This window comes from Lonchura striata, chromosome 8, assembly GCF_046129695.1.
Source record: "Lonchura striata isolate bLonStr1 chromosome 8, bLonStr1.mat, whole genome shotgun sequence".
NCBI classification, from domain to species: domain Eukaryota; kingdom Metazoa; phylum Chordata; class Aves; order Passeriformes; family Estrildidae; genus Lonchura; species Lonchura striata.
Window position 1 is genome coordinate 31,645,364 of NC_134610.1, and position 60,948 is coordinate 31,706,311.

General features: G+C 38.0%; 1 protein-coding gene across 3 annotated transcripts; it reads left to right on the forward strand.

Moving 5' to 3' along the window:
* Positions 1–1,232: 1,232 nt before the first annotated feature.
* Positions 1,233–60,003, forward strand: TFPI (tissue factor pathway inhibitor). 3 transcript variants are annotated; one of them, XM_021540943.3, is made up of 9 exons: positions 1,233–1,308; positions 35,548–35,667; positions 42,957–43,157; positions 48,374–48,412; positions 51,668–51,844; positions 52,924–53,088; positions 53,553–53,645; positions 59,168–59,350; positions 59,718–60,003. In XM_021540943.3, exons 2-9 carry the CDS (start codon positions 35,553–35,555, stop codon positions 59,828–59,830), a joined length of 1,086 nt encoding a protein of 361 aa, XP_021396618.1. In that variant the 5' UTR covers positions 1,233–1,308; positions 35,548–35,552; the 3' UTR covers positions 59,831–60,003. The 3 variants fall into 3 exon arrangements, with proteins under 3 accessions (XP_021396618.1, XP_077641281.1, XP_077641282.1); XM_077785155.1 differs by lacking the exon at positions 1,233–1,308 and adding an exon at positions 27,011–27,202; XM_077785156.1 differs by lacking the exons at positions 1,233–1,308; positions 35,548–35,667 and adding an exon at positions 27,011–27,202.
* Positions 60,004–60,948: the final 945 nt, after the last annotated feature.

Below are 60,948 nucleotides of genomic sequence, written 5' to 3' on the forward strand. Positions count from 1 at the left end.
AGAGATGTGAAACATCTAGTTCAAGAACTGGATAAAATTAATTCTACTGAATGGTATTTAACTACTTCTGGAATAATCCTCCACCAATCTGCTACTAGTCAGAGCTGACCTGCATCAGAATGTGCTTGAACACTACGAACACCAGGAGCACGTTGTGAAAATTCCACCTACACAGTGGAACCAAACTGACTGCAACTATGAACATCATGAGATGTTATTAAAGCCCGAAGAAATGTACAAAATCCAATCAGCAGAGCACCTGTGCCATTAGCAGCAGTTGTTTATCAGGCTGCAGCCCACTGTGCTAAGTGGCATCACCTGGGCCGTGCTTGCGACGGGCAGTTTGTGCTGTGGCACTGCCAGGGGCACGGGCTGTGCTGACTGGGGTGCCGCTGCCTTGTCAGGTGAGCTAATGATGGCTCAGGCACTCAGCTGACAGCAATAACATCAGAATAAGCCACATCGAGAGCAACTGTAGTCTTTACTCTCTTATTCTGTGTAAAACCTCTTTTCCACGTGTTCCAAAACAGGTTTATGCTGATATTTCAAACCTTGACTTTTTGAAAAGTGGCCCTTGATCCCTTGAGAAAGAAGTCTCTGGCTTTTTTTTTTTCCCTTATTCCGTGTGATTTGAGGGCCATCACACGCTCCCGGCCCGGCAGCGCCGGTGTGTCCGGGGATGGAGATGCAGGCTTATGGAGCTGCTCCCGGCTCCCTCAGCGACGGGATCTGTCCCATCCTGCTTCCCTAAAGCAGGCAGCGCTGGGCCGGCCGGGGCTGGCTCCTGCCCCGGGCTAATTGCGGTCACTAATTGCGGTAATTAATTGCAGGTGAGCTGCGCACGGGGTTTATAAGGCAGGCGGAGCGGGAGCGCTGCCCACAGTCCTACAGCCGGCTCTAGAGAGGGGTTCTGCGGGAGCTGCTGGCTTAACTCCCCGTGAAAAGGTTCGGTTTGTGTTCTTTGAGTGGGTTTGGGTGTTTTGGCGGCTTTTGGGTTTGTTTTGTTTTTTCTTTTTCTTAGTTTAAGTTAAGAACGAGGGTGGCTCGCAGTCCAGCAGTCTCCTTTCCAGGTGAGTGCAGCCCTGTGGGGAGGAGCAGGGCCAAAGGGTGATTCACCACTATTGCAATCAGCTTTTTACTAAGGATGTGGGAAAATTAATTATTTACTCACATGTCTTTATTTGTTTTCTTTGCCCAGTGCTGCTCATTGCTCAACACGTGCTGGTGAAGGAGCTGCTGGAGCAGCCATAGCCAATGGGAAAAGCCCAGGGAAACTTTGGAAATGGGATGTGCTGTGTCCGTTTTCAGGTCAGGTTTGCATGGAAATAAGGCTTTCTGAAAAACTGCAAATATTGTCTGCAACTTGCACTGCCCTTTTTCCACTGTGACAGGCTTTGCTAACTATGTTCAGTGGTTTAGCTGATGAGGGTGGTAACTAATCAAATTCTTGAATAATTTGGAATTGTAGTGTCTGCTGCATCCTGATAGGAGAGAAAGCAGAACTGTGTGTGGCTTAGAGTAAGTTATTAATGAAGTGATTACAGAAACAGCATTTTTGTTCTGCTTTGTACCTCACAAAAGCTATTAGCTTCTCTGAGGCAGGAGGAGGAAAGAGATGTTTTCATTAGTAGCTGCCAGCATCCCAAAGTGCTCCTTGGGTATTGAAAAGTTTCTGCAATTACAATGTATGAATTGCAGCATAGATAAGGGATCGTAGAAGCCACACAAGTTTGCTCTCTGCTTCTCTAGATACCATCACATTGTGTTATGAATAAATCAGGGTAGTAGCATCTGTTTGCCATGTATGTAGACTGCTAAGTAAATGCCTTGAAGGTAAGAAAAAAATGCTTCTCTTTTGAGTGTGAGAATACCTTTTTGTCTAGGTAATGCTATGATAAAAAAAACCCAACAATAAACCACATGAATATTTGAACGGTTTAACAGCTTTAGATAGGCTTTGGGGAGCATTTTTAGTAAATAGAGTAACTTTTGTGTTCATAAACACAGTGCTGCAGCAGTCTGACCTCATCCTGGGTCAATGGGAAATGATAGAATGAATGAAAATTTCGGTTATACCATCAGATGCTATATAAGGGGCAGTTTTATTCTCTACCTAGTCCTGAAAGGCTAGCTGTGAATACTGAGTGTGTTTACAGAACTGTGCATTGCATGCAGTTAATCATTAGAATTGAGCAAATCATTTATTATTTTCCAAGAGTGGAAATAAAACCGTTCATAGAATATTGATGAGACAATGTGTTTGAGGCTCAGGATTTTCTTTCCTGTGCAGTTTCCAAGACAGTCCATGAAAACCCCACTCCCTCCACTCTGGCCTGTGAAAGTCACTGCTGCTTTAACTTGTTCTTTGTGGTTACTGATGATCAAATTATTAGATGATGACAGATTATATTAGAGCTCTCATGAGTTGTGCTGGGCAAAATTGTTCAAGGATAAGTGTTGCATAGTGGTTGCTCTTTTGTCTTTACCTATTTTTCTCCCACTATAAAAATACACACAAATTGATAAACATTGACTTAGTCACTTCTGACCAACCCAGGGGCCTGAGTATGTAGACTGATCCTTTCTTTTGCTCTCCCTTGATAGAATCTTATTCAGTTATGATGCTAGTGCTTTGTAGAATTAGGCACCAGAACTGGCCAGACTGACTAAAATACAGATTTATAGTGTAGAAAGAAAAAAATGTATGGCTTTTTATCTGGCTACATTTTTTGTATTGCTTAGATTTGGCATTTTTTTGACAATAACCTTTCCAAGGCTTTTCAGAGAAAGGGCACATGAGCATTGAGAAGAGTTATTTGTTCACCAACAGTTATATAGTCAAGAAAAATAGGTATGTCACAGTTGGAGAGCAGAATTTTATGTGTATTTTAAGATAATGCCATGATAATTAATATGGCTATTTCAGTTTTGGCCTTTTCTCTACTTCTGTGCTGCCTTGCCATTAAGAGGCAGGATTGTGGCTAGTAAGTTGATTTCAGAAGAGAGCTCAAATTTTAGTGTGAGACTACACATTGGATGGGAGTAAAATCTGTCTGGGTTGTAACTTAATAAATTCCATTTTTAAATTTGGTGAAATTGCTCTGTAGTGAACAGTACCTATTTTGCTCTGTAATGACTTAGTAGAGTAGTTTAAGAGGATTCATTGTCTAGCAGCCTCCCCTAGAAATGTGTCTTGTTTTTCTTGCAGTCAGTTTGGTGTTCCCCTGCCTGAGTAATGAGAGTTCAAATCCCATGCCACGAATAACATTGTGAGGCAGTGTGGACTTGGGAAAAAATGGCACCACACTTATATCTCTTAGTTAATGTGGTCTTTTTTAATAAGTACACAGTGGTTGTGTCATGGCTAGAGAGCTATTTGTACCAGCTGATAGAGATTCCTTGATTGAGCAGCTGGTGTCTATAAACAGCTTGTGTGTAGGTTGGGTAGCAGGAGGAGTAGGACTTGTTTTTATTGCTGATTATAGTCTTGTAGTGACTCTGGAGTGTGGGGGTGTGCAGAAAAGGTAGATGAGAGTTCCATGATATTTCTGAAAGCAATAAGGGAGGAAAAAAAAAACCCTCAAAAACCCCTGGGGTAGTTACTATGCAAGAGGGAACAAGAAGGTGAGAAAGGTGATTTGGCTGGTCATTTTCAGCTGTAATTGTACTTAAAACACAGGTGTTTGTTTTTAAAGGTTTTTATAGTGGCAGATGAGGTCTTGCAATTTTGAGAATTAGGTGTGAGCTAAAGGTAAATGAGGAATTTAGATGTGCTGTGGAAGAAGGAATCTGAGAGTGATGCTGCTGGAGCCTCACTAGTTGATCCTCTCCCTTTTGTCTGAACAAGACTTGATTATTTTTACCGAGATCAGTGAGTTGAGTGAGACAGACAGGTGCAATGTGATTGCTGGGAATTACAGGAAAAAGCAGGGTGTAGGAGGATGTCCACCTTTTGGACACAGGGAGTTTTTAGAATGATAAGCATTTGAGCTGGGAAGTGCAGCAGCAATGCTTGCAGTATTGCAAGTATTTTCTTGCAATAGTCAAAAAAATACATAGTGCATTGTTAGGAGAAGGAAAAGGCAGGTTGCTCCCTGAGGGAAGAGAAACCAGGCAGGCAAGGGAAGTGACAGTCCCACATTCCTGCCACTTGTAAGCAGGTTCAGAGCCCATTGAAAAAGCAAGTCGTCAATGAAATATCCTGTCTGAGCTGTTGGTAGTAAGAATCTCACAAATGAGATCACTATCTTTTGTAACATGAAAACCAGGAGTTTAGATAACTCTTCAACTTCAGTGCTGATGGCTCAAATCTGGTTGCAGTTACTATCTTGTTTCCCTTCAGCTTCTCAGATTAATGGCTACAGATGTGCCAAATGTTTTCTTTTTCCACTCTAAATGTATCTGGAAGTACAAAAGGTAGTCCCCTGTCAGAGACTGTGTACACAGAATGGGACAAATGAGGAGTTTTGACATTTGTTTTTTAGGGTGGACTTGGAATGTAGCTGCCAACTCAGAGTTGGCTTATTGCTAAACTGATAAAACACATTATTGAGCCAGGTTTCCAGCCTGGTGTGGAATGGTTTGGGTTGGAAGAAAAAGATCAGCCAGTGGCCACTCCCCTGCCATGAGGATCTTTTACCCTGTGTGGGTAGGTATGACCACACCACCCACCAGCTCATTGTGATTACTTTATTAAACCTTCAAGTAGAGCAGCCTTGAAATATGCCTGTTGGAAAACGAACCTGTCAAGTTCAGCTGCAATTCTGAGTCAGTAGGGATTAGAATTTTATTTTAATAATTTTGTCTTAGATTTTCTGATTCTAGAGACAATATTGAGCTACAGTCTCAATACAAATGCATCATTGCAAATGCCTGCATTTGGATGTGTTTGTCTGCCTATGGAATGACTGATCTGTGTCATAGCATTCAGTAGCACTATACTTGTAAATTTTGAAGTCCTTTCCACAACAACTTGAGTTAATCTAAGTGTTGCCAAATAATGCTCCTTTATCTAATGACTTGTTCACTTTTGCTTAAATACTCCCTGTGTAATCAAACTACTTAATAGAGATATAATTGTGTATAGTTTTAAGCATTAACCACAATGTCCAATTTATGCTGCCTACCTTTTTCTGGGGGAGATTAAAACTATTTATTCCAAGGAATTCCACTTTTTTGCAGTTTCTTTAAGCAACTTAAATTAGCTTTAGACTCACTTCTATGATTATAGAAGTTTGCCAAAGATCAGAAAATAGATGGTAAACATTGCTTCTCTTGTTTTTCACAAGAATTAATTTTCCCTACTAACACCAATTTGTAATCCATTTTTTCATACTAAAATATGTGACCCAAGTCTAGGAAGACATTAGGAAGCAAAACTGAAGACTAACAATGCCCACTAATTCAAAAAGAGCTCTGAGGAGAGGTGGACAAATATAGGCCAGGGTTTTCCGAAGGAAATAACAGAGTTGTTCATCCTGTGCAGACTTGCAACTTTCTTCAGTGAGATGGCCTAGACAAAATTGATTTTTTTCTTTTATATTTTCATTTTTAAAAGTTAGGCCTGAAGATAACGATAATATCCTTGTATGTCTAGAGCAAGAGTCTGCCTTAGCTGTGAAGCAGCAGAATAGTCTCTGTGGAATTCATATCCTCTCTTCAACTTGCCTGTGTGTGCTGCACTGCTTTACTACATCAGTCATCCTACACTGGGTTAAACTTCCAAATTAGCTGTAATGCCTGGAAGATGATGGGGGAAAAAAAAAAATGGATTGCGTCTTAATCAAAAGAAAATTCTGAGGATGATGTACAGCTTGTGGTGATGTACACCTCTACTTTCTAGGCAAGCTGTTTTTGTTTGTTTTCTGAAAGTAGCTTAAATTGGCAACTAAAGGAATGCAAGAATAAATAAATATCCATTTTCATACTGATTTTAGAATTTTTCCCATTCTTCTAGGAACTTAGTGTTTTGATCTTTTTTTCCCTCTTGTTGAGAAAAAAAATTGAGGGGGTAGACTTAAGGGGTGAGCATAGTTTTCTGTTTTGTGGGTTTTATAATGAACAAAGGAAAAAGTCACTTCTGTGGCTTACAGTTTATGGCGCAAGGTGAAGGAGAGGCAGTTTGGTGTTCTGCATGTTTTGATTTTTTAAAATGCACAGAGATGTATTCAGGGACAAAGTTGTTTCTTAACTTTAATGTTTTATGTCATTCACTTGTTTTAAATAATGTGCATGAGCCTTTGTTTAAAAACTTTAAGCATTTATTTATATGAATTTTTGATGCCACATTTTTCTCTGTGCACTATTTATATTTTTAAATTATAGAAATAATAAATTAATTTTGTTACTGTAACTTTTTTCCTCAATATTCCTCTTTTATAAGTCTGAATATAATTTGGAAATAGTTGAGTTTTAGCATTACAGGAAATGTCCCAAGCTATACTTTTACCATAAACTGTTTGTAATCATTAGCACTTCAGTTTCTCTATAAATAAGCACCAGCATAGAATTATGTATTTTTTGAAACCAGAAAGTATGGTTTCATCTGAGGCTGATTATCATGTTACCACATGTTAATTATGCCTGGCAATTTTTTTTTTATTTTCCATTATATGTTTGTGGAGAAGCCAGTTAGTTCTGCTTCACTTTAGCAAACTGGGCTGATGCCCAGACAACTATTAGTAGCTTCATTGTTATTATTTATACTGAATGGTAAAATTTGTGATTATCAGGGTGAACTGTGCAACTGAAAGGGAAATTCTTGGCCAAACATGTTCATGTTTCTTTTCCTTTCTAGTGTATGCCATGGTCAGGACAGCTATGTTCACAGACCCTGTTGTTTTTATTGGGTATTTCCATCAATTAAAAAAAAATAGCCTCATTTCTTGTAACTACTGTCTTGGCTATAAGGTATCATGATCATGTGAGGGAAATCTGTTAAGTACCTGAGGAAAACACCAATAAAATGCACTCAAATTGTGCTTCAGCTGTGTTTCCCCTAGGGTAAATCTGCACAGCCAGGAGTAAAACCCATTTTAGTGGCTAGCTGTGCTACGGTTACTTTGTGATCATTGCTTTTTAAGGAACAGTTGTATTTCAGCACCACCTATAGGTATTTAAAGGAAATCTATTTAGATCCATGACAGGATTCTCTATTGGGTTCTGCATTAATTGAAAGCGAGGTTGTTTGTGACAATTGCATAGCTGCTCTTAAAAACACTCTTCATCTTTCACCTCGGTTCAAAAAGGTAGTAACATGCTATGTAATATATACATGAAATATGGTATAAAACATTAAATTTGTTTTATTGAAGGAATATATAGTATGAAACTGGGTGATCAGAGAGCATGACAGGCAGCTTCATAAGATGATGCAGTTGTCACAAACAGTGCAAGTTTTGCAGGTTTGGCCTCTTACTGTAACAAAGGAGAAAAAATGAAGGTTTTTAATAATATCAAACTTTCTCTGGATTCACAGGTGGGTTTTCTATACTTCAGGAAGTGTTTTTATTGATTAAAACGACAAGAATCTGATTACACCCTTAAATTTACTCAAATGTAGTTAAGATTTATATGTACCTGGTACATTTTTTGATCCAATGTGTCCTTTCTGTGGAATGATTCATGTTTTTGAACAGGGAAAGAGTGGCAAAACTACTGACCTTTTGAAAGAGGGACGATTTGAGATATTACCTGTGTTCTTAATCAGGTTGTCTGGTTTTTCCAGGCAGAGAAAATATCTCAGAAGTCACAAATGTATGAGATCTCTGAGTGCAAAGTGTCCTGTTATGCCAGTGCCCACTGACTTTAATTTTAATTTTGTGCAGTAACTTAAATTTACCTATAGCTTAAACAAAGAATTTTTGTTAGGTTTTGTGAGGTTTTTTGTGTGGTGGGAGTTTTGCTGAGTGTATTTTATTTTGTTTTTTCTAATTGTAAGCCAGAATGTCTCGGATAAGCCATACAAAATATAATCTTGAATGTGAAGCCTTAAAGTATGTTGCAAGGCCTAAGGTAAAAACTGTTTGACAGGAATAAATATTGTATTGCCCTGGAGGGGAAAATATCTGATTGGAGGGAAAAGTGGCAATGTTTTACACTTTGCTTCAGTGAGTCTTTAGGAATTATGCTGTGGTGCAGTTTTAATATTGCAACAAAAATTCAGTAGCAGAGTATATGGCATGCAGGCTCTCTCTTCAGAGTTGCTGACCCCTGCACTGGATTTACTCAAGAGGCAGGAATGTGTTAAGGGCTCTTCTGGGACTGCCTGGGTTTTCCAGGCTAGGAATACTAGTGGATTTATGTTCATCCAGTAATCATTGCTGCCCTGCCAGAGTTTAAGCACAGCCTAAATATGTGAGAGTTAGAATGGATGGCAAATAGGGCTCAGTAACGCCTCCTGAACAGAATTTGGAAATCCTGTGCTCCAGCCCATTGCTGGCAGTTCCCTGTCTTTCGTTGTTTGGATTTACATGGAGTAAGCTGTGCTAAATGGGGCCAGATGGAAGAAACTGTCAATCCCTTTGTGGACAGGAGGCTGAAAAGGGTAGAGTTTTTCTCATTATTTTGTCAACAGTGTGAGGAAATAAGTGAAGGGCAAGTAGCTCTGCCTAAATGTAGAGTATTTATTGCATGAGCTGTAATTTTCTCTTTTGTTGTACAGAGGTATTGCTTGCTGTGTCTGTACATTTTTCTGCATAACTGGCTAATAACAGTAGCAGGTGCAATTCAGTTTATAGAGTGAGGGCCTGTGCCTTTGGATGTATTGATAATGCAGCAGGGGTGGCCTTTGAGTTTACTTTGGGCTTTCCAGCTTGTATTCCTGAAGGTGAAATGGTTGTTGACCAAATTTTTCTACTGAGCTGCATAATGAATATAGGCTGAACCATTTCCTTGTCCTCCCCAACCTCTTCTGTCAGTTCATTTTTGGTTTGACCACAGAAAAATAATTTAGAAATTTCTTTGTTTTTCTAACCCATTCTGGACAGATGTCAGTAGTAGCACTGGTCACCTTAATATTAAGAAAAACAAGGAAACAAACAAAAACAAAATCCCTGCAAAATTAAACACAGCTCTTAAAACAATGAGCTTCATCAAAGGAAATTAAGCCTTTTATTTTTTTATTTTTGTTTTTTACTGAAAAAGCTAAAGGTGAAATTATGCTCACCTCATGGAAATTACTTTTTACATGGAAAAAGTCACAAGACTGCCAAACTCTGGTAATATATTTCTCTTTTCACCCAGAAAGATCCAGTGCAACAAGCTATGTGATTTAAATGAATAAGGGATTTAAACAAAGACCTCAAGGTAGTAAGTAAGGTAATTCAGGTGGGAGATACACTGTTTATCCTAAAATAACCAGTCAAAAAGCAAGATTTTTGTGTGAGGGTGGATGGAAATAAAAGATGAACAAAAATCTGTGTGATCACAATTGGACAGATATTGTAGGTCATCAGCTAACTCTGTAAGCTGGATATTACCCCATTCAAGAACACTATTCAGCACACAAACAAAAAATCAGCTCTTGTATTACTACTAGATTTTCATTTTGGTCTTTGGTGGTAGGGCAAAATTGGATTTATTGAAATTGAAACTGACTTTATGGGAAAAGCACTGCAAGTTATTGTTTTTCAGCACCAACTATTGCAAAAAGGACTCAATTTTCACAGGGAAATAAGTGCAGCAGACCTCATACTCAGCCTTTCAAGGAAATGAACTATCCTCATAGCCTGCTTTTCATGCAGCACGTTTCTCTATCCAAGATATAAGCAGAAATCCTATCTGGCTTTTATATCAGCAGATATTTATATCTTAATGAAACTTGACAAAGACTACTTGTTTTGCTACTTTTGTGATGTTTATTGGTTTGAAATAATTTGTTTTCCAGTGGAGCAGATTTCAGCATAAAGACAACTGCTTCCCAAATGAAAGGAGCAGTTAAACAGCAGCATTTTTATGTGCCATTTAAACTCTTCAAAACTCTACAGAAAAGCCAGTCTGCAGTGACTTCTTTCTGTGCTGTATAGTTCCAAGTTCAGTAGAAAATTTTCTAGAGTCAGGCCCTTCCTTGATCTGTCTTTTTTTATGGGTGTTAGGGATACCTTTGTTTTAAAAGTCTGACAGACTTTTATAGAAAAGCAGCTTTTCTAGAGTGAAGAGAGAAAATAAGAATGGGCCTGTGTTCTGTGAAGGAACTCCACAAAGAGAGAAGGCTGCAAAGGAATTTAAAGGATAGGAAGGGATATTAGGTATCTTTGCTCTTTCAAGTCTTTAAATCGAAGATTTTGCTTAGCAATAGAGAGTTCTAAGGAGAATCTTTTAATGTGCAGCCTTCAGTGCTCTTCCCATGTCCCACTTGCAGTTGCTTCCTGGGCTTAGGATGTCTTTCCTTCCTTCCAAGCTGCATCTGGAAGGTGAGGCACCAAATGTGTTCCCAGAGAACTGAGCATTTCTGGACCTTCTCATCTCAGGGTTTAGAATTATTACTTTTGTTTTCAAAATTTAATTTTTCCTTTCCGTGCTTAGGTCCTTTTGTAGCATTGCCAAATTATGAGGTGTTTTGATAGAGTAGGATCTTCCTGTTGAATTGTCTGAGAAAAAATAAAGTAGCTCAAATGTTTTTTAAAGAAATAACTTCCCAAGGTTTTTAGTTGAAAATAAAAGCTTCACTTTTTCTCTTGACTTACTCTGTCACTAGAACTTGGAATTTAAGTAAATACTGACACTATCAGCATGGGTTTTATTTTAGTATGAAAATTACATTGCAGACATGCAAACTGAAACTTCAAATGTTAAAACTCTGTAACCAGGAACTTTTCAACTGAACTCTGTAAAATAGTAAAGACAAAAAGTAAACTATCCGAATAGTACGTTGCATCAATGTGAGCTAGAAGATTTTTTTCCAGATTTGACAGGCTTTGCATTTCCTGAAGAACTACCTTTGTTCCAGTTCCAAATATTCCAGGTTAATTTACAGGTGTATTTTTATCTCTAAGGTATAAATTCTGTATTTCCTTAGACTTTTAGAACTTTATTTCTTGTGATTTTGGCAATCTAATGGAAAATTACTGCCTCAACAGTCAGATTTATCATGGTCAAATTCAAAACCCACTCACTCTCCTCAAAAAATTCCAGCTATGGCTGCCCAAGTGTTTTCTTGTCCCATTGGCTTACAGTTGACTTTTGAACTATAGTTCAGCATTATATATTATTATATTATAGATATATATTATTATAGTATAGATATATATTATTATATATTAGAGTTATAAAGTAATACATATTATATATATTATATTACAGTTAAGCACTGTCCTCATCTCTTAGGGAGTGTTGGTGTTACTTGCTGATGAGCTCCAGTCAAATCAGTTGAATGTACTGTATGGTCTGTTCTGAAATTAAATCTATAACAGAGATTGGTGTTCCACTGGCACCAGTTCAAGCATGTGGCATATTTAAGTGTATTATGCATTTTAATAGAAACTGTGGGGAATATTAACTAAACTGACTTTTAAGTTCTCTGTCTCTAATGGTTGCAAAGAAGAGGTCAGAAGCATTTGCTCTTCCTAGTCAAGCACTACAGGCAGTAAAGGGAAATTGTCAGGACTACAGAAGGAATTGTCCCTTTTATGGCAGTGAACAAGACTGGTGCCAGATGATATGCGGAAACATCACTGGCAGAACTCTGTGTTTTGTAGAAAGTGATATTTAGTTATAATATCTGTTCCTGAAGCTTTCTATAACAAAGGTACCATTTGTTTCTGCAGGTATCTTTACAATTGTACAGATAGTTTTCTTGTATTGTGCTTTATATTTGCCTTTGGACAAAAAAATTTTGCTGTAAATATTGCTACACAATCTTTTGCACTGGGAATGGTATCAAAGAGACAATGGAGAAAGGAAGAAATGTAAAAACATGAAAAATCTAAAAGAGGGATTGGCAGCTCTTGCTTGTGGCTTTATTTTTAATAGATGGATACATCTAATCACTCTTTGAGGGTCACTGGAGCTTGTTATATATAATGAAATGCTTAACAATTAAAACATACACAGTTTTAATGTCAGAGAGAAGTAGGTTGGTTTTTGGCCAGCAAAGCTGCTACAACACTGATTAGAGGAGTTGGCTCTCATTAATAGTGACAATCAAAAACCAGAGAGACTTTGCTTCATAAATGTAATGTCTACTGAAGTTTCCAGTATTTTTACTTACATTATGCAAAAAATCCAGAAAGGAACTAAAGAAATTACCTTTTAGTGTGGTTGTATGTTTAGAATGTGGTTCTTGACCACCAACCAGCAATGTGAGCACATTGTTCAAAACATGCTTTGTAAGAAAAGCTGGTTGGAGGAAATGGCCCTGATTTCTGCTCTGTTTCTGGTGTAGAATGTGTGTTTTATAACCTTGGGGAGCTTGTGGAAATGAATAACATACTGGTCCAGTGAAAAAGAGTTTCCTGAAGCTGTGCTGCAGCTCTCCAGAGCTAGATCACTGTGGCCTCCTTCTTCCTTGGCTTGAGAGCTGTGGAGATCAGTGACTTCACTCCTTGGCCATCCAGTGGGTGTTTCTAATCAAGGATGCTGAAGGCAGTGCGAGGGCTTACCCTCTGCACAGCAGCAGAGTTGAGTAGCCTTGCTTTGGGCTTAGGTTCATTTACATCACATTTTGTCTATGAATGAAATTGCTTAATAATTACTTCAATTTGCCTATTTCACACTGTTTGAAAGCCTGTAGTACAATTCTTACTTTCAAGTCCTGTTCATGCACTATAAGTCTGTTCTGTACTTTCACAGCAGCAGATAATGCTTGAAGGGTTAACGTCTTAATTCTTTATTCCCCAGAGGCTATAATTTCTATTTACTCTTACCAGTGATTATTTTCTTATTTTCTCTGATTTATTTTGATTTATAAAACTTTATATTGTATTAATAGATAGGATAACTTGTTATATAGCTTGTTAAATAACTGTATCTTGCAGAAGTTAATTTTAATTAGGCCTTGTATTCAAGAGTCCTAAATTGATACATAGTTGCTAAAAGCCCCTGCACTATCCCTGGAAGCATGGAATGCTTTAAAAGCTCATTTTGAAAATAAGAAATGAAAATGGATTCTAATTAAATGATTCAATTAATTTGTTAATTCTTAAAATAGACTGCTTTAGACCGGGTTGTATTTTTTTTTCAGTTACAGTATTTCTTTTTGCTAAGATTGTCTGCAGAGATGTGTATTTTCTGGAAGTTTACTGTGTGTATAACCTGATTTACCTCCAGATGCAGAACCTTTATGGCTATAACTCAGAAACCCGAACAAATAAACAAAGAAAAAACTACTAAGAAATTACAGTGACTGGGCAGGAAGAGGTTGAGCACTTGGCAAGCAGGAAAACTTATTCCTTGATCTCTGCTTCTTATGTTTCAGTAGTGAGTTGGAAGCAGTATGAATTCAAGCTATCATTGACCTTTTTTTGTAGCAAATAGGTTGAAATCTTAGTTCTTTTTATCCTAAGAAAATAAGTTATGCTATACATATACACAAACATTTTGGGGCATGTTTTCTGCTTTTAATCCAGCAGCTGTGGATGAGCAGAGCACCTCATACAAAATATAAAAGATTCCTTCATTCAGGTATTTATTTCATCCCCTTTAGATCTGAAAATATGGGTAGGAACAGTTAGAAAAGGGTTGTTCTACCAAGATGTTTTTCTCTAATTGGAATAATAAAGCCTTTTTCAGCTACCAGGTGTGCAGACAAATTGAGTGGTGACCTGTGGATTGTTCTTGCAAGACAAAAAGGAGTTGTATCTCCATTAGTTGCATCATTTATTTAGAATTCTTTTTCTGTTGTGTTTGATTTAAATTGCCATTTTGGAAGAGGGATTTGACTAAAAATATGCTGGAAAACTCCTCTTTTATTCAGTACAGTAGCATTCACTACTGTTAGATTAATAAATTTTCTTTTTTTTTTATGTGATTTGAGTGATTGAACAGACCTAGTGGATGTTCCACATGTGGGGGCTTTGTGTGGGCTTTAAAGAGCCATGAATTATAATTTGACATTATTTTTTAAGTAGTCATGACGTGTGCTTCATGATTTCTTGTGACAGATTCCAAAACCAAAGTCTTTATGATCAGAAGCATTTGTTCAGATAGGAAACTGCTCTGTATAGAAATCATTAACTGTATTGCAAAGACTTTAATAACAAATAATAATAAGTCTAATGCTGAGACAAATTTAGGACTGAGAGATAAATTTTTATATCATTTTGTGATGATATTGACCAGAGGGAGTAACTGCTGTATTTCTAAAGAGACACAGAAGTTCCCCTGGAAAGCTTTTTAAAGCAGTTGATATATTTTTGATTGCTCCAGAACTCCAAGCAGAGCAAATCTCTGAATTCTTTACTACTGAAGCCTGCTAAGACACCCAGTTTTCAGGTTCTGGTTTTTGTTTTCAAGGCCTTAAAGCTTATACCAACAACAATAAGTAAAGCATAGTTTCTTATCCGGTTGTGTTATTTGTCATTCCCATCAAAAAAATTGTGTTCTAAATCCTGGCTAGAACTTCTGCATGCTTTAGGCTTTGAGGTTAATAGGAACCCCTTGTGCACAGAGAAGTTGAACCTCACAGGTTTCTGTATGGTCCAGCTTACTGAAACTCCTCTGCAATTTAATTAATGTGTAATTCCAAGAAGGTATAGAATAAACAAGTGAAAAAATGGGAATTGATGCGCACGTGATACAAAACTGTAATGCATCATGTCCTGGCCATGCAGTGACACAGCTGAACCCTTGGGAATGCATCCTCCCCCTCTAGTGGTTAAACTGCTTTTCTGAGCAGTGGGCTTCCAAAATCTGCCAGAGCCAAACACTTGCAGATGTGCCAGAGGATGTTGGAGTATCTCCAGCTGTGAGGTGGTAATTATTCAGCTTTCCACTTTATTTCAAGTCTGCTTATTTTGGAGAAGAGCTGTTCTCACAAGTAGCCACTGTAATACCAGAGAATTAGTGTGGTTCTTTACTGTACCAAAACATACTCAGTGGAGTATTGACTTTTTTCCCCACCACCATTGCTTGGTATCCACATACAGAAAATATTTTCTGTATCACCTATAAATGGGAAAAACAGTTGTCAGTTGGTGTTTTAGGGTTTTTATTTGTTGAGGGGTGTTTTTGTGGGTTTGTTTTGCTCACATGCTTGAATTTTCTAAAACATAAGGATTCAAACAAACAAAAAACAATCTTCATATCATCAATAATCATATCATCAATCTTCATATCAAGTGGGTAAACAAATCACAAATCCTATTTTCATCCAGTAACATATTTTTTTTTGTACTGTTCAACCTTGGATGTGTAGAGTGCATTTGGGCTGTTGAAGCTGCACTGAGCAGGCTGTCTGCTCCCAAGGGGTTTTGATATAGAAAATAAATGGGTTCTTTGCAGACACATCACAGGCATTGGCATAAAACATACAGGTCCATCTGTGAGCTGGGGGGAGAGCTCCAGGCTGGGTGTGCTCTGCACAGCCCTGCTGGTTATTGCAGAGCTGAAGGTGCTTCCTTGGATTTCACAGGCACGGGAGTAGCTGGACACAAGGAAGAAATGCCATCTTCCCACTTTAATAGCAGTAAAAACAACACCTAAGTCACAAATGATCCTGAGAAATCAAATCAGTAGCAAGTAATCAAATGGAATATTGTTAAGTTTAACTCTTTTCACAAAAGAGCAGTAACGGGTTACCAGGAAACTCTTTTCATGTTTGGTGTTTCTGAGCCTCGATGTGTCCTATAGCCATGCCAGGTCTTGACAGTAGATCACTTAATTGGTTAATCAGCACTCCTTAATTTCATAAGCAGAAAGAACTGGTAGCTCATTTTTAGCACAGCTATTTGGGTTAAAACATTTTCTGCTGTCTCTTGTGAGAAAAGTATTGGCAGTTAAGAATATTCTGGTCAGAAAAATGAGTATGCTCTTTAAAAATCAAAGGACCTTCTTTTAATGATGTAAATCATCTATGTTTTGCAAAAAGCACTTTAGTTTCAGAAAAAAAGCTCTTTACTCAGGGAAAGACCTATTTTATCATATTTTTTTTCCCAGAAATACTTACAAAACTGCCACAGGGATTAATCTTTAAATAAGTGTCTCTTTCTTTGAGCAATTAAAACGTCTTTTTCTTCTTTTCTTTCCTTCTGCTTTCCAGCTGGCCTGTCCACCTGCTTACAGTTTGTATCCAGAAAGCAAAGTTCAGAACCCGTAAGATCTTTCAGTTTTAAAAGGAACAAAACTGTGATAATGCCTGTGTTCTTCATTTATTTATAAAACATTGATAAAATATGGGAAAAAAGCAAACTAAACCATAAAACCCAACCAAAAAAGCCCAAATTTGTATCCTGATTGATGGCACTAATTTGACCAATGGCCATTATGTAAGAAAGAGAATTGCATATTAAATTCCAAGATGCCCATGTTGAAAATGGTTAATTATTATAGTATATGCTCTCGTGAATAATTTAATTTTTTCTTATGAGCAACTGGTAACTCTGAAAAACACTAAACTTTGTTTTGCTTATTATGCTTAACCCCATCTTCTGCACTACGGTAAAAAAAAAAGAAGAAACATCCTGAAATTTAAAAATACTTTTTCCTGTACACATATCACTTTGTATTCTGTGGGACAAATCCTGAAAACCTTCATTTTCTCCTTGCATTTTGGTGTATGAACAATTCCACCCCCATATGGGTCCATAACCTGTTCAAGTCTCTCTTGCTTACAAAGCTTCCACACTTCTGTTTTTGTCAGTTCAGTAGTAAGGAAACAAAAATAAGAGAGAAGTTTGCCATTTGTCACACTTCTGACATGATTTAACCTCAAAATTTGGCATCCTCTGTCCTGACCAAGTAGGAAATACTCTGCGTGCTATTACAGCTCATTGTAAAATAAAACTGGAAGGAACATCTGAATGAGAAGAGCCTTCTTAAAGGAAGCTGGTAATCACAATCTGTCTTTCTGCATCTATAGCTCTTCTCTTAGTTTTCATTCCTGGCTGGAATCTATGCAATGTATTCCAGAACTGCAGGGTGGGAAGGGAAGGGTGGACCTATCTATTGTAGCTGTCCCTCAGAATATTTAAAATTGGAAATATTTGAATCCATCTATTAGTTACATGCTTTCTTTTGCATCTATCATCAAAGTAAGTTGTTACTTCTATTTATTTTTTTGTTATTATTATTACAAAGCATTTAAAAGAAAAATTAATTTGGTCAAATTTTATGTGAATATGTTGATAAGATGAAAAGCCCCCATGAACAGGTATCTTATATCTATATACCAGCTACTTCTCCAATGAAAACAAACTTTTAAATGTAGATTTGGAGGAATGAAATCTGTTGGGGGGAATATTTAAATGTCTTTAATTGAATATTGTCCAACACAGCACTCCAATCATAAAAAATTCTGTGTTCAGCGTGTATTTAGCTGTTGAGGAGAAACTGTTTCTGTGTTTTGGTTTACTGCAAGTAGCTTCTATTAAAAGCTTCTTTGAAACATAAGTGCCAGCAATTGTAAGTTGTTTTTGTGAGGGTTATTCTGTCAAAGAAATATGTGTCTGCTAGAAGAATTATCTGTGCATTAGAGCAGGGTGTGTGTATTACAGCATCTTAGCTCTGGGCAAGTTTTCTTACCCTGTGGTGCAAGTAAGCAAAATATATTACCCCAGCTATCTCCCAGGCTGGAAAGAAATCAAATAAACTGACAGGCTCTCTGCCAGAATCTAGTAGAGATTTGTGTAGTGCTAGAAATAGATTCCAAAGGATCAAAGAAAAATATTGAGTAATTCTTAATCTTCTTTTACCAACAGCACACAAGCTTTGTGAAAAATCCTCCTTCACTGCCTGGTTTTTTATTAAAACAGGCTAATTCAGGAAAGGTAATGAGGATACTGCAGTGAGATATTCTTGCTAGTTAAAAATTTGCCACTCGGCAAACTAGGATTTTACTATAACTATTTGGATTTTCCCACAAAAGCCACACGGTTTTCCATTTGTTGTGAATACATCTTTCCTAAGCATTCTGAACAGTCCTGTTAAACTCTGCTTTACTTAGGATGTACTTAGCACCCAGGAAACACCTTTAAATACTGTTTCTTTCTAGTGAGCAAAGCAGGATTATTGCATTGCTCTCAGTCCTCTACAGACTTCTCAGCTGCTTTTCTGGCTTGTCCTCTGGTAACCCTGAGTAAATCTTGCACATGAGCTCATTTCTGCTAGAGAATTACTGTGGATACTTTAAATTGCTTCATTCATCCAGTTACTGAGCAGGCCAACTTGCTGCATGGATGCAGCATCAGGAAATCTCTCTGCAGCAACCTGTTGTGTTCTTCTCCTTTCAAAAGCAGTGCCTCATTCCAGAGTTATCACTTGCACATGTAGAGTTGGGCACACGCTTGAGAGACTTTGGCTGCTCAGCATTCTGGAAGTTTACTCTTTGTTTTGAAACCATCGAGCCAAAATGGAAAACTCCTGTGGAAGGCATTATGTTCCATTTTCTGTCTCCTGAGAGAGGTGATCTTGCCAAGGATCTGTTTTGCTTTGTTATTATTTGGTGTTTTTGCCATGGAACAGTTGCATAGAAGAGATGTTTTGAATCCAGCATCTTCCTGCAGTAATATTGCTTCTGAAAAAAGGAGCAAATGGTTTTACCACTGTGTGATTTGATAGATATCAGTCATTTAAGGTGGCTTTTGCCTAATGAGTTGGAAAAGTCTTTCCCACCTGAAGCAGCCTGACAGGACCTGTGTCACACTTTTATCATGTCATGAGTTTCAGTAGCATGGAGTATTCCACATTTGGCACAGTCTTCTCTTGACTGATTAGTTTGGGACTTCAAACAAGATTTTTTCATTAATTTCTAGTCCAGTATTTCTCCCTTTTTTTGAAATGCAATCTAATGTTTAGTCTTCTTCCACGTGTCAAATCTCATTATTTCTTTTTTTCTATTACCAGAAAAGTAATATTAAATACTAAAAGAATAAAAATCTTTTTCTCAATGCTAGGCAATGTAAGCTTTGCTGAAGATGGATCAGTGCTCGGTCCTCTGTGAAACACAAATTGTTTCCAGTTTCTTGGAGGGCAGGAACTTGGTAAAGGGCAGGCAATTGTTCTGGGAGTTGTAAGAAATGGGTTTGCAAAAAATTTTTAAAGTTTGATAGAAAGTTTATGCAGTTTTGTATATTTGTATTTAAATATTGAGGTAAGGTGTGTTGATTTAGGAAGTAAATAATTTATGCTATTATTTAGTAATAGCAGCATTGTGTGGCAAAAGCTAATAGGCTAAAAAACATTTATAAAATATAATAATAAAGAAATAAGTTAGCTTTCGATAGAATGGCATTGAGTTTTGCATCTCTTGTGCCTCACTATTCATTGAGACTGATAATGGAGTAAAATCATTTAAAATACCTCGGTTGCCCTGTCTGTATAAAAACTAAGAAAAACAAGAGAAAAAATAGCTGTTCCCTGGTGACCATATGCTCTGCGGTTACTGGCACAGGAACTGGCTGGGCTTAGCTGTCTAATGACTTCTTCTGAACACACTTAAGTGTTTGTTTTGCTTAGAGATGCTGTCTTAGATACTGGATAGCAACTGATAAGAGCCAGAGTTTAGGTGGTGTTTCCCAAAGGACTTTGCTGTGTCTGTGATTCCTAGAGGAGCCTTTTCCTCTCCAAATGGAAGACTGCAAGTCAGTGGTCTGGAGACGCAGCAGCCAGCCCCAGGAAATGCAGGTCTTTATCACAGTAGCTGTTGGTAATGCTTTATTTTGGATTTTAGCAGATTAGAAAACAGGTTTTCTGCTTGTGTGCCTGGGTTGCCTTCCTGTGTCTGGAGCATGAGCAGCCAGGAGGTGATGGAGCAGAAATGACAAGTGGGCAGAGGTGCTGGGGGGCACTCCTGGCACAGGGTACCCACGGTGGGGCTGGGGGGAGCAGAAGGCAGCAGGGCTGGCCCAGTGGCACCTGGGGCTGGGTCCAGCCCTGTCTGCCAGGAAATGCCTCCCAGGGGCTGCTCAGGCTCCCCAGAGCTGGCAGCACATGGTGTGTCCTCAGCTGCCACCTCCTTCACTTCCTCAAACCCTTAAAACACGTTCTTGCCAGTGTACTATGGGGCTACTGCTGCTGCTCCTCATGGCACCGCTTGTGCATCTCCTGCACCTGATTTATTCACCAGCCACAGCACAGAAGAAGGCTCAGCCTGGGGGAAACTGGCATAGTGCAAAACCCAAAATGACACAGAAGGTGGCCTGGGTGCAGTCTGGAGGAGCAACTGTAACTAGAACCTCTCGGTTGCATCCTCTATTCTATTCAATTCATCCTATGCCAAGATAAATTACAGGCGTGCTCACAGCTTTCCGAGAAATCAGTAGAAAGCCCAATGAATGGGAAGTTCTGCTTGTTTTGTGGTTTTCTACCTAAAAGCATACTCCGTTTAATTTCAATTTGTTTCATTTAACCAAGTGTTAGAAACAGCTGAATATTACTGTCAGAATATATTTCTAATTGATGGTTTTGGTGCTGCTAGAATGCATTTCAAGGGGGGTTGGAAAAACCCATGTAAGCCTCTGACAATGTAAGCTGCTCATATGCATGCTTAAATTAGTCAATTTTCATCATTCTGAGCATGTAGAGTTGTGTTTCTTGCACTGTTTAGCCTTGTCTCAGTTTTGTTAAAGAAAAGGATAGGTATTTTAGATATTGTAATAGTCAATCATTTAAATTTACAGCTTATGTGAACCTACCAGAAACTATTTTTGGATGATTAAGGAAATATTGTATCAATTTCTTATGTGCATATGTATTCATAAATAAGTATATTATTCTGGTATGGTGTGTTTATGTAGATAAGTAATGGTAGAAATATCTATACTGTGCATATATAAAAAGTTATTCAGAAATAAATCTCTTACCAGAGCAGTGAAAAGAAAAATGGGCACACTTAAATTAAAAAGGAAAGAGTTTTAAAAGTTTAATGGAATATTTTATCCTGAAAGCAGAAATTATCCTCAAGCCTGAATACTTATAAATATTTAACTTATGACAAAGCTCACACTGACTGCAGCCTGAGCAGGAATGCAGACCAATAATAATAATAATAATGAAGGAATAAACACAAGTGTAGGTGCTGGCTGTTTACACATAAAACACCAAAGCTCTCAGTGCTGCAACAGTGACATCCAGTGACTAAGGCAGCCAGTCCTGGGCTCAGGCTGCATTTGGAATGAGCACTAAAGGACATGGATGGAAAGGGACCTTTGTTTGCTAAGATTTTTAGTGCAATGCTGGACTCATTAAGAGGATAATTTGAAATGCCATGGGAGAATGAACAGCATGATAAATAGGTAATCATGAAAAATGATGTATTGTATTAATCTGTATCTGTTTCAGAAATAACCATTTGCTGACCCAAGTAAGGAATATATTATTTTAAAACAAGTGTGTTGTCCAGTGAAGCAATTTGTTCCATGACCCTGCACACACACCCTTTTTTATTATTTAATAAATCAGACTTCAGTAGGCAATACCTCTACTCTATTTTGCTGCAGATATCTACCTCAGGTCTAAATGCAGCTGTATGATGGAATGTTCTTTCAATTTTTCAAATGAATTAAATAAAACCCAAAAAGAAATAAGAAACCTGCCTTTTGTTGGGAAGGTAATAAAATGCTTACTGTCCTTTACATAAGATATTCATTTCTCTGCTTTGGTTGAAGACATCATGAGGTTTAATTAAATTCACACTTCATAAAGCTGCTGGCTCTAAAAATGAGTGGCATTTTATTCTGACCTGACCACTTACTTCCTTAGTTATCCAATTTTTTTTATTGGATATGAGTCTCGAAATCTCCACGTTATTCTAAATGTCATGATATCTGCTGTATTTTGAGTCCTGTAATTGAAGTACAGAAGTAGCTTATTTCTGGGCTTTTAAAAAAGATAGTAATGGGAACTAATTTTTTTAGGATTTCAGCTTCAAAGCATCTTCCAAGTTGTCTGTGTTTTATTCTTAAGAAATTGATGAGTTTAAAAAAAATACATGAGCTATGTGAGGTCATAAGCAAAAAGAAATGCACAGAAAAATGAATTAAAATAATTACAAAGGAAACAACTGCCCAGATGGAAAAAAGAAATGTCAAAGTTTGTCACATTTGTCCTCTGGCAAGAGGCAGTAGTTTGATTGTGATACAGGAAATAAGAGAAATTAAATCCTTAGGGTTGCATTGCTTTTCCCTGCTTGTTCTAAACAATATTCATATTATTAAATATGCTGGGTATTTAAGCCCTTCTTCATCTGGTATCAACACAGGGAATTTTATGTGCTGGTCATAAGCTAATACTGGGTTTCTATAGGGTACAAGATGACAAAGTGTTCTGCCTAATAAAAGGAGAGCCTTTTGGGGTTGTTTTTTTTTTTTTTCTTCAAGCCCTGGATTTGATGGAGGGAAAATTTTAAAAGTTCAGCTTCTTTTAGGGAAAAGAACAACAGCACCAGGTGACTGCAGAACCTCTGTACTTCTGCTGGGCAAAGCAGAAATTTAATTTCAAGAGAACTGATTGCTCACCATAAAACAACTGTGCTTAGGAATCAGAAAGGCAGGTGCTGAATGCATTCCTTGCTGCTGCTCAAACAGGCTGGGTAGCTCAGCTTGGGAAGATTTTCAACTAGTAATAAGTTGAACTGATAATCACTTTCCTCTCATCCATCACTCAGTTCCTTTCCTCTTCTCACCCCTGAAGAAAACACATTGGGATAGTCCTCTTACCCAACTTACCTTTGATAAAGATTTGACTTTCAAAGAACAAAACCCCAAGAAAAAAACCCAGCAAAAATAAATTTGGGTGTGAAGTGTTGAAGATTCTCCCTTTTAAATATATTTAAATGTTTAAAAATCTTTTAAAAGTGCTTAAATATTATATTTCTATTAGTAATGGTATGTGTTACTTAGTTATTACTACTTTGGAGTGAGGACAGAAGCAAAGCCTGAATTTTTGGAGTTGCCTCATTGTACTATCTCAATGATCTCCTTTCAGGAAAAATAATCACCTTTTATGTTCACTTCAATTTCAGTCTTTAGAAAACCCTTGAGATAGCCATGGTTTTAAAATAAGATCAGAAAGTTACAGGAAAGAAATAATGAGAGAGGAGTGTATCAGAGACAGCTCTTCAAGTGGCAGCTGCTGCATTCTGCTCTTGCTGTCACCAAGGAAGATCTTTCACTTTCACTTCCATTCACATGCTTTTAGTTGGCATTGAAATATTGAATACTACAGAGACCACTATTATGGAATGAGTATAAACCAGTAATAGAGCCATTTGTAAAACTCTAATACTAAAAGGAAATTAAGCTATGTTCCTCTTTCTTTCTTTCTGTTCCTCTTTTAGAACCTAGCACGGGTTTTGTGTGGCTGTAGTGACAGTGACTGCCTTAGCTGTGCCTCTAGGCTCACTGGGCTGAGCCAGCTGTGCTGGTGGTGGCTCTCCTGCCAGATTGACCTCGGGTTCCTTACTCCTTCTGAGGATTCAGAAATGCCCTTACTCCTTCTGAGGATTCAGAAATGCCCTTACTCCTTCTGAGGATTCAGAAATACCCGTGCTGTCCTGCCTCATTCAAGCACCAGCAGAAGTATTAAGTAGGATTCGGTTTGTTGGAAGGAGACAGCTCTCAGCTCTGAGGAAATTTGTAAAGATCTAAGCAGTGGGAAAATCAAGTGGCATCGCTAGAGGGCAACAAGACATCACAGATTCTGTTGTTAAAACTCGAGCGATGTCACACCCTCACCGAAGAACAGCTTATGTAAGCCTTTGTGTTTTCCCAGCTGTGTGACATAGTGAATCTTCCTTCACAAACAATAGCACTTAAAATTTAATTATATATGCACGAACAAAACTTAAAATTTTGCATTGCTTTATCACAATCCTGGTACAGTAAAACAGTTGCAAGATTGGATATTTGATCATCATTTTAACTTATGCATATATAGAAATTACATATATGTGTATAAGTATGCTATATCTATACACACATATATATGAGAGCATATACTTAGGGCTATGGTGAAGTATAAAATAGTCTCCTAAACACCCATGCACTATGTACAAATAAAAATGTACAGGTTAGGAAAATTTGAATTTGTAGTACACTGTCTTTCCTTCCCTCCCTTTCAGTCAGCATGAGCACCAGCCCAAACTGGTGACAGACACTGCAGGCGACAGTGACGCTGCCCCAGTCCTCTGCAGCTCTTAGGCTACTTATTGGCTCTTACCTTCTATTTCCTGATGTCCTGCTGGCACTAACAGTGTTGTCAGTGTAAAACCAGCTTGCCACACTGTGGTACAAGTGCATACCGTGTAGTACAGGGACTACATGGTAGAGATCCTGGCCTGAAGCCACTGCTGGAGCTCAAGGAAGAGTCAGGTGTTTTTAATCTGTGTTGTAAGCATTTTGCAGATCCCAAGACTTTTCCCATTAGTATTGTTATCGTTGCCTACCTTGTGTAGGCCAGCAGTCAAGACAGAGCTCCAGGCTAGGGGTTTCCTGGGGTTGCACATTGTCTCCTGTTTTGGCTCTTGGAAAAAGTGAGGCTGTCACCAGAAGCAGCTTCATTGTGAGAGCTCCCAGCTGACATCATGGAGTAAAGGGATTTTTTCTGTGGTCAGAGGGTAGCTGGCAGTGTGCCTTTTTAAGCAGTGTCTGTTTGTTCATCAGGCTTGTAATGATGCTGACCTCTTACACAGATAATTAATTCCCTGATCTCCCAGTTTGTTTGGAATAATTCTATGCACTTTCAGAAGACTAAATTCTAATCATCTCAGCTTTGAGCTCTTCAGAGCCAAGTACTGAGTACTGCAAGTACATACAAACAATCTTTTTTTATGGCACCTCAGTTTTAGTTTACTCTAGCTATTGTATGTGTCTGTTAATTGGTACCTCCTCAGGTAGGGATGTTTTCCACTGTGGACAGACAAGAGTTATCAGCAGGCTTCAGGGCAGGCCAGAGATTAGTGTGATTGTCTAGGCCAGGTCAGAGCTGAATGGAACTCTCTGATCACACTGAAGGTCCAAATCAGTTTTGTTTTCATCTTCAAAGTCTGATTCCAGTTTCAATTGAAGCCTTTTATGTTGTAGTTATAATACAAACTTAAGAGGATAGCTAAATTAATTCCTGGCAATTAAATTAGGAGGGTTGCATGTAGGAGCTGGAGAGGCATCAACAGAATAGAAAGCAAAACTGCTTATCTGAAAATTAAATAGCTTTTTTGGAATTTTTCTTTTGAATATGTGTTCTCCAAGCACATGGTGACATTTTTACTATCATCCCATTTTATTATGCATCAAAGATTTCTTAATCTAACTTTTAGTCAAAATAAGGGTTTCATTCTCTTATGTGTTCTTTAAAATACTTTTTTCTCCCCTTATTTGACAATAAGATGTCAAATGTGTTTTAAACTATAGTTTTCCCTTTTATTTTCTCATGTCTGTGTGGACTATATCTTTCAGAATTCTTTTGGGTTACCTGAGTAAGGTCTTGTGAGAAAAAGTCTGAGGTGAACACATGGAAACAAACTATAAAAACTATTTTCTGTGGGAGTTCATTAAAAAAAAACCTCATTAAAACAGCAACAAAAAAATCCACTTGAAATTATGGCCAGGCCCAGTCCCTCGATTTGAAGTAAATTTTCATGGACATGTAAATTCAGACCATTAGCATCCAGTACAACTAAAACCAAAGAAACTTTCTTTGTAAAATGCTTGTAGAGTGGAGCAGGTTTGAAACTATCCACACAGATCCTTGCTGATCAATCTAGGTACAATATCAAAGTGGAGAAGTACATATATTTTTTGAAATCTATTGAGTTTTGTTTCTATTGTAAATGTACAAACATTTCTTTAAGTCATGGTGTAATTTTAGTGCATCTACGTTGGACTGTCTTTCTTGTGACCCTCAAATAGATTTATGGAGAGCACTGATACACTAATTCTTAACACAAAGTTTTTCATTTGCTGTGGTGTGACACAAATGACAGACTGCCCATTTCCTTTTCACTGACCTCTGCAGCTGGCTTGCCTCTTGCTTTATCTGAGCTGGTAATTAGTAACTGCACAGCAGAACCTGGCCCCCAGCATTTGAACTGTCCCTTTACTTTGGGAGTGCTTCTAGTCCATTTCAGGACAGTTAATCCACCTGATTATTGACCCAGTTAATAGTAAGCAGACTCAGCTGATTACTGACTTTGTTCTGAAAGGTCTTACAGACATTTTTACTGTCAGGAACAACAGCCAGGAGATCCAAGGAGCTGCCAGGAGCCCTTCTGTTTGTGTCAGAGATAGTTAATCCATTAACTGGCCAGGACAAACTGCCAGTCTGTTTCAGGATGGTGATGAACAGCTGAACATAACCTTCAATGGAAGTGATTTAACTACCCGTTTGTCTTTGCCTAGAAATAATTGCAGTGAGTTACAGCTGCTGACTGTGTAAGTTATTGTGCTTCAGCTGTTATTTGTCTCTCTTATTGCTTAATTCCTTATCTGGACAATTCCCATCCTATGTGCCCAAGACAGATTCTGGATATTTGTCTCTACATGCACGAGTTACAAGGTCTCTGAGGGTGCTCATCCCTGCCGTCAGCCGTGGTACTCTTAATGAGGCTGAGCTCGAGTTTCAGCACACTCTGGTGTGAAGTTTGAGTAGATGGGATGTTGTAGCTGCAGGCAGAATAGCCTTTGTGAACAGCTCCGGACAGCCGGGGAGCAGCGTGGCTTCCTTTACAAAGAACAAAACGCTGCAGTCCATCGCTCCGCATCCCTTAAACTTGCAATGGGGCATCTCACGGGCTGCATCAGAGCCTGCCGGGTTCTCCCTGAGTGATCTCGCAGTCCCTCGCTCTGTGGCGGTGCGCTGCTCTGAGCCCGTGCTGCCCGGAGCAGCCGCTCCGAGCCCCGGGCAGATGGGAATTCAGCAGGAAGCATCGCATTCCCGGCGCTGCCGGCCTCGCGGAGCGCTGCCCAGCCAGAGCAGCTCCAGCCCCAGATCAGGTTGCAGCCCTGCCTCGGGAGCTTTACACCACACCCCTCCAGCGTGCATCGGTCGGGCAGGATCGCGGTCAGCTCCGATTCAGGAATTCCCTCTTTCTTCAAGAGCTGTTGCTAGGAGTTTGGTGAGTACTTTGCTACAGACTTTGCGTTTTAACTGAGTAATTCTTTCCTTTAGCTGCCGAAAGCGGTATCAACTGGTGGCTTTTCTTTAGATGCAGGAGTCAGATGTTTAGACTCAAAGTCCAGCAAAGAGTGCCGCAAAAAGGGAGAGACTTCTTTTCCTCTGCAGATTTGAAACAGCAGGACAACGACTCTACTTGGAAGATTAATACAACTAACATTTGGTTGCCATAATCTCAGTCTCAGGTATTTTAAGCTCTAAGTCAGTTCTTGGAAAGGAAGCCATGCTAAAGCTGAATAAGCTAATTCTGATCAATAGCTTGAGTTGGAAGAAAAGCTCTTGCTCTTTTTGAAGCAATTTCTCCACTGCAGTGGATCCAAGAGGCTTGATTCAAGCAGAGTGCTCTGCTTGAATCAAGCAGGCTGTTTCAAATCAGTCTGATGCAATTAGCATCTGAATCAATTAATATTTTGAGAAGTACAGGAAGATTTTAGGAGAAACAAATTAAGGCATAAGCCAATTTCACTCACAGTATATTTGAAATTTATAAGAAACTAGTGAATGAGGCATCCAGTCGTATCAGTGTAGCAAATACATGCTGCACCCCAAAAACCCAGAATATTTGGAGTGACTTTTGTAATATTTTACTTAGAATAATTGATGTAAACTTCATTTTTAGCAACTGTGTAAAACAAAGAAATGATACTAGCCTGTATTTTAAATATTGCTAGGATTGGCTAATGTTTTGAAAAATGCAATTTAAATGAGGGAAAAGCCCATAACAATGGGAAATTAGAGGTAGGGAGAAAAATAGCAATTTGGACTGGGGGAGGAGTGTGTGAATGGTCAGTCTGACTCAGTGCTCCAGGAATTAGCCATGAAAGTGTCATGGGAAACATGTAAAGATATAAACCTTCCTTCCTGAGTGTCTTATGGGCAGACACAGAGACAGGAAGTGCAGCTGTCAGTGCAGATAGGAACAGCAAGGGCAGGCTGGAGGAATTGCTGGACACCTACTTGGGCAAAGCTGTCAGCCTTTGCCCTTTGTTGCCTTCTGCCCGTTATTTAATTTCACTAGGAGACACTTATTACTGTCTGTGAAGGCAGCAAATATCTGTATCCACAGCAGATTCCTCTGAATTATTGTTTAAACTGAATTTGAGAATTATAATCAAGTTTACTTTGTGTAACACAGAACAATGCTGAGGAGGTAAAGGTGATTAAAGCATGTCCTGCTCTGACCTTTTCTCCTGTCAAATAATGCCTCATGTGAAATGATTCATTAAAAAGCAGCCATGTGACCAATTGCTTGATGAATCCATTTATTTGAATATTTTATGACTTTTATGCCAGAGAGTCACTGAGTGCCCTTTAAATTTCCTTTCAGTAATCTGAATGTTTGTCCTCACATTATGCATGGCATAGTTTGTAATTTTGAGTTTTAAAGCATTTCAGCTCCCTGGTGTAGCCATGTGACATTTAAGGTGTGTTTAGCTCTTTAGTGCAGTGCCTACATTTACTAATATTGCTCATGAAAACTTCATAGTTATCCATCTAGTAATATTCGAAATGTTGAATTAGAGTTTTATGTTTCTGACTCAGGACAGATAGATAAACTCACTGCCATTAAATATCTATCTCTAGTCTCATTGGAGAGTAATTTTGAAAGCCCAGTGGTAAAAATTTGACTCTTTGGTGTCTAGAGGGACAGCATTATAAAAAGAGGCAGTTTTCTGGGAAGAAAGAAAGAATTTTATGAAACTGAAGGAAAAGTGATCTTGGAAACAAAGCAAGGGTGTAAAAGAAGGAGCAACCTAGCAGACTCTCAGAACATGTCCAGATTCACAGTTAGAGGAGAATTAATCAGCTCCAGTTCTACCTGCAAAGACTGTTTGTTTCTCAAATAAGTCTTCCAAATGAATAAACAGAAGCAGACACTGGTATCCAGGTGTTCACCAGTATAGAGGCACGGATATCCTTTATGCTATTTTGATTCTGTGCATCTTGGATCAATTTTAGGGCACAGAGCACAGACTTTTCCCACTGATAGATCAGTGGGATTAGGATTGTTTCAGAAAAAATAATGAAATCTCCTCTGGAAAAAAAAAAAACCTGTTACACAGTTTTTCACATACTGGAAAGTTGCTATAATACTTTAGAAAAGGTGATTCTGGAAGTAATTTTAGCTTGCATTGTAAGATAAGGTGGCATCTGCTTTAAGTGCCTTTTTACTGTCATAATTTTATTAGTGTGCATTCAGTTCATTCTGAGAATGTCTGCCAGAAAGACTCAAAGCATTTGTATAGGAAGAAAAAAATAAATTTTAAAATTAAAAGCAAAATAATATCAGTAAAAGCAGCATTGAGGTTTACATGACTGTCATATCTCAGTTTTGGAGCAAAGAGTTTAAAATTTGTCAAATTCCAGTGGTTCCTGCTGTTGTGTGTTTAGGCTGCATTCTGAACAGTCATATTTTCTCTCTAGAGAGTCAGGAGGGGCTGATGGGCTCTTACCTATCTGAAGTTGCTCTTCACAGTGAAACCAGAAAAAACTGTCTTGAAAAACAGGGGCAAATTACTCACTTCTGTATGTTTGTCTTATGAAACCATTTTAACTTTACAATGGGGGCAGAGTACCCTTGGGGACAAAATTAAGGAAAACCATATGGAGAATTGTATAATTCCCTTCCCCTCATAGTTACTTCACAGCAAAATAGATTTTATTCCTTTTCATTTTCTCTCACAACTCTGTGTTTGGTTTTTTAATTACTTCCTGTGCTGTTAATACAGCTGGTTTTTTCCCCAACTTTAGCATTGCTGCCACCTTCCCTGATGAGTAACTGAGTGAAGCTCTGAATCAGGTAATTAGATTTACAGTTTAGAGAGAAAATAAAACTAGGCTTTTGATCACCAGGGCATAAGCTGGACCACAATAAAGTTCAACTTCCTTTCAGAAAATTTAACCTTCCTTTAGAAAATAAAGCATTCCAAGAGAATTAATTTTAATGTAACTACATTGAAAAGAGCAGTTGCAGTAGGTAAGTTAGAAATATATATTTTATGTGGAGGAAATACTCAATTGGTATTGTTTTTATGAACTTCAAGAAAGCATGTTGGCATTTGCTCTATGTCCAGAGGAGCGGGCACTGCAGGAGATGAAGGGAATGCAATCCTTTTTTCTATGGCATTGTTATTTCATGTTGGTTTAAAGTGGCTGTAGGGTGATAATCTGAGGCAGTCTGAATCCTGGGCAATTCCCACTGAAGGCAGTGTCAGCATTTCTAACCTGTGTGACAGTCACATCCACTGCAGAAAAATTGTCTGTGGTGTCCCCAGCTGGGAAGATAGACCAAGTGACCTAAACTTGCTTGACAGAGCAGGGAAATTTGTATTTGGAACCTGTGTGAAAATGTGATTGATGTGAAGGTGAGGTGACAAAAGGTGAATGGGTATGACCAAAACCAGTCACAAGCATCAGTGTGTCAGTAGTTTTCTCCTGTGCCTGCCTGTGGTATTTTCAGCACCTGATTAAGTAGTCATGCTTCCACATCACAAGTGCAAATGGGAAATTACACACCACTGGATTACATATATATATAATATAGTGCTGAAATTACTCTCCCCACTAGAAAAGCAGGTTGTGCTAAGTTAATTGATGTCTAAATTCACTTCTGGATATCCATAATACATGGGTTGGACTTTTGCAGTCCAAACTGCTAGGAAAAAGCCAGGTTAGACACTTTATAGTGCTTAGATGTGAGTAATATTGCCTCTTGTTTGTTTTGCTAGCGGATCTTGTGCTCTGGAGTGGTTTTTATTAGGATATTGAAAACATTCTCTGTTTGAAAATAAGATCAGATGGCCAATATTTTTGCTACCAACGGGTAGTTTGAGCAGTTCAGGCCTGAGTGTAGTGGGTTTTTTTGTTTATTAAGTTTTATGAAAGTATGTAAGCAAGTTATTTGCTTTAGTCCACATGTAAAAATATTTTGATAGGAGCAAAAGATTTTTTTTCCCTGTTGAAAGCTATATCAAAATGGAAATGAACTAGTTATGTGATTTGTTCTAGACAAACCAAGTGGTCCTGTGAAAAGGGCAGTTATTTTAATAAATCAGTCTTAATTTCAGAAGTTATAATTTGCTTTGACTGTTTCATCAGGTGCTCTGCACTACTTGGTCAGGGAGTCAGGAAAATTGTTTGCAAGATTCTGTAGTCAAGGCTTACTGTCACTACAGCTCTGCCTACCTGATTATATCCAGTTCTTAGCTCTTGGGTCATGGATACCATGGATAGGACATCTGACTGAGCCAGGCAAGAAGGAGAGCTCAGTGGAGGAGGAGGAGCTGTGTCACAGGAGTTGAGTGGAGGCATGATGGCAGAAGTACCTAGTGCCAGATGTGAACAGACCAGCAGAAGGGAAAAAACAGGTCCTGGACCTAAGCTGGGAAAATGGAAGAGACTTTTAAAGCAAGAGTGAAAGAAGTTAACAAGGAAAATTAAAGGCAAGAGGTCTACAGGCATATAAGAAAGAAGAGACTTCTTGTGCTGGGTTCATTAATAATTTTTTTATATTTCCATTTCAAAATATGACATGGTTTTTCTTTTCAATTCTTTTATCAGGTGTGCTTGGAAAGCAACATTTACAACCTTCATAAAAGTAGAATAAGGTGGGAGTTTAAATCTGAAACAGTGACAAAGCAGAAGCAAGGTGGGAATTTAAATCTGAAACAGTGACATCAAGTTATACAACTTCTCAGCATAAAAGCCAATAACAACATTAGTTTTTCCAAGTTTTCTCCATAGTTCTAAGTTTTCACTTCACTTTCCAGTTCTCACTAGGTAACTTCAAAGACTGGAGTAGTGCAGCAGCAAAGTATTTATGCTAAATGGTGAAAGGTAGGTAACCAACCAAAATTCTTTCATGACAAAAAGGAATTGAAGTTCCTGGAGGAAGCGGATTGAGTCCCTGGTCCCAGGACTGACACAGGCTATGAGAGCTGCTACAGCAGGGCACAGAAAAATGGAGATAATCTGGAATGGGGGGTGGGATTTCCACAGCTTTTCCTTTCAGTCAGTAATGTTTGCATGCTCATGATTCACAGTGCACTGCCTGAACTTAAAAAGCTGCTGTGACAGCACAAGGGTCTGGTGGAAATCAGTTTAATTGACAGCTCAACACTGACTTAGGTATCACCATCAGAACAGAGGTGATGGAATCCCTGCTCACTCCATTTTTCATATTTATAGCTGTGGGAATAAGAAAACAGCTCCAAACCAGCACATGTAATAAAATAATTTTTGAGGAATCACTGACTCTACCAGCTGGGAGACAATGCTGCAGATAAGAATGATGAAACCTTTGTCACATAGGTCCTACCTAGTAGGCAGTGTAAGATATCACAGGGCAAAGACAATGCCTCTGAACCATAGTGAACTGGAAAAGGTCTGCTTTTATATCAGAAGTGTTATAATCCTGTCTAGTTGAACCTTTTAATCTTTAATTTTAGGCTATGCTAAAATGGACCTCTGGCTATGCAGATCCTACCTTTTGCTATTAATTCCTCTACTTAATTATATCATCTGCATTTTTGCGTGCGTGTGTTTGTTTCCTGGACTGTCAGTGTGAATGAGTCACTTTTACAGGCATTGCAATGCCACTTTAGGCCTTTTTCTAAGGATGTCTTTTTTTGGCTACTGTGGGAAACACTAGTTTTGTTTTCTTTTTTCCAGTTAGCGTGTTAGAGATAAATGCCACAACTGGAGGGAAAAAAGTTTGTGACTAAACATTTAAGGAATTCGAGAAATTGGTGTTGAAGAGACTGCTAGGTTAAAAAATAATAAAAGTCTGTCTCTAAAGGCTGCAAGCTTCATGGACAAGACACTGAGTTTTATACTTTTCTAGTTTTGTCAAAAAGATGTTGAGATCTTCCTTCTACTTTTGTTTTGGGTGTCAGGAGGAAAAAAGCCTTGATTATAAGGCCAGGTAGTAAGGATCTGTAACTGGGAGTTTCCTTGATTGCTTGTGGTCTGCCTTGGCTACCTGTATTTCAGCCTGAGGGAAGCTAATGGCTCTAAATGAAAAGTGTTTAATTAAATCAGAAAATAAATCAGTGCCAATTATTATCCACAGACCTTTGATCTCCTTTGTCAAGTAAAATAATTGCTGTCTGTTATAAAATGTCTCATTAAAAGGTGGGGAGTTTGGGAGCAGTAGAATGCCAGTTCCTAAGGAATTGTCTGTGTGAAATATACATTAATGGCACGATGATGTAGAATATTAATGCTGGACTGATGCCTGGCTGTCCTAAGCTAGCATCCTTCTGGAGGAAAAGGCTTTATTTACTCTCAGAAGTTTTCAGAATGTGGCTGAAATAAGCAGACAGTTAAACATGATCTATTTAAAATTGAAATATTTCATATTTTTCTCATGATAGTTTTTCACTAACATGTGCATTTGACATTTTGCTGAGACAGATATCATAGATGAAGTATTTTGAATTTTGCACTCCATACAAATACAACAAAAAAATCGGAGTGTTTAAAAAAATAACTATACCAATATCATAAGAGGCTTATAACTTTAAAGCTCTGTTACTGGGCAGCTGAACATCCAATCAGAAAACCTGGACTTTTTCTAGAGGGTTTGGGTTTTAATTGAAAATCCAGTGCCAAGTATGCTTTGATCTGGGATTTCATTCTTCCTTTAGGAATAAGAAGATATAATTAAACTACAGAAGAATTTGAGCATTTTATTACCAAAACCTTCACCCCACTCATCCCACCTCCACCCAAGGCTGACCCAATGTTCTGGGCCTGTGTGAGCTCCTGGGGAGGTCAGCAGGAGGATAAAGGAGGTTGTGTTTGCTCAGGAGACTTTGCAGCAAGGCAGATATGCTGCTGCACAGCCTGCCCTGCTCCCGTTGGGAGCTGGCCCAAGCATGGAGATGCCCAGATTTTGGCACACTTGGGACCCTTCCTCTTAAGGGAAATGTAGAAGTTGAGTGGAGGAATAGAAATACTATATCCTGGTAAGGGTTTTGGTCTCTGTACCGATGCAGTAATTTGTCCTCATAAACATACAGTGACAGTGCTGTATGGTAGCTCATGATACACAGAATTCTATTTCCAAATTCCAAAAAAAAATTAGGAACTTACTAAGGATTTCCATTTCTGCTTGGTTGCCTGTGTTCTACTTGGGGAAAAGCTTTGGAGAATATGGGAAAACTGACTAAAAACTGATTACTAAATTTTGCAATCTAGATCTATACTCTGTGGATTCCTGGAAGAAGGACCCAAAGCCTCAATTTAAGTGATGAAAAACTAAATTCAAATAGAGTTTTGTTGAACTAGTGAGAGTTCTGATGGCATGTTTGGAAAAACTCAAACATGGAAACTGAGGGCTCAGAGACAAACACGGAATTAATTAATGGGTTACTGAGGTTGTGGATAATTAGCAAGTTCCTTTATGAAGAGCTACAATTGTGCCAATGATAACTTCTAAGGAAAACAGTGTGCTAGAAATTTGCTCTTTCCCATTTAATTTTAAAAACAATAACTGCATTTTGTAACTTTTTATTCCAGTGACCTCACTGGAGCCAGGCAGTTTGAAAGTTATTACTTTGTATCTAAGTATCAAATCTGAATAATTGATGGTATTTCTGCTTTAAGTGAGCCTGGAAAAATTCAAACTATCATCAACTTTGTTTATATTGTATTGGTAATTGTCTGTGCAGTTCTTTGAATTTTTTAATTAATATTTCCCTCAATACCAATTTTATTAGTTTGGATTTATTTTAATTTTAGTTGATGTCAAAATAACATAATGAATCAGATGTCTCACAAAGACAGTCTTGGACAACTTCAGGTTAGCATGTGCAGAGTTACTTTCTGTTTTAAAGCATGACTGGACTTTTTATAAGGGGTGAATTAAAAGATTTGTTGTAACTATTTTTTTTAACTTTTTTTTTTTTTTTGGCTAAAAATTCAAAATTCTTCCAAGGTCATGTACTACAAAACTTTGTATATAAAGGATTGTAAAGCTGGAGTTCCACTTAGAATTACAATGAAAGATGCTACTTCTGTTTCTTTGAAAAACACTCTAGCTTTTGCTCATTTTTTTCCATTTACAGTATATTTCAAAAGTTGTGCATTGGAGATGGGACAGGAGACTTGCAATCTGCTGAGCACAACTGCAATCCTTGTCTTGTGTTTCATTGTGCTTGCAAGATGGTACTAAAAGAGCTCGCATTACCCCAAAGCTCCCAGTTGGTGTGCCTGCCCACAGGGCTTCTGCAAAATGCTCCAGGAACCTGACTGAGTTTGTCAACTCTCATTTTTGTTATACAGGGAAGATGAAGGGAAGAAAAGAGGGACGTTCCTTACCTTCACCCTTTATCTTGATGCTCTTCTGTATTGCCGGGTGCACAACTGCTGAGCTGGATGGCAGCAAAGAAGAGCATGCTGTGGGTAAGAGATCCTAGACAACACCTAAAACTCAACCAAACACTCAAACACCCAAGCCCACTGTGTTAAAATGCACTGCAGATGTAATTCTGTACTTGAACTTCTGTGGGAAACTTTGGAAATTGAGACTAAGCTAAAAATGTCCTCTAACTAAGACAGAGATGCTTAGAATTATCAATCTTTAGCAAAATTGCATTCTGCTGGGGCTTCTATTTCCCAAGCTATTTGGAATATCTAATCCTAATCAAACACAGGGTTAGGTATCAAGGTGATTGCTTTAAAGCTCTGCTTTAGGAGCATGGAAAGGTTCATTGTTCAGGCAAGGAAACATAGAGCTGGTTAACTCAAGCTTTATTTCCTTACACAGAAAAAGCAAAAATATTACTAATACCATTGTAGATTGATGTTACAGATCTCATGAGTCACAGTTAATTTGCAAAGTTGGATTTAAGGATTATACAATTACTGTCCTGGTAGTTTTCCTGGGCCTTAACGAAGGTCTTTGTATTGCCCAAATGATATCACTGAATAAATAAAAGAACTGGACTTGATCCTTGTTGATCCCTTCCGACTTAGGATATTCTACAATTCTATGACTAAAAACTCACCAGTTGAAAAATTTTATTAGAAAAGCCATGTGACTGTTACAAATGGGGATGTTCTAGACTTTTCACCATGGTAAGATCATTGTTTACTTCACTGAAATTAAGATCTATCAGAATTCTAAACTGGCTATCATTGTGAAAGGGTATTTCAATTTCTTCCCAAACAATTCTGAGGAAGATGAGGGAAAAATACACTGTTGGACCACAATAAAATATTCATTTTGCCTTTGAGGACATGACTTGAAACTGTGATCACTTCCCTAAGCTGCAGAGGAGTTGGAAGTGGATGCTTTTGTTTGACAAGTCTGATTTGGAAGTGCAAATGAAAGTGCAGCTAAGGGAGAATATTTTTGTTATCTTTTCTCCTATTCCATCCAGATTATTGCTCTCTATCAGATTTTTGCAGCAGTGTTTTTTGAGGCAGAACTAGTAGCTGTGCACAGTCATGGCTACACTAAGATAGCACCATGTCACAATTAGTCACTACAATTTTAAATATGTGGTGTTGCAGGTCAAGTGTATGACTAGAATGACTGTATAGTAAAGACCGGTTCATTCAGAATAAACTTGTCTCTTTTAAACTCTTGAAGTACAAAAATTCCCTTTTTGTTTGAGGGCAAAGTCACATTTATCTTTGCCCCACAACCCTTAATGCTGTATAAATTCTTAGGCAAGCTTGCAGGTCATGAAGGCCAAATCAGCTTGCAAACTTTGTCACCATAACAAGAAATCCGATGGCTTAATTTTTTTTCCTCTATTTGCTTTGTTTATAAAAGAAAATAAGTAAATAATCTCAAGTAAATTAAATAGTCATTTTACTGGGGATTATTTTTTCACTGGTTATTTTGCAACTGCTTACTTAGGATTATGTGACCACTAACTGATTTAGTATGGAAAACAATTCTGAACTTCTGGCTTTAATTCTGAAGTAAAAACCCATCAGATGTGGGGCTTAGGTATTAAACTAGGATCCTGGTTTTGTGACTATTGAGGACTCAGTTGCAGTGTTTACAATAAAAAAGCTTTTGCTGTACTGTTTTAACTAAATATTTAGATTGTTGTTAACTAAAATTTTGTTTGTGGTTTCTCAAGATTTAACTTCTGGACTCAGACTTTAAATGTTGAAATTTTGTGGGCTGCAATATCATTGATAATATTTATTTTTGAAGTTAGATGATTATAAAGCAATGAAATTTTACCCCAACATTCCATAAATTTCAGATATTAAAGGATAAAATTATGTGCATCCATTATTTTTAATGTCATGCTTCTGGATCACGATGAGTACAAGTGCTTTGTGAATTTCAGAGGTGGGATTTTGTCTATTTTAATTACAGTAATAATCAAGATTGCAGGGTCAAGCCCAATGTAATAAAAATATTTTTCATTTGTTCTCTTCCAGCAAAACCTGTCATTTTTCCATCAATAGATAAGTACAATAACAAAAATGAAAGGTATAAAAATAACCAGGTTATGTATATTGTTCATTAATCCCGTATGTGGTAGGCAGCACTTTAGCTGATGTTCCAAAGCCTGAAGAAAATTACTCACAAATTGAATGTGCTTTTTATTCATATGTGAAAGCTTGCCAAGAAAAAATGTGCCCGCCTATAAAAAAATGTAGGAAACACAGGGTAGGAAGAGCACTGAACAGTGTGTGGGTGGGAAGCTGTCAAATTGACAAAGATGGAGAGAAAAGAAACAGCTATTCATTAGTGACAAGGTGCTTAGTATTGATACCACTTATCAAAGGGAGACATTGCCAAGGAAGGCTGCAAAGATGACAGCATGTCTTCATAATTAAGGATAACCATGGAAATTCTTATAAAGTTAAGAACACATAGCCTAAGCAAACTAAAACAAAGTATTTTTGCATAAAAAGTCAGAAATATACGTGATCTTTATTCTCCCAATTCATATCTCTCTGTTCTGAAAAGCAACTCCTCCATAACACACCTTTCATATTTATTGTGCTGCATAGAAATAATTTTCTCATTGTGCAGTATAGAAGTCAGTTCATTTTCTAATTAAAAGGAGGTCTTTTTATCCTGCAGATTATCCACAAGAGTCTGAAAGCCAAATAAGAGTCTTTTGTTATGCCTCCATCCAAAGGCATTGTTTTCACTTGTACTAATGTAAGAGGATTAGAGACATTATTCACCACTTCTGCTTTTGTAATACTGCCCTGCTTTCTGGTGAAGTGATAACAGAGCCTTGCCTGGATCACCCACAGCCCTGTGTGCCCAGGGCTGGCTGCAGCTTATTAGAGAAAAACTGCTTCTTCCAGGGCAGAAATGACTGCACTGAAATGAGGAGTGGTGTCCACACTGTCCCCTTGAGTGGCCAAAATTGCCACGAGGGTGACAACAAAGGTGAGAATGGCTGTGCTGTATAGGGACAGCCTTGGCCCCACCTTGTAGGACAGCTGCAAAAAGCAGGAAGGCTGAAGGACTGGAGGAAGAAAAATAGTGACAAAAAATACCTGCAATAAGCTCATTCTCATTGTCAGCCATTTCATGGGCATTACTTTGCTCTTAACACAGACTGGGGAGTGCAGTGGCTCTTAGAACACAGTAATGGGTGTTTAGGGCTCATGCAGCTGATGTAAGGAAATCATTATATTAAAAAGCTGGCAAGGGGCAGGAAAAAAGGGAAAGAAGATTTTGCTGGGTTTTTTTTCAGTTTTAGAATGGAAAGTTATAATTTCTGTGTGATAGTAACCAGCCGTAATCATTATTTATGGTATTTAAAACAAAATGGTCTTGGTCTAGGCTAATAGAGTCCTACAATTATTCAGGAATTCTTAATGTATTTGGACCAGATGTCTAAATTGGATGAGTCAGAAATATCCAACAGCACCTGATCTAACATGAGGAGTTAAATTAACATTTTTTAAAATGACAAATGCAATGTGCTATGCTTAAGAAGGAGAATTAATGCAATCATAAATACAAGATGGAAATTTAATGTTGAAGCATCTGTATAACAAGGTTCTATTTGCTGGAAAGTCAATGGAAGCTGTAGAGCATTACAAAATAAATTCAATGTTGTTTTAAAAACAAAGGCAAGTGATTTTTTGTTGGATTAAGGAAAAAAACCAAGAATAATTATTCCACTCTATTTGCCACTAGTAATGCATCAGATAGGGGATTATATTCAATTCTCTACAGTGTATTTTACCAGAAATCCAGACTAATAGGAATCATCCAAATAGGAGTTATGAGAGGATTAGAAAGCAAGGCCAATAAAAAGATGGGAAGAAATGAGTTTATTTTGTATGGAGACAAGAGGAGACAAAATTTTCCATTAAAAAGAGTAGGCAGAGGTTTGGGCTACTGAAGTGATTGCAGTGAGCACAGGGCAGCTGCTGCCCCACCAAGACTTCAAGCAGCCAGGGAAACAACTGAACTTGGAGATACCAAAATCAAGGTTGAGGGTATAGAAATCAACCTCCTCTCATGCAGCAGCCTTGAATAGCAAGCCACAAATGGTATATTGGAAAATTGAAACTGATTTATCATATGTGTATATATATATAGGTTTAAATTATTTTGTGTATGCATGAAGGAAGTAAAAATTTAGTATATAATAAAGAATATTCAGGCAGTATATTACCAAAAAAAGGGCTGTTTTACAAGGACAGTAGTGAAATCCTAGAACTGACTGCTTCAGATTGCTTGGAATTTTACTTCACTTGGATGAGAAACTCCATTAGCATTCATTCAAGTGTTATCTTCCTCTGTTTCTTCTGAGGAATTTTCACTGACTTTCCTGACAGACATCTTCACTAAATGTCATATCCTGTGCTTTTCACACCTAAAATGTAATAACACTTTGTCCCAGTGTTCAAGAGCAGAGGATGAATCCTTACACTAAGAATGAATTTTGTCCAGGTATATTCCACAAATGAAACGAGTGCAGGCAGATGTGTGTCTGTGCAGATCTACTCCTGCTTGCCCTCTCATCTGCTGCTCTAATCTGAGAAGGAAAGCTAATTTTATATCATCTGTGTGAGTTAAGTGTTCCCAGGTGTAAAATAATGGGGAAGAATTCTTTCACTGTTTCCAGACAGAAGAATGATTCAGTTCCGCCAAATCCCTTGGAGACCTCTTCCTTCAGAGTCACTTGGTTACTGTTTGAAGTTGGAGGGTTTGGCCCCTGCGGGTTTGACAGGGTACAGATTTTACTCAAACTGTGGCAGCTTTCTAGCATTCCTAGGGAGCTGAGAGATTGCCAAGTGTGACACAGTCAGTCATTGTGTTCTCAGCAGATGTCAGGACATCTGACATCTGACAGTGGTTAGCAGCATCCCTGCGACTGCAGGGGAAAGGCCTTAGGAGGTAACCAAAACAACGACTTTGTTCCGTGGGTCTGATGGGAAGTGGGCTAGGAGTGGAGACCAGAAAGTTCCCAGGATGAGCTCTGCTAAGCCATTTGTTCCTCCTCATGGTGAAGTTTTGCAACAATGCTCGCATACTGGTTTTGTTTGGATAGCCCACCACACTGGGGTGGTGCAATGCAGCAAGAAAATGAGCTGCCATAATTGTGCGTCTGAAATTTCAGTGGTTAAGAAACCTGGTAAGTTTTCACAACCTCTTGTAGACTGAACTGGGTCACTGGCAGAGGTCACGGAGGGGATCTCATTTCTCAGGTGCCAAGAAAATGACGTGTTAAACCAGCTGCCAGCCCTCACCCTGACACATCTGGGTTGGATTGGTTCCTGTGGAGCTCTGAGTGTTTGATTTTAGCATTTCAGGAGTGACTCGATAACTTACTGAAAACATTGGTGTTTTGAAGGCATTTTTTTCCTGGTACTGAGCAGGGGAAATCCAAAATTTCATTTTGCAACGCAGTATCCTCTCAACTTTTTAAGCTGAACCTTTTTAAGTCCCTTCCAAAGGATTCTCAAGCCTTTTGGAGAACTTTAGAACCTTTGAAGTCCAACTTGGCATTTATTGTGACTTCTTGATACTAAATCTTTGTGGATTCAGGAAGACTCAGCTAATGAAAACGGAAAGAAAAAACTCTCTGAAATCTTGTTTGGCAAGCTGAGCTTCACAGCAATTTTATCAAATCTAACACCTCTTATAATTAATAATTTTTATTTAATCAATATTTCCTACTGTAAAATCTTCAATAATATTTTCAAATCTATTATACCCAGCTTCAAAATATGAAAGTGTATTTTCACCAATATTGCATAAGTCACAAACTATTTTGGGGACTGCATATTTAAATAGAATTTAAATTTTATTGAGTCCTTTTTATATGTATTTCAACACCAAATGGTCCACTTTTGGAGGATCTGATTGTGTGCTACAATTGTTCTGTTGGTAGTAATCTTGTAATAGAGGTTGTTAATTTTTCAAGGACTTAAGTGCTATTCCTGCAAAAGAAATGCTATTTCTTTTCTGTAAGTTTGATAACCTATAATCAAATGGAATAAAATCCATGGACCTCAGTACTTCTGAGGATTTATCTCAGCTCTTGAACTTCATTCAAAGATTGTATAATAAGGTAAATTTTAGATGCTAAAATTAGATAGCCATAGAGCAGGTGGGTAGTAAGTACACAAGTTCCCTTTTCACCATATCATAAGCCTTCTTTTAATTAATACTGGAAACTTAAACTAGTAATAGTAGGAATCTGCAATGATTACATTATCATGTAAGCGCTTTTTTTTTTTTTTTTTTGTCTCCTTCCTGGACCACTGCAAAGAGCACAGGTAGATATGTTTGCATATACATTCTGAGACATCAGTGTTCTAATTAGCTGTAGCAGAATTAATGAAAAGCTTTAGGTCTGTTCTTCTGGCTCCTGTGGCAAGCACACAAGCTCTGTAGAGCTTTCAGAACCCTCTAGGGTAAAATACTGCCTTGGAAAAGCAAAACAGAAAAGTATAGAAAACCATATATTTATAAGGGAACAGTATCAGGAACTGGACTGCTAGTCAGAATTTCCTTATTGACAGGGTGAAACTTTGGTAGTGTTCTTCACAATGCCTATGAAAACTTATATAGAACATTTCCTGACCTAATATATACTGAAAGACAGAAAGGACACAATTTGAAAACATTCAGTTTTGTTTTGCCTTGACTTTCTAGCTGTTTGCTGTTGACAGCTGTAATGCAAGGAACAGTGAGATGCAAGGAAAAGGAGCCTGGTGCCTGCCAGTGGTGCCAACAGGGTTTGTGGCTCAGTGAAGTGCCATCTGACAGGAGAGGGATGCCCTCTGCAGGGCTCTGGCCATCCCACACTGTTCCCTGGCAGATCCTTTACGAGCCAAGTTCTCTGGGATCAGGGCATGGAAGAGAGCCCAAGAAACCCTTGCTGCCCTGGTGGTCTTCGTGTCTTTGTGTGTTTTTGTTATTCAGCATCGCACCCCTGCTCGTGTGACTAAGCCACGCTCCATAACTGTTTAGAGGTTTGTGATGAGGAGCTGAAGTTTATACTGCGAGCTGTTTTGGTGGAAAATTGGAGCCACACATCTGAACTGATCGAATGGAATTTGTGTTCCGACAGATGATGTTTTTCTTGTTTTTCTTTTCACATCTGTTCAGTGTGCTCGGAGCTTTGCACACAGATGTTGTGCGGTGCCTCTCCAGCAGAACACACAAGCAGTCTCATTTGGGAGTTACACCATGCAGCAAACTAACTCGGCTCTTCTGCTTCTCCTCTGTGTTCCAGGTGCTGGTTTGCCACCACTGAAGCTCGTGCACTCGTTCTGTGCCATGAAAGCAGATGATGGCCCGTGCAAAGCCATCCACATCCGCTATTTCTTCAACATCAAAAGCCGCAAGTGTGAAGTATTTGAATATGGTGGATGCCACGGCAATGGGAACAACTTCCTAACGCTGGAGGAATGCCAGGAGAAGTGTGTGGCAAAAGGCCAGTACCCATCCTCTCACCCTCCTACCAATTCTTCAGTTGCATCTGTTATTTCTCATTCACAAACCACTTAGAAGCCCTCTTCAGTTCCTACTATAACAGAAATAAGATTCTTGTAATTATGTTCCCAAGTTGGTTTTAGTCATCTGAATTATTTTACATGGTGCAAGCAGACATTCAGGATTTGGAAAGATAGGTAGGTTTTGTAGTGTACCTGTGAAATAGAGCCACTAATGCAAGGAATATTATTTTCTAGCTAGAGCCCTGTTTTGGATGAGCTCCTAAGTGAAATTGAATTTGAGGCTGGTGGGTAGCAAAGATGTTCTTTATTGCTTTCAGAATGTCTAACCCAAGTTTTGATGCCAGGTTTGTCCTTTGCCTGAGAAGCTGATAGAAGTTGTCCAAATATTTGGCCATCTTCTCTGTTTCAGCATAATTACTACTACTGCAGTAAATAATTCTCATTTAAAATGTCAGTTATGGCCATTTTTCAACTTTGTTTTATTGAAACCTCCTCAGTTAACCATTGGAAAGAGGAAAACAAGATCTAACATATGATCACATATGATCTAACATATAATACACAACACAATGTGCACCAAGGGCCTTGTGAATGCTGGTTTTGGTATTAAAATTCAAGCTTTTAAGGTTTTTAACATTGTACAAATTCCTCATACAACTGGATGAAAATTAGAAGACTTGTATCTTCTAGGATTAGCATACGCTGCTTGGTAAGCACAGCAAGGTCTTATAGGTTACAAAAAAATACTTCCAAGACATTTCAGACTAGAAAGTTGACTTCAGAAGCTCCTGTTTTGGGTTTTCTGGCCAAAGCTGACTGCACATGTGACAAGGTCATTTATAGCATCAGTTTTGTCTGGTAACAAATGTAAATGTCTCTTACCTATTTTTTCCATCCCTTCTAGAACTCATGTCTACATAATGTTTAGATCAGGCTTTAAATCTGTTACATTGTGTGTTTCTCAACACATCTGTATTTCCTGATCAAAATTACTCTGCATAGTGCTGCTAAATTTATTTAGCAATCAAATAAGTGTCTGATTCCCACCCCAGTGTTACAATAATGGCTGGAGCTGGTTACACATTACCCAAAGTAGTACTTCAAGAGTGTTTGTTAGCTTTAATGCCTTGAATCTTAACAATCTGCAAGTGTTAATAAGCCATTTTCATGTTCCTTGAAAGCACACCTAGTTTCAGTGCCTTTGGTCTTCCCAAAGAGGAGGCTGTATGCATTTAATTTACTCACCAGTTATTAACTCAAGATATTATTTACCTTTCAGATCTATTTTTCTGATTTGCTGCTGCCACCATAATTTGTGTTCAGTTAGGTTTTGCTTTTAAACAACTGCATGCTTATAAAGCTATCTCAGGATAGAAAAAAAAAAAAAGGCACTACAAAGTTTCACTAAGAACTTGTCATCCACTTAAAAAATGGAGTAATATTTTTGACTTTGACAATTTTCCAGTGCGTTTTACTCCAAGAATTAATTTGAACCTTACCTTTTGATGGTTTCTGGACAGATCTGCTAATAAGCCTCAGAGACCAGAGGTGCTACAGGGAAGAAGTGGCAAGAATCAGTCACAGCCTTGCTCTGTTTTCAGGTGCAATACATGGTGGTAATTATATTAAAATAATATTAATTATTGAAATGGCATCCCATCAAGAAAGAGGGATGTGGAAATCACATTTCTTTAAATACCAAATAGCAATCTAGCATTTCAAGTTAAAAAAGAAAAAGGGATGACATGAAGAAAAACATTTTTACCTTGTGCAAGAACACACAAAGCTCAGGAACCTCTGTCCTATTGGATTTGAAACAGATCTTAAGCAAACTCTTCCTGACGTGGCTGTAAAAGGGAAGAACGTTTATACTAATGGATTTCTTTTTATGTTCAACTTGGATACTTACAGGAGTGCAGATTACTGTTTTGGTGCTCATTTACCTGTATTTGGTATTTTAGCAATTGGTAAGGATGAAAGCTGTTTACAAGACTGTTCCTCCTCCAAACTATACTATTTGTGCCTTTGATTCATCATACCTGAGTGTAAAAAAAAAAAAAACCAAAGTAAGATAGGATTCAAGTCATAGGTTTTAAAATCTTCTGTACAGACTATTGTGTGGGAGCAGATCTCATTTCTGGGCAGAAAATCAGTGAAGGAATTAATTACAGATTATTAATCTGTTTCTAGTTATGACTCCACGAAGTTTAAAGAGTAAAATCTTTCAAGATAAAAAATTGGAAGTTATTGTTTCCTTGTATAGCATTCAGTTTCAGACAGACCTGGAGTCTAGGATGTGAATTAGCCCTTCTTGGTCTGACACCAGGCTGGCTCTTGGTGGTTTCCAGCTCGTATTTGGTTTGGGGTTTCAGCAGGACCCTCAGCATCTTTACCATGCTTGGACTGGGGTTATTTGCACCTGCCAGTGTCTCATCCAAAACTTGACACTTCCTGTCACAGGAAATTTGGAGTGTTTGTCCTCAATTTCAATTTAAAGGCTAAGACAGAGGAATAAAAGGGAAAAGGCTGGGATGATAGATGCAGAATTTAGAATTAAGTGTCCAAAAGTCATAGCAGGTGTCATGAGTGACAATCTATCACATTATTTCTTCCATCTGATGTTGCTGTTTTCACAGAATAAGCTGAGTTGGAAGGGACCCAGTGTTACTTTGATTCTGACACATATGTTGGATCTGAAACAGATCTTCTAGACCAAATCCTGTACTGGCATATATTTGGCATAACTCTGTAGTATAAAACTGAAAGTTATTTAAAATGAGAACTGTCTTTGTGTCTACATCTTGATATTCAGCCCATAAACATTTTTCTGTGTATGAATAACAGTGATCCAGGACTCTCCAAGGGCTGGATCTGCTTGGAGGATGAGGAGAAACCAAGAATCATAATTTCTGTATTCTCTGAATGAATACCAACAGATAAAATGATTTGGTGTTATGTACAGCATGCTGCAGACAATCAGGCATAAAGAAAAGTAAACCCTTTTGCAAATTAATTCCTTTTGCTAACATAAAACAGCAAAATCCTGCATAATTATGTGAATTTTTGTTAAATCTAACTCAATCTGTACAGTCTTGTAGCATGTAGTTGTATCCCTCTTATTTACATTTCCAGTATTTATTACTGTAGGGGATCACTATTTAGGGGCTCTAGAAATGAGTCTGAAGAGAGGGCATGAGTGACACAAAAGTGCTTAGAAATAAAGAAAAATCTGAACTACTAAATTATCACTTTGTAGAATGTGAAGACCAGTATTGATGAATATAATCTCAAGGGTAGCTGTCTAATGTAAGCAAAAATTCAGAAGAAATAATATGATTTGTCAAAGTTTTTTGATTTACAGTATTCAGGACAAATACAAGAATAAATGAGGCAGCATGAGTGAATTACCAGATCAGGATAACTTGTTAACTCTTGGAATCAATAAGCCACCAGACAGAACTGACTGATATCAGTACAGCAGAGTTCAGAGAGCCCAGCTGCATGCTGGCTCCCCAAGACAAAATGGTTACTTCTGAATCAAGCTTCCTAAAAATCAGCTGTGTTTTCTGTTTCTTGTGCTCACGACTTCAGGGGATGAAAAAGTACTTTCTAAGAGGAATTTGCCTACAGGCTCCATTGTTTACTGGATATGAGTATAGTCACAAATGTCATCACTTGCACAAAGATCTTAATTTTTCAAGGCAGTGAATATAAATTTTAGGCTAGCTAAGCTTGCTGCTGTGGGAAAATACCTGCTGATAAATAGTTCTGGTCATGATGGCAATTCTAATGTCTATTATTTAGAGTGGATCTACTAAGAAATACACTTCTTTTAACAAAAAAAAAAAGAAAACAACTCAGATGTGGATTTGGATTTTTGACTGAAACCAGAAGCAAAAACATTGGTGACATGGTAGTAAGATTAAAATATTCTAGGCCATATAAACTCACAATAAAATTTTCCTTTTCTCTGCCAGAAGAGTAGAGATCACATGCCAAAGTATGATTGCTGATTTTGCCCTGAAGGGGACAGCTGAGTGAGATTAGTGAAACAGCCTGATGTGCGTGTCCATGTTTAGGTCATGGGTTTAAATGCTGAGGGCCAAGCCTCCTAATAGGGAAAACTGGAAATATGTTCAAAGAAATGCTACATCACTCTGAAGTGTGTGCCATGTCTTTAGTATTTTTAAAGGGTAACAGCTGCATTGTCCCAGAGGTGGAAGGAAAAATGTGTTATGACAGAATTTCTACCTGATAGATCTGCTTTGAAAATACAACATCAGCAGGTTTCCAGTGAAAAACTAGGGTAGAATTATGATACAAAAGGGCAGTAAAGTACAAAACAAGAATTATGAAGCTATGCAAATAAGGGAACTAGGGCAGAGTCCAGAAGCTGCTGGCCACTTTCAGCTGTCAAAATATTGTCCACCTTTCACAGACATTGGATGATCTGCTCTGCCCTTGGACTCCTTTGCAGTTTTATGCTTAGACAGTCTTCCACAAGGAACAGAGGTTCATTTTCAATCTCCAAAAAGGAATTTGGGGTTGAATTAAGATACCCAGTTTCTTGGGCTGATACAATAAAACCCAGACTCCTGCATTAAAAATGACAATAACTTTGCTGCAGATCGTGCACAGAGAGAAACATGCAGACAAAGTTTTCATCTACAGCCTCCTGGGATACCTGGAGATATTTGGCCAAAGGGGCCTTAATATCATTAACTGCATGAGGAAAGCTTCACTCAGGCCATGGATGGCAGAGCAAAGGGAATTTTATAGGATGAGGGAAGTCCTACTGTCTCCTTCAGCCAGCTCCAAAGCTATGAGCAGCATTAGTTGGGTTCTTAGTCTGTTAATTACTCCTCTTTTGAGGAGTGACATTGGATGATACAGGATCCTGGATGCAGTAGCAAGAGGGGTAATTTCCCTGTTCAGTTCTAAACTGACATAATTTGATTTCAGTACTTGCTATATTGTCAAGTTTCCAGTGCAGCAGGACTTCCTATACCAAGGAAATGATTCTTCAGTTCTCCACAATGAGCTTTTGTGCTATTTCTCAAATAAAGAGAAGGAAAGGAAGAGATGGTTTTCTTGCTTCTCAGTGCTCACTGTCACTGCTAAACACACTGGTATCACAGGCCAGACTTAACACATCTGCTTTTGCTAACTACTTTTATTTTTATTTCTCTTGCAGAATTTCCTCAGAAGATGGCGTTAACAAGTGTTAAGAGAGGTAATTATATTTACATCATAATCTAAGATTCTTCTACCACAATAAGGGATTTATTTTCTTTTATTAGCTTGGAACAATACATAATTGATCTTCTAACAAAAGTAGCAATGTCAGATTAAAGTGAGTTCTTAGTCCAAATCTGTCTTCATCAAAGGATTTGAGAACAGTTGTGGTCACTGAAGATGGTAGCTGCAACCTCTTCTGCACAAAATAAATACATCATGATTTTGTTCTCTTTCTTCAGTAAAAAGGGGGACTCGGCAGAGATTCAAGCATGGTATAATTAGCCACGACAGGGATCTCTTACAGTGTATTTTGAGAACAAGCTAAATGCTTTGCACTAATACCTTTTTACTTTTAGAAAAGTAGGAAAAAACTGCTCTGAAACAGAACTCTTTACGCATTGTCTGTGAAGGAGCTACCAGAGATTAGGGTAGAAGCCCTAATTGCAAATCGAGCAAGGGAGCAAGCTGCCCATTTCTGAAGGGACAGACTTTAAACAGAACTTTAAATTCCTGATAACCCAGACTTGCAAAATAGCCAGTGCTGAAGTATTGGGACTCCCTTACTTGGAACACTGTTGGTCTGTTGAGAAAACTGAGGTTCCTAACAAGGATATTTCACTTTAATACTCAGAGTAGAGCTTGTAAGAGTTACTCTACCCTTCCCCTTTGCACATTGGAGCCTTACCTGGATGGGGCCCACTGTGGGCAGCCAGAGCTCTACAAACAAGACTTGAGTACACCTTTTCACAAGTCAGCTCCTCTTTTTCTGCTTATTCTCCTTCATGTCTCCTTCCACTCGAGACTTCCTGAACAGGCGTGCATTTAGCAACTTGCAGAAATGCAAACATTTGCTCATACATTTTGAAACAGACTATAATCAAATCTCCCATCTTTACAGAATGGTATTTGGAATACTTTCATATGAGATGAGGGGTTTCTTTTTCCTGTTTTCTACTGTCATTTCTATTCTTAATGCATTAAAAAAATTGTGATTATATGTGGAAGCTTCTAAGGTTGATTTTCCACTCACACTGCAGACTTTGGCACTACTTCCTTTAAGGGCTGACCCTAATTCCCTGCTTTTAATGACAAAACAGAACACATCCTGTAGAATTCAGCCCATGGCTGTCATCAGCCCTATTGCATGTGTACTGTTGTTTCCACCAATGTAGTCTTGAATATTGAGTCCTTGGAGAAAGATGTGGCATTTAGAAGTATAGTACTGGTTTGTATGGTTAGGATTATATTGCTTTCATGAGCTCTCTCTTCAAAAGTGACTATAAAAGTTAGCTGTGAACTCAGCTAATTTGGGCTTAATTTCATTTGCAAGAACCTGCAAGAACCATTTTAAGATAAGAATATTCTAAATTAAAGACATCTGTTTTTAAGAATCAGTCACAGTCCTGTAGCCTACTTTGCATACCCTTATTTTTATCTTCCTTCCTTTTTCAGTTAATGTCTATCTAATAATTCCTTTGTGCTATTTCATGGTCTTGTGCAATGTTTGATGAGGGAATTTTTTCTGTAGCTCCTGTTGTCTGTGAGCTCCTAGCTGATGGAACAGATACTCCTGGTGGAGCCTTGCTGCTCCCTGTCTAGGCACCTTCTCACCTCTGCTTTCAGCTGAAAGCACAGCACATGCCTTGCACATCTTTTTTATTCTTACTGCTCTGTGTGGGATTTACTTTCTGAATCTGTGCACATCAACAGGGGCTGCCTTTGCATAATGAGAGAGGTGAAGCACCTGAACTGTGGATTACACTTACTGGCAGACAATGAAATTTGTAATGAAGAATCAAACTTAAGCCATTCACGAATGCTGAAAACAGTTGATTTTTGTTGCTTTATTCAAGACTATTTTAGTGCTTTAGTTTTGCCCATGAGCTCTGAAAATTCTTTTTTGCTCTTCATGAAGTATTATAAAAATTGAAATGCAATGTATTGCCAATTAATTCTTAGAAAAACACTTTTTATTTATACTTTTTTTGTAATATTTTGTAGAAATGCAATGTGTGCATCAATAGCCTTTAATAATAATCTTTTTCTAGCAATGAATTTTAATATATACCTACCTAAAACAGGTGTTACAATATTAACTTCTTTGCAAGTTGATGACCTACTTCTAAAATGTTAGGCATTTCAAAGTAATTGTTCTATATCCATTTTTTAAATGACAGCTGGCTGCACAGCATTTTAGTCTCAACATTTTGTGAATTTTCACAGCTAAACAAGGCCTTTATGTTACACTCATAGGATTTTCTTATATGTTGGTTTAGTAGACTTTTCTCAGCAAGTCAGCTCAGACAAGAATCATGTTTCAAAATATCTATTAGCAAGTATCTAAGAATTTCTCCACATATATTTCATGATTGTTACCATGAGTTTAAGCATACTATTTTAAGAAAAAACTGAATATGGTGAGGAGTTGACTTTTGGGGATTGTCATATGACTGTGTGTTTTTCTTCCCTGCCAAAGGATATAATATCATGCTGTGATATTCAGTCAAATAATGCAATATTCATTTGTTAGCTTTTCCTTGATTGATGTGGTTACTGATTGCAAACTCAGAACTGGGACTGAAATATTGTAGAAGAGCTGCTCTGTCTCCCTGTTTCAAGTACTCTTTTACAAGGATAAACTACCCTCTACAAACTGCACTGCTAGATTTTTTTTTCCTGTTCAATTTTAGAACTCCTTCTTTTTCTATTTGAGCATTGCTTTGTGCTAACATTGAGTGAAACATAAATAACAAGGATGTGTACTTAAGTGCAAGCGATCCAGCTGAGGTGTGGGTCTTCATTTAAATCAGAATAAAAGGTAATTTTCAACTTAGAATGTCAATGTTTTGGAATTTTAAAGGACTCATTAGTTGATATTTTTCAAGATGCAGTTTAGTGGCTACTTGAACAGAGCAAAAAATATCCCTATAATGTTCCAGTGTAAATATAAATCATTAAATAGAGATAAAATTAAATTGAATAATAGATTATAATACAATATATTTTATAATTATATTTACTAATTATAATATTGCAATCAATAATTTCTTTATATAATTATTCAATTGAATGTTATTATAATTAAATATAGAACAAAAACAGCACAAAAAGCAGTAGTTATTTTATAGCTGGCTTTTAGTCCAAAGTCACAAGTTTATTTTGTAAACTTCCTCCAGTTCTGTTGTTGTTTTGGGATGTATTTTAGTTTTTTTCTTCACCCACCCTGTTCATCATTTAACCTTGCTTCTAGGACAGCCTGACTTCTGCTTCCACGCCCAAGAGCCGGGGGTCTGCCGCGGGTATTTTACCAGGTACTTCTACAACAAAGAGACGAAATTGTGTGAGGTGTTCAAGTATGGTGGGTGCCTAGGAAACCAGAACAACTTCAGGAGTTTGGAGGAGTGCCAGACTACCTGCCAAGACAACTGTGAGTTGATGTTTTTAATCATTTAGTTTCAGTCTTGTATTAAAAAAAAAAAAAAAAAAAAAAGGTGTGTTTTGAAGGTATTTTGCATGGAAAAAAGGCAGTTTAGGATGCCCTGAGGTGGCAGTAATTTATATATGAAGTTTATAGCAATTATACATATTTTTAAATAAAAGTACCAAATTGTAAAGTATGAAGTAAAAAATTGGTAGGTACTATTTAAGGAATATTACAGGCCTCCTACATTTTTATTTTTCTTATGACAGCTACCCTAAAATCTGTCATTTGTGTGGCTTTATAATACCATAAAACACTTTGTATGTTTTTAACCCATATGTCTGCATATACTCCTTTCAAACTAAGTCTTGTAATGACAAGAGGTGCCCATACAGGAATTTTTAACCCACTGTGCATTGCTAACTTCCCACCTGGAACACCTGTGTGTCCCTTGGGAATGACTTGCTGTGCAGCTTAGGCCACCAAAGCCACTCAGACTGACCACAGACCAGTCATTTGCTTCCTTGTCCTGAACATTCCAATAAACTATTCTACATAGGATGCAGCAACCTTCAGAACTGCTCTTCCTTCACCAAGTGCCCCATTTTATTCACAACGTGAATATATTTTCCCATTGGGAGCCTCCAGACCTTTTTATCTTGCTTGTCTCTAGTGGGCCTTTTTCCAGCACTGTTTCATAAGCTGTCATTTTGGCAAGGGGAACTCGAGATTATTCACACTTAGAGTAGAGAAGACCCACTATGCTTCTTTTTAAAGGTTTGTTTTTTTAAAAATTATTATTATAAATATAGAGCCATGTGCATTTTCCCTTCTTTTGCTGAAGCATTTCTTCCTGGGCTGTGATTCCACTTTTACCTTCTGAACTAAAAGCTGCAGAATATTCTTTTTCATTACTTGAGTCTAAAATAATACCTTCATGTAAATTTGCATGGACACCCAAGAAGAGAGGATTGCCATGATCTAAATAGATCAAAGTTTTTACTTTTGAGATATTGAATAATCGATACCAGTTTTTGTTTGTTTTTTCTTAAAAGTTTTCACTTCTTTTTTTTTTTTTAATGTAGCAAATTTATTGCCAACTGAAGAGCATCCTAGCACTGTGAGCAGCAGTTCCCCAGCAAAAGATCATTCCAGCACTCTGAACAGCAGTTCCCCAGCAGAAGAACATCCCAGCACTGTGAACAGCAGTTCACCAGCAGAAGAACCCAGCCAGTCTCCTGAGATTTTTGGTAAGAATTTGCTTTTGCTGTATATAATCAACCCTTTGATGCTCCTTGGTTTGGTCACTGATTTTCCCCATTTATTTGTATGTCACTGGAAATACCTGAGCACAGGGAAGTAATTAACATTAAAAGCAGCTTCAGAGCCACTTTCTTGCCAGCAACACTTATTTTGAAAAAAGCCTTACAATTGCAAAGTTTAGAATGACTCCTGGCAATATAAAAATAACCTTACCAAACTCAGTATGATCTGAATTTTACATCAGTAAAATTAAGGAAGGAAAAAGAACCCATTGCAAAGTTGTTTCAGCAGCCTGAGTTTCCTGAGCCTTGGGGCCTTAGAGATGTTGCTTGGCAACTGGCATCAGTAGTGGGTTTGAGCAGGGCCAGCAGGTACCAGTCACAGCTGATTTCCAGAGCTTGGGTGTGCCTACACCCTTGGCTGTTTCTCACCAGCTGTCTCTTTCTTTTAGTTAATTTGTTGCCAGCTGCTCCAAATGAGAAGTCCAACACCCAGAATCGCAGTTCCCCAAAGGAGGAGCCCAACCAGTTCCCCATTTTTTTTGGTAAGAATTGGCTTTTGCAGTTCTTAGCTCTGTCTTTTATATGGGTTGCATTTCCTTTTCAACCCTTTTTCTGACATGCCTGAGACTAAAGAATGGGCTTTCATCTTTGCCAAAGGATTTGATAAGCAGAGAAAGTTAAAGCAAAGAAATATGTCACAACTTAGGGATCTTTCATAAATATCAGCAAGTGGAAGATTGACCCCCTCTTTAAAAAGTGTGCACTTCCTAAAGTCCTGAAGAGCAAAGGCAGTGATGCATAATTCTTTCAGTCAAAATTAATATTTTTCTGAGGATCTAATAGGCCAGTGATATAAATTCTTTTCACCCACTAAAAGAGAACAACAACCTGGATTTTAGTATATAGAATAGTATAATATATTTAATACCATAATGTTTTTATTTTCACTGTGACCATATTAAACTCAGTTTTGGGTTGAATATAATCACAGTGAGTATGAATTAATTTAAAATGCTTTAATTTATTTAATTAATTTTAATTTAATTAATTCAAAATGTTGCCCCAAGGTATTTTTTCCCTATGTGTTATAATGCAGATGGGACTCTGGACATTTGCTGAGGAGGGATAGGCTTTAACAGTTCCAGCAGCTGGACACTGTCCACTGTAGATGGCTGGTGCTTGCTCATACTGTACAGGGAGATTGAATTTGAAGCATGTCATTTTTATGATCCACAGTTGTGCAAGAGGAAGCAACAAACAGTTGGAAAGAGCCTGAGCACTCTCACCAAGTATTTATGTTGCTTTTTTGCATTTGCACTTGCTTGTACTTTTAAGGACTGAGTGATGGCATAGAGACTGGCTAAAGTTTTGCATTTTATATGTTCTGTAAGATAGCAGGTGTGTAGGGGCACTCCTGTGCTCTTTGCTTAGAATGGAGTGTCTAATAAAGCATGAATGTGTGTTGTACCCTGTTTTTTTTCCTCCACTGCACCGCTGATTTGATCTAAGTTTCTGTACAGTCGTATTTGTTTGCCACATGCAAAGCACCAATGCACTCTCTTATTTAAATGAATGAACAAAAAAGAGTAAAGCTTTAGCAGCTTATTTTACTGGAAACTATGTGAATTACATCAGGTCTGGTAATAAGTCTGGGGACATTAAGGGGCATGCATGTTCCCTGAAGGTTTTTAGTCATAGTGTGAATGCCTGGATCCTCCACACAGCTAACCTGTACCAGGAGAGGAGCATGCTTCTCTGTGTTTTCTCAGAGGAAATAGAAGGAGTTTTGATTGTGTCAGCAATAGCAGACTTTGAGGGTGAGAGGTGAGGGTAAGAGAAAGAGAACTGAAGATTGATGGAACAAAGAGTCAGTGTGGCAGAATGGGTTGGATGAGAAGCACAGCCATGGAATGACCAGGGAATTTCAGTGGAAAGTCTGAAGACCCAACAGGTTCTTCCTAATTGTGTGACCTTTGTCTTGCACTTGCCTGCCTCCTGCAGCCTCCTGCTTCTGTTTATCAGCTTGTACCCTTCAGGCTGCTGGAAGGGGCTGAAATCAGGTGCTTTGTGCAATCCCACTAGAGAGGAAGGCCAAAGCTGACAGCTGATTTCTCACAGACATGGAGAACACTGTCTCCATTGCTGCTGTTTTTAGAGGTGCAGCTATAAAATGAAGTTCCAGGGCAGAGACATATCACACAAACATGCAGGGTAGCTGTCTGCAGCTTTCTGTGAGGGACAAGAGTTTGACTTGACAAAGATGAGGATCAGGGTGAGCTGTTTGGAATGGAGTGGCTGATGTCCTTTTCCTCAAGCACAGGCAAATTGATCTACCATTGTAATATCAAATTGCTATGTATATTGACCTGGATATGTATCTTTTTCAAAGAACTTTTTAAAAATGAAATATAATTTAGTTAATTTACATTAAAACATGAAAAAAAAATCACAAGGAGTTGTCTCTTATAGAATACCTCACAACTGACATGCTATTTCATCTTGATTTTAAGAAAAAAAAATATTGTTGGTATGTGTAACTCTGTAACAATATCAGGGTTTTAGATTTACAGTATAGTTCTTTATCTTCAGAAGATTAAACTGTTCTATGGCCAAATAAAGCAAACCATGAATACAGACATGAAGTTTCTAGCACTCTCAGCAATGAACTTTCTGCAGAGATTGAAGATTGTTCTGGTCTCACTTTGCTGAAACATCTATAATAACTTTTACTCTGTGCAAACTAAGAAAGAGTGAGGCTAAGAATCAAAGCTTTCATTTTGTGTGATCTATGGTAGAAAATTGCAATCACTATACATACATTTGATTTGTGACATTTGAGTGGGAGACAGGATTAAAAGTCAATTTTCAGCTCAGTGAATTTGGAATAGCACAAGGATGCAGGTCCTGTGAGTACAGAGTGAGGGTCATCTTTTGCTGATATAAATTGGCAAAGTTCTCTTTGCTTTAATGGATCTGCACCAATTTATACCTGTGGATTACTGTCAAGTGCAGATGACTCATTATTTTTGTAATAGCCTGTCCACTTGAAGACTCTTTTATTTTTGCTTTGCTGCAACCAGAAATGAGGAGCTGAAGTCTGCACATATTGAAAATCTGGCAATAAACCTGAAGCTTCCTGAATATCACACACTTGTGTTCTGGGAGAAATAATGCTCACTGTATCCCCTTTCCTCCCAAGATAACTTCAAACTTGTTTTCTAGCATGAGTAATTAGCAGCCCGCTGCCACACCAGCCCTGCATAGCCTGAGGGATAAAGATTATTGTTGCAATGCAGAGTTGGTGTTATTTCTGATAAATGTGAGTCTGTATCTGGATGTATATTTTTCAGAGATTCTGAGGGTATGATCATGTCATCTGTTTATACCTCAGGGGTCAGGAAAGGGCTGTATTATAGAAACTGAATCTTAAACCATACAATGTGTACCTCTTTAATGTGGTTTTGCAGCTTGTGGGACTTTTGCTTCTTTCATTTTCTTTTTTTTTTTTCTTGATAAAGAAAGCAGGAGAGAACTTTTCAACAACTCTCAGAAAAATGGGGTTGTAAAATGGAAACATTTGGGAGAGAAACTCAAGAACAGGTATAACAGCTCAATTTTCTGTTCCATCACATTCATAGATACAGCACTAGGAACTGGAGCTGAACAGAGACAACTCACCTGCTGTAATGTCCTGGTGACAGAGTTCACACACTGCCTCACAGGCTTCCACATTGTCCTGCCAATAGACACGCTGGGCATGACACAGGGAATGTTTTCTGCTTACCTAAAAGAAGTCAAGTCTTTTAGTGATCAGTACATTCAAATAAATTTATAATTTTCATGGGCTTCAGCATAGAAGAGATGATGATGAGTTATTTAGTTTTTATTTAAAATAATCTTGTGTTGGAAAAAAAATGGCTCTAGATGGCAAAATTAAGAGATTTTCTTCACAGGCTGGTTGCTTCTGTGAGTGAAGAACATGCAGGTATTTTGAAGATAAAAAAGGAACAGTGTTTGGTATTTAGGGTATTTATCTGACACTGATATAAGGAATAACATAACTTTTGGGAAGAATACAAGAGGGATTCTGAGTAGCACCTGGCTCTCTCTGGTGCACTGTATGTACACAGCCCCTGTTTACCTCATCACTGGCTCCATGGTTCCCCCAAATCTTGCAGTCATTGTGAGAACTCCTTCATGAGGGGACTGTGGACTCCCTGGAGATTTCTACATGACAGATAAGTAATTTACATTACAAAGTGTATGTTTGAATTCTCTTTTATAATTAACAAGCCTGTGCTGTTTGGCCCTTTGCTCACTGGCAAGCCTTTCTGCTGTGTTCTTTGTGGGTTCAGAAACTGGCAGGTTAAAATAGGTATGCTATGCTGAGCATATGCTTTGAAAAATAACATCCTCTCCAGCTAGAGAGAGATAAAATTAGTTCCAGGCTCAAGGGTTCTTAGAGCAGTACCAAAAGCATTGCCTTAGTTAATTGAACTACCATTTTCATAATAAAAACCAGTAGTTTTAATATAGTTTTTTCACACTGTGGGCTTCTACTCTGAACCCAGAGTGAAATTTATGAAAAGAAGTTAAGAGGTTCTCATTTTATAACTTGAAACTAACTTAGTATATCTTGAAAAAGCAACTCATTATTTGGTTTTTAAATTACAGAATTTATTTTTTTAATACTATGATGTTGCTAACACACCATTCTATTTCTTTCCTGGCAGCTTTTCATACTTTTTCACACCAGTTTAGCTATTATGCATTTCAGATTAACCTTTTTTTTTTTTTTGGCAGCTGTACCATATGTAAGATACCTAAGATGTAGCACGTGCTTTTTGGATATCTTGTCAGCCTCCTAAATTGCCCAGGTTTTAATGCATAACTTCTTGCTTTCAGCAACTCAGCTGCTTCCCACTTCTGTGACCACAGGATGTCTTCAGCTTTGCTGTAACCCAAATTATTTCCTCAAATTTTTACTTTGTTTTTCTACTGAACTCCTCCTGTGTGGCTTTGTATCTTCGAGTTCCATCTGACTGGCTTCCCATGTGCATTTATGCATTCATTTGTTGCATTTATGCATTCATTTATTGCATTTATGCACGCAGCTACCTCAGCTCTGCTGCTTCCTGAGGAAAAATGGTGCTCTTTTGGTTTCCACATAACTGGTGATATAATGGCTCCTGTTCAGCTTCTTGCAGCCTGTGAAGCAATTTTATCAGTTCCCATTTGTGTATGAGTCACTCTTGGGTGATAGATGATGGAGTTCTTCCAGGTTTGGGAATTCTGGATTTGCTTCTTGAACTAGTTCCAGTGCCCAGGTCCTTTGGGTGTCTCAGGTTCACCCTCCAGAGTTTCAGTTCTCCCTTGCAGCGACCCTGAAGGAGCAAACCACCAGCCTCTCCTTGGAATGGTAAAATCCTGCCAGCAGCTCTAACACACCAGCAGCTCCATTTATTTGTTCACCTCTTTTTCACATTCAGTCCTTTTTTTCATCTGCAAGTTACCAGCTCTCGTTTCATAACTGCTGAATGGCTGCTGACAGACCCTGTCACTTGGGTAATTTTCTGTAGTAATTCAAAAAACTCAGCACCAAGGTATTGAATCTTACATTGGAAATGCTGGGTGCTTTTACCTTCTCCTAGGTTTCAGAATGTCTAGCAGTGATTCACTCCATTAATTATTAGAAATTTTTACCATATTTTTAAAGCTATCCACATTTATTTCACATCACTTTCTACAAGTGCTTCACTTGAAACTCCTCAAAATGAATTTGTGTGCTCTCTCCTATGGCAGAAATGGCAATTTTATCACTAACAACACAGGTAAAGGTATAGCTTCCAGGTAAGCATTTGCTGGAAATCCAAAGGCAGAATGACAATGTACTCTGCTTTTTTTTTTTTTTTTTTTTTCCTGTAATCATGAAAATATGCTTATGCCAAGAATCTTGGATTTTCAGGAGAGCAGAATTACATTTGCCAGCAAAAATTTCAAATAATATTGACCTAAAACTGAAAAGATGCAGTGTTGTCTCACTTTGTTTTCTTGGTACTTCCAGAACCCCCTCCTATCCCTTCTTTGTGCATGACCCCCATGGACAGAGGGCTTTGCAGAGCCAAAGAATTGAGATTTTTCTACAACTTCTCAACTGGAAGGTGTCGCCCATTTAGCTACAGCGGTTGTGGTGGGAATGAGAATAATTTCATCTCCAGAAGGTCGTGTTTGAGGATCTGTAAGAAAGGTATGGGAAGTGATTCTGCCCCCGGCTATCGTTAAGAGGTAAATATTGTGTGGGTCAAAACATTCTCTTGCCACTTCTGGTAGTGAGGAATGGCCTGATCAAAAGTAAGAGTTGAAAGTCTCAGAAAAATGAAAATGGAAATCAGGAGAGACACAGAGCTAGACAGAGAAGGAGGGGCAGTAAGTGCAATGTAAAAGAACAGCAAAAATGCAACTTGGCATTGGTCAGGCATATGAAGATTTTAGGTAAGACAATGTTTTTTTTCTTTTTTTTTTTTTTTTTTTCAGATTAATTGAAACAAGCCTTGTCTCTTATTTCTGATAATCTTGGATGTCTTCTAATCTTACTTTGTTAATTTTACCTTTAGGATTCAGTAAGAAAAAAGGTGAAAGAAGATTTATAAAAATCAAGAAAAAAAGAAAGAAACAGCCAGTAAATGCTCTGGGCATGGAAATCATCCCTGAAATAATGCAACTTTGATTTTTTTTATGGAAATGTGATGTAAACTGCTCTTCACTTGTGAATTAAAACCTTCAGTGTACACCATTAAAGTATATTTACTGATTATTTTGATTATATATTAGTAAGCTGCTTATATTTTTTTATGTATTCCTCAATCATGTTTAATAAACATTACCTTTTACTTTGCTAAAGGCTTAAATTGAAGTTTGCTTGCATATAATTGTCAGAGCTGCAGCAGGACAACAAATGGTGTGAGTGAATGGTTAAAATGCAGAGAAGATTCAAATTTAATTTCTTACCCCATTATTTTTGAATTCTGTTTTTGTACTAAAGAAAGCTTAATGTTTGTGAAAGAATAATCACTAGTCAAGCATGGTTGTTTCAATCATCAATTAAAAGATAGGTGTATTGCTATAAAAAGGAAATACGCACTAGGTTTATTTTAATCAGATTTATTTTAAGTTATGCAGGACTGGATTTAACTCGATTGAAGTGCATATAATTAAAGTACTGTAAAATGAATATGAAATCAGGATTAACTCACAAAAATCCATAAAGGGAGTGTTAAAGCTGTGAAGATGTATAGTAGAGTGGCAAATTTGTGGTAAGATTTATAATTGTATGTGTTGGGGCCATTGATTTTTATCCTTGCTATGGATCTGGACTCATGGCTAAATTTTACCTCTGAAATTGTAAAAAAATATGCATTCTAAATACCAGAATGAGGAGATATGTAAAATCAGATTTTTATACTGAAATTTTAACTAAATCTCTTTTCTGGTGCTTAAGTCCTTTCATGGCTCTTTCAGTCTAGGATGCATTAATTCTGATTTGAAAGATTCTCAAGGAACAGGAGTTTACAGCAGAGAGCACTTATGTAGAGCCTTGTCATATAAAATGTATGAGCACCACAGACTACCACTGCAATCACCACATCAATCAGACAAGTGCAGTTCTGCCAGGTAACCTATAAACTCCACAGGCTCCTAGCCACAGAATTAATTTGGTGCATTTTGTCTCCTGGTTTCGGTTTCAATTTGATACCTTCCTGTTCTGGTTCATCACTCTGCCCTCTCTCTCCAGGTTTTCCTGCTCTTCATGCACCAGGAGTCGAGTCTGTAGGTGTGGGTGCCCTG

What these genes read in the sequence shown, in the direction of transcription:
- TFPI (XM_021540943.3), top strand. Translation starts at nt 35,553, where the DNA reads ATGAAGGGAAGAAAAGAGGGACGTTCCTTACCTTCACCCTTTATCTTG. An exon ending in GGAGAAGTGTGTGGCAAAAG is followed by an intron (nt 43,158 to 48,373) that starts GCCAGTACCCAT and finishes TTTCTCTTGCAG; the next exon opens with AATTTCCTCAGAAGATGGCG. An exon ending in GACTACCTGCCAAGACAACT is followed by an intron (nt 51,845 to 52,923) that starts GTGAGTTGATGT and finishes TTTTTAATGTAG; the next exon opens with CAAATTTATTGCCAACTGAA.